This window comes from Papio anubis, chromosome 5 (assembly GCF_008728515.1).
Source record: "Papio anubis isolate 15944 chromosome 5, Panubis1.0, whole genome shotgun sequence".
Lineage (NCBI taxonomy): Eukaryota > Metazoa > Chordata > Mammalia > Primates > Cercopithecidae > Papio > Papio anubis.
This window is the reverse complement of record NC_044980.1, coordinates 93,602,801-93,674,889: the sequence shown is the minus strand read 5'-3', so window position 1 is coordinate 93,674,889 and position 72,089 is coordinate 93,602,801. Positions and strand designations below refer to the sequence as shown.

Sequence of the window (72,089 nt, the reverse complement as noted above, 5' to 3'; positions counted from 1 at the left end):
TTTTATTTCCATTTTCTGTCTGTTTAGGTCCCAATTCAACTAGTAGAAATCATTTGCCATTTCGATACCAAAGCGAATGATCAAAGATATTACTCCTAACTCTGCTCCCTGGAAGGATATCCCCTCACCGCTGTCCTATAGGAACACACCTGGGATGGGCTGTAGTACATATTTAGGTCACATCATCTATTGAGCTGACCCCTCTGAGAACTAGACCCAAATTTTCTACCTCTGCCACTTGGTCATAGGGAGCTCCCTAGAAGGCCATAGAAGTGAACTAAGATAAACAATGGTTCACTAGAAGTAGTTTACACGGGATTTTAGGCCACCTATTTATGTAACTTAGGTATATATCCTAGATGAAATAAGGTCCTGCTATAATCTGAGTATTTGTGTTCCTCAAAAATCATAGTTTAAAAATTCTAACCTTTCAGGTGATGTTATTACAAGGTGGGCTATTTTGGAAGTATTTGGGTTATGAGGGCAATGGCCATGAATGGGATCAGTGCCCTTAAAAAAGAAGCCAAAGAGGGTTTGTTCACTTCTTATGAGTGTGGGAAAAGAAAGAGATCAGCCTGTTACTGTGTCTATATAGAAAGAAGTGGACATAAGAGACTCCATTTTGTTCTGTATTTGAGATGCTGTTAATCTGTGACCCTACCCCCAACCTTGTCCTTGCAAGAGACATGTGTTGCGGTGACTCAAGGTTTAATGGATTTTGGGCTGTGCAGGATGTGTCTTTGTTAAACAAATGCCTGAAGGTAGCTTGCTGGTTAAAAGTTATCACCATTCTCTTAATCTCAACTACCCAGAGACAGGTACACGGCCAAAGGTCGCAGGGACCTCTGCCTAGGAAAGCTAGGTATTGTCCAAGGTTTATCCCCATGTGATAGGATGAAACAATGTTGCAAAAAGGTTTATCTCAAGGCACAGGATTTTCCTTTGAACTTATTCATATCACAGAGGTTTTTGTTCTTATGTCTTACTGCTAATTTCCTCCCTAAAAATGATCCTATTGTCCTGCCACTCCCTTATCTTTAAGATGGTAAAGATAATTATCAATAAATACTAAGGGAACTCAGAGACCGGTGCCGGCGTGGGTCCTCTGTAAGCTGAGCGCCGGTCCCCTGGGCCCCCGCTTTTCTTTCTCTATACTTTGTCTCTGTGTCTTATTTCTTTTCTCAAGTCTCTCGTTCCACCTTACGAGAAACACCCACAGGTGTGGAGGGGCAGGCCACCCCTTCAATGAGTACATAGCAAAAAGAGGCTGTCCATGAACCAGTAAGTGGGCTCTTACCACACCAATTTTACTAGCACCTTAATCTTAGACTTCTGAGTCTCAGAACTGTGAGAAATAAATTTCTCTTTTTCATAAGCTACCAAGTTTATGGCATTTTGTTACAACAACCCGAATTGACTAACAGGAGTTCTATACTGGTTTTCATCCTACATATGATTGCAGGTGTATGATCTTATTACTCAGAGTATCTGATAGTCCCCAGCTCATGGTGGGCAGTGTTAGCTGCATAATCCCTTGAAGTCCCAAGCACAGCCATTCAGTCTTTACCAGAGTCCATCAGTATTCCCAGAGTTGCTTCTCAAACTGCAAGTAGTTATCTCCCCAATAAGACATGACTCTGACTCCAAAACACTAGGGATTTATGGTGTGGCATTCCAACTGGAGTACTTCAGAAAATCGACACAGAATACTTAGTTACTACAAAAATGTCAAGCATCATCTTATCTAATCGTAAGGTCAAAGCTGTAGGGTCAGCTTCTACCGCAGCCTAGACCTGCCACAGAATCCTCTGTCTTCTGTCATACGAGTCAGAGTAATTTTTCCAAGTCCATTGTAGGCTGCCTTCAAAATCCAGTGGCCCTCTGAGTAATATGCCTCTTTCTATGTCTGAGGAAACAGACAATGAAAATAAACATAAACAATGAGGAACTCTATACATTCTAGAGTCCCTGCCCCGATGCTTCTGGGGCTGTCTGAGGGTCAGCAGTAGAGTTTGACTTTTTTCCTTGTCAAAACATTCTTTCTCTCTCCCTAGTTCACAGATATTCACACCTGATAAATACGCAACTTATAAAACTCCATCTCAATGTCTGCTCCAAGAGAATTCAACCAGTGACGATTGGTGTTAGAGGTGGCAGAAGAATCAAGCAGTGAGATGCCACTTAGTTGAAAATTAAGAATTCATTTCATCACTGTTGGTAGGTAGAGCACAGGTATCTACTTGCATGCATTGATGTTTAATTGTTACAACTCTCCTCCAGTGAATTTAGATGATATTAGTGGTGTCATGTAACAGGTACAGGGAAAATAGTGATTATAAGAACAATAGGATTGAATGACTCTTGTTAAGCACAATAATTGATGCTCTAGGAAAAGATACTTCCAATTAATAGGTAGTTTAAAAGTCATAGGAATGATAAAAGGATTCTTTGAGAGCTCACACAAACACATTCTTCTTCTGCATTGGGAAGACATAGACAGCTGAGGACCAGGACTAAAACCTAATTGTAAGAATGACAGAGTAGCCCACCTCCAAAGAAGGTAAAATCCTTAACCAAAGGAGCTTGTTAAGTCAAAATCAGGACCCTGGTTGGAAAAAAAAATATGAGTCTGACACATGGGCTGATGCTTCTCAACTTATTGAATTCCTGGATTCTCCTGAGCCACATTTAATGTGTTCAAGAGCAACATAGGACTAATGACTATTGACTTGGACAGGACAGCCCAAAACATTCCTTCTTCGATAAATTGTGGAGGGACCTTCACAGTCAACATTCAGGCTACATCTATATGGGAAAGAGCCCCAGGGCTACAGGCCTGGTCTGGTCCTAGCTCCTTTGCTCATTTGCTGTGAAATTTCTGATTTTCATCATCTGTTACCTGGAGAGAATAATAATGCCCTCATAGAGTCTGACACTTAGATATGATAAGATACCATGATTAATAGAAAATAATCTTAGCAGTGAGAAGAATTGTGTGATGTGCTGAGTGGACTAGATATTGGGAATGGTGTAAAGGAACTAGTTTCTCATAACAAATAGAATACAGAAAACTTAACATATACATTAACATTTATTCATAATAAAATAGAATACATAATCCTTGTTTTTCTGTAATAATTTTACCACATGTTTACATTATTAAATGATATGTAGCTCATTTTGCATGACTTTAAGCTCAACAAAAGTGGATGTTTGTAGGCCATATTGATGTTGATACAAGTAGCACTATTTGATACATTTTTACTACTATTTTGTATTTCATTTTATGAATATAAATTTTAAAATTATTTTGGTTGAGATACTTAAATGAAAGAATCATTAGACAATATCCTGCCCTCAGCTTTCCAGATGTAAAGTCAGTTTCTCTGCATGTGTCAAGATGCATTCCAGTGCACACCTGTATGTCTCAAGTCAAAAAGTTCTGTTAATTACAGGTTGATTCTCTAGGTAAACATTTTCTCTCACCACAAACACGTAATTCCATTTTCTCCAAAGGAAGCAGGGTATCACAAGGAGAAGGTGCACTCAGGGTGATTTGGACTCTTAGTGTATTAAATGATAGCTATTATGGATCTAAATGTACTTTTCTGTTAATCTTTGCTCATCAACGCTTCAAGAACTTCTTTTTTTGTCTCTTTAATCACATTTCTTGATGCTTAAACTTCATAGGCTGTAGGGAAAAGAAAGAATTATTTTTCTCACCCATTATTAGGTCATGGCTGAGACCCCTTTAACAAGAGGCAAATAAATAAGGGAAAAGCATATTAACTTCTTTAATATACTTTCCACATGACACAGGAGGCTTCATAAGAAAATGAAGCCAGAAAGAAACAGGGAAACCTGTGTGTTCTTATGCTTAGGTTTGATAAAGAGTGGGCAGTGACGGGGAACTATGATTGGACAAATGGGGCATGAACCAATAGTGTTAAACTGGGGGGATTTTAGAAAGACCTGTTTGGATCCTTATCTGTGTTTTTCTGTGTCTTCAGACATAAGAATGTTCCTTATTTCTAGGTATAGGAGGGTACCTTTTAAATAAGGGTTTTTATAACCTGCCACAGGGAAAATGGTAAGAGAAAGTCACAGAATGGTCTTCCTAGATTTTGCGGTCAGCTTCAGGGAAGAAGTACAAGGGAAGGTGACAGTGACCTTCCTTCTGCTTCTATATTGTCAAATACCAATATGCCATAGTTTGGGGTAGCATGTCCTGGGCCCCATCAGGGCTAAACAGTGTATTCTAGCCATACTATATTTTGTTAGTTTCCTATGTGCATTGTCCTCTTTCTATTATCTCTGGTTTATTACTTTTAGTTAGAGTATATGATATCCCATTTTCACTACATATTATCTGGGTAGTATCTATATCACTTGGTTCTCATCTCAATCATGAATCTACATTCCCCCATCACAGCACCATCCAAATTTTATTATTATTACTTGTTTGTCTATTGATTTCATAAAATTATCAAAATAATAGAGACAAATTTTATTTTATCAGTTCAACCTGTTATTAATAGAGGCCTCTCACAGTACCTAGCACATAGTAGGTCCTTTATAGTATTAAATGAATGAATTATTTAATTACTGTGTTTTAATCAATTTCAAAGCACATATATTTTAACATCTCTGAAATCAGAGTGCTGCTTGTGTCTCAGGATCCTTAGGGCATCACTTTTCCAGGTGGAAAACCTCTGTGGCCCGTGGTGCCTATGCCCAAGTTTTGCTCAGGCCCACTGGACTTATCCCACCCACTTGGTCTTGCAGGCTGCACTTGGCTTGCACTATCAGCCTGGATCCCACACCTGCCAAGGGCTAGCCAGGTGCAGAGTGGTGAGGGGTGGGTGAACGAATGCAGGGTCTGGCCACTGTGCACAGCCAGGCACACTGGCTGTGGTGGGGCAGGCAGCTCCAGGTGCTGGCACAGCTGTTGGTTCTGTGCGAGACCAAAGCTAGAGTAGACATACTCTACACCAGCATACACAAGAGGCTTCTGTTGTGGGCACCAGCATCTGGTTAAAGGGAACACAATGGTGCCCGAAATCTCAGAGATGCCAGGAAATGCAGAGCCCCAAAGAGTGTTACACTGTGTTACAGACTTAGGTCGGGGAGCCTAGAATTATGGGCTCCCAGAAAGGCCTCAGCTCTTCTCTCCTTTTCATTGCCTGAAGCATAGAAAATCGGGGTGGGAGGGGGTGTTTCAGCCCTGTTTGTGTTACAGCTCTTTCAGTCCCACCATTAGGTGGGTCTCAAATCCTTATCCTATGTCCAGGAAAAATTAAGTATATGGACACCTGCAGGATAAGCAAGGTAGAGAGGAGCTTTATTGAGCGACAGAACAGCTCTCAGAAGACCCACATCGGGTAGCAACTTTCTACAGGCAGATCATCCTGATGAGTCCAGGAGACTTGAAGTGGGTAGCTTTTTCCCACAGCTGATAGTCCCAACATTTGTTGGAGTCTAGCTAAGTCTGGGGTTTTTATGGGCTCAGAAAGGAGGAAGTGCCTGCTGATTGTTCCATGGGCAGCCATGTGTGGGCCTGGAAAAACACCACAAGTTCTCACTCTGGGCCGTGGTAGACTCCACGCACAACTGACAGCCTGGCCCCCAGGCTTTGGGTTATCCCTGGCTTGATCATGGGGTTTCATCATGGACCTGTCCCTTTCAGCCCAGGATACTGTCTTCTTCCTGCTGCTATCAACATGCCATCCATGGTGCCCAGGCTGTTCATGACAAGGGGTGCCTATAGGCCCATGCCAAGCTGCCCTTAGTGTCCCCTTAGCCTCCCTTCTGTGCTCATTGGCACCCAAAGTCCAGAGCAGGCTGAAGCAGCAGGGCCATGGAGTGTCAGGGCACCCTGAATGTGTCAGGGCACATATCTGGCTGGGTTGTGACAGCACCTGGGCTCAGCCTCCACTTTGCTCTGAAATTGGAGCAGGAGGAGGGAAGAGTGGGAACAGGCACTTCCAAGACCTTTGGGGAAGTAGGGCTTCCCAGGACCCTAAAAGTGCAGGGATGCCCAGGTCCAGAGCTGTCTCTGGGTTGCTGCAGCTGCACTAGGAAATGTAGAGCTCTCAACCCACCAACTCAGTAGGGAGTGAGGCTCCTGCCCCATTGACTCCATGGAGCACACAGCCCTGGCTCTGACTCCCCCACTGTAACTGGCTGCTCCTGAGGGGCCGCCGCCATCACTTGTCTATACGGACCTTGTAACTGCGTCAGTACACAGAGGCCCCAGCCAGCAGTGCCTAGTTATAAAATCCAGACTTCTAGGGCTCAGAGGGCAGGAAGTGCTGGTCTTCTTGTTCTGAGCTGTTGCTGCTAAGTTAGTACTCCCTCTCCTTGGTCTCTAGATTTTCCTCAAGGGTCAGACTCCAGTTAGCCAACCCCAGTTCTGGCTGTGGGAGAAAAATACCTGGATGGTCACAGATATTGGCCTTCACACCCCTCTTTACCCCACTCTTGTCATCAGCCTACTGCACAAATTAGCCCGCCTTGAGATTTTCAAAATGATTGTCAAGGTGAGAAAAACATCTAGGTCTTCTGAGTCCAATTTAGACCTCACGTACATTGTTTTCATTCACATGTTCTTCACGACATGTTCATACTCCTCAATGCATTTTGACAATATGGACAGTTACGAGACAAAATACAATAAAACCCCTCTTTCTTGGCTCGGGGAGGAAGCTGAAGTTACAGGGATTAGACTTGTTTTGAAATGCCCAAAAAGAGTAGCTGTCCAATGAATCTTAATATTAAGAGAAAATGTATATATCAAAGTAGTGAAAAATTTTAAGGTAATATACCCCCTTTGTCTTCTCACTCAGACATAGATTCAGTCTTAAGAGTGGCCCAACAGAATTTGCAGCACTTTGACACACTCACATGCTGCTTTTTCTCCTTCCCCTCCAGTCCACTGGTTTCCCTGCTGTTGTGACATGTCAGTCATGATTCTGCCTCAGAGCCTTTGCTCTGATGAACTCTCTCCTCAGTGTTCCTTCTACTTGTGGATATCTCAGGGTTCACTACTTCTTCGTCTTCTTCCCTCATACTTCACATTCTCAGTGGGCTTTCCTAGCTACATTATATTAAAGTTAAACACACCTCCCTTTCTTGCTTGATTTTTTCTCCTAACACTCATCACTATTGGGTATCTATACATTACTTACTTCTTTTTCATTGGCTATTTTTCTTTACTAGAATGTTAGCTTTGAGAAGGCAGGAAGTCTTGATCTTAGTCTCTGCATTATCCTTGGCATTTTAAACATTATCTGATATATAATAGGTGCTCAAAAACTAGTTTTTGAGAGAAAGAAAGATTTTCAAAACATTTGAAGACTCAGGACAAGCATGATATTCAGGTCCATAATTTTGACAGTTGATAAAGGGATTAAAGTGGAAAACATATCTAATTCAACAAGCCCATTCTCCATGACTAAACTTATTAATTTTATACATTGAAATTCCGGGCAACATTCATTCCAAAAGTATCTAAGCCTTCAATTAAAATATGTTGGATTCATCCATTGTATTTTCAAAAATGTCTGATACTGTGATCACAACCACAAATTAAATTCAAAGAATCATTCATTTATTCACTTATTCATTATTTTAATGTAGGGTTATAAAATGGCTCATCTGTGTTAAAGATTCTTAACGGCCTCATGGTACCAACTAGTCAGTTTGACTTATCATGAGTCACCTTAGCAAGCAAAACAATAAACAACAAATACAGACTTTCTGGTCTTAGGTTCCAGAACTTCAGCACACAAACAAGACAAATGAATTTTGGTTACCTGAGCAGAGTCTATTTTGTCTTCTTTCATATTGTCAGATATGCTTCTCTAAGGACCTTTTCGACATAGGAGTCTTCTAACTTTTTTACCAGGCATTCTACTAAAGGATAGAAGAGAAGTATGCCTCTCAGATTGGCAGAAAGTGTGCTGTGCTTCACAGCTTACACATGTATACAAGCCAGTGTCCACACTGATGGTTTTGGCTAGTTCCTTTTCTAACTTTAATTATATTATTATGATTCTTAAGTTTTTACTATGGAAGCTCTCCCTGTGTTTTCAAGTAACATGGATACATGTAAACATTTTCAATCAGGTCCAGTTATGAACATAATCTCCATAGCACAACGGAATTTAAGTTAGAGTGGTGTCTTGGAGTAAGGAAAAATAAAAGGTAAGAAAGATAAATGAAAATTTCTTTTTAATGTTTTCTGAGAAACTCTTTGTTCAGACAGGATTCACTTTCAGGGAGGCTCCAGTAGGTTTTGAGGGAGGGTCTGACAAAGTTTCCGGTGAGTGAAGAACAGTTAAAATTTAATCAAGCGTATTCAGGCATCCCTGGCTGGATTCTAAGTGGTTGCGTAAATCATTAAAAGAAGGAAGGCAGCGGTAGAGATAGTGGGTAGATTTTAGTACAATAAGTAAGTGCTAGATAAGCATATCTATATTGCAGACAGATTTGTTTCACCAATTTACAAAAATCTTTAAAAAGCTAAGTAGCATACAATTTCATTAAGACTTTCACTTAAGAGTATGGATAAAAAGTGGACGGGAGCGGAGGCTCATGCCTGTAATCCCAGCACTTTGGGAGGCCGAGGCAGGTGGATCACGAGGTCAGGAGATCGACACCATCCTGGCTAACAAGGTGAAACCCCGTCTCTACTGAAAACACAAAAATTAGCCGGGCGTGGTGGCCGGTACCTGTAGTCCCAGCTACTCGGGAGGCTGAGAATGGCGTGAACCCAGGAGGCGGAGCTTGCAGTGAGCGGAGATCATCCCGCCACTGCACTCCAGGCTGGGCGACAGAGTGAGACTCCGTCTCAGAAAAAAAAAAAAAAAAAACAAAAAAAAACAAAGGATAAAAAGCACTTATACAAATCAGTTCTTTAAGCTTACTTTTCCATTTGCACATGGAATTCATTCACAGTAAGGTGATTATACAATGATACACATAAAAAGTAAAATCTTCCATTTCAGTAGATGGAATTTTAATTACTACCAGCTAGACTGAGATGCTGCTCTAGTTCAGGAGGTTAAGAAATCAGTGCAATGCTGTTTATGTTCTCCACAACATATGATGCAGCAGTCATGTCTTTCTATTATCTATTGTTTCGGAAAGTGATTATGCCAGGAGCTATGCAGCTTGGGGGAAAAAACTGAAATGCCCCCATCTATTTCTAATGAAGATTAAGAGAATCTTCTGTCATGTTGACTCCATTTAGGCATAAAATTGCAATTATTTTGACATTAAATTCTCATTATTGTATTTCCCTTGTGTGATCTTTTTATAGATATTTGTGGAAATGCTGACTGACAACAATCTTTTGTTAAATACTATTCCCTTGTCTAGTTTTCTTTCTTACCTCAATATTCATTCCTCCCAACACTAACTCCACCCTCTTATCTGTTATGACCTTTGAAATTTCTTTTTTTTTTTTTTTTTTTTTGAGACGGAGTCTCGCTCTGTCGCCCAGACTGGAGTGCAGTGGCCGGATCTCAGCTCACTGCAAGCTCCGCCTCCCGGGTTTACGCTATTCTCCTGCCTCAGCCTCCCGAGTAGCTGGGACTACAGGCGCCAGCCACCTCGCCCGGCTAGTTTTTTTTTTGTATTTTTTAGTAGAGACGGGGTTTCAGCGTGTTAGCCAGGATGGTCTCGATCTCCTGACCTCGTGATCCGCCCGTCTCGGCCTCCCAAAGTGCTAGGATTACAGGCTTGAGCCACCGCGCCCGGCCGAAATTTCTTTTTTTTAAATTATACTTTAACTTCTAGGGTACATGTGCACAACGTGCAAGTTTGTTACATTGTATACATGTGCCATGTTGGTGTGCTACACCCATTAACTCGTCATTTACATTAGGTATATCTCCTAATGCTATTCCTCCCCCTTCCCCCCACCCCAGGACAGGCCCCAGTGTGTGATGTTCCCCTTCCTGTGTCCAAGTGTTCTCATTGTTCAATTCTCACCTATGAGTGAGAACATGCAGTGTTTGGTTTTTCTGCTCTTGCGATCGTTTGCTCAGAGTGATGGTTTCCAGCTTTATCCATGTCCCTACAGAGGACATGAACTCATCCTTTTTTATGGCTGCATAGTATTCCATGGTGTATATGTGCCACATTTTCTTAATTCAATCTATCATTGATGGGCATTTGGGTTGGTTCCAAGTCTTTGCTATTGTGAATAGTGCTGCAATAAACATACATGTGTATGTGTCTTTACAGCAGCATGATTTATAATCCTTTGGGTATATACCCAGTAATGGGATGACTGGGTCAAATGGTATTTCTGGTTCTAGATCCATGAGGAATCGTCATACTGTCTTCCACAATGGTTGAACTAGTTTACAGTCCCACCAACAGTGTAGAAGTGTTCCTATTTCTCCACATCCTCTCCAGCACTTATTGTTTCCTGACTTTTTAATGATCACCATTCTAACTGGTGTGAGATGGTGTCTCATTGTGGTTTTGATTTGCATTTCTCTGATGCAGCCAACAGACACATGAAAAATTATTCATCATCACTGACCTTTGAAATTTCTGTAGGAAAGAACTAAAAACGAAAAGAAGCATACAATTATTATTTCCCCACTGGTTTATGTAAGAAGAAAAACAAAGACAAGAAGCAATTAGTAAAATTATTCTCACACTAAATAGGTTTCTGAGAGCCCATTTCAGATGTGGGGAGGCTGCAGCGACAGCAGGAAGAAACATTTGCAGTGCTCTGTAATTCTGAGCCCTGGCAGCTGTAGCATCAGGGTTTTCTGTTCAGTTCCCTGGCAGCTGGAATGTGGTCTGAGGTCTCAGATACAGACAGACCAACCCAACCTCTAACCTTCAGTTAACATAACCTCTGAAGCCACTACCTAAGTGCTACAGGTGGCCCCTGGAGCAGTTAAGGTCACCTTTCTAATAATGTCCTGAGAGCTTGCTCTTTTCTGCTGCAGACAATCCCCCTGAACTTTTCTGTCCTTTCCTCTGCGGAAAAGCTGACAGGCACAACCTTGGACAATGGCACCTTAAAGGAGGCATGCTGACTTCATTGTCTCTTTTAAGTGTCCCTTTTGAAGTGAAGGAAGTCAGTCCATAGTAATCATTATAGCTCCCTCTAGGATGGCACTGCAAGGTCAGCTCTGCACAGGAGTCCTGCACTGGAGCACGAGAATAAGATAAGAATATCTGACTTCAAACCTCCTGGCGATTTTCATTAAAAGATAAATCTCCCTCAATCTATTTTGAGACTGGGTTTTTTATAATACAATAATAAAAGGGTCAGTGTAAAAAAGACTTCACTTCATCTACCATATTTTTTCTGCTGCTCGATCTACTCTATAAATGCATTTAGCAAGTCTAAAGGCAATTGGAAAGTGTGTAGAATGTGGTAGCTTTGCAGCCAGGTGAAATATTGCTCAATCAGGTTAGAAAATTCAAGATCTGACTCTCCCAGAGTGAGTGTCTTTGTTCATTTCTGAGAACACAGCAAAAGTCATCGTACTCTCCATCTGAGTCCGTTCGTGTGAAGTGACAACATGATCGAGGGTTGCATTGTGTGAAAACACAATGAGCAGCAGCATGTCACCTACTATTTCAAAACTATACTTCAGAGCACCTGAGAGTCTGAGAGATACTGACTAGGGGATTTTAGTGATTGCCTTCAGTGGGCAATGTGTCTTAGAACACACTGCTTATCCATGCTCTAGGGTTAGAGTGTTTCTTGCAGAAGGTCTTCTGCTGCATAGAGTCAAGTCAAAAGATACAGTCATATAGGAAGGGTGCGATTATCCCTGATGGGATAACCAAGAGGCCACACATTTCCTGGAATGACATATAAAACGTGACAGCATTTTAAAATGGATTAATTTCTAATATTTTAAAATACTTTAATCTGTAGGAAATACAATTGTGATTAAAATTATTGTACGATAAAGCACTGGATTTGAACTAAAGAAAGATTTGTTGTTATGATAATGGTATCAATAACACTAGAAGATGAATAGCCTCAAATGCAATCATTAACATATTTCAGGTCTAAGGGACCGTTTACCTTTTCATCTCTGTCTCACATAATTTAATTTTCTTCTATTTTCATGAATTTTTGAATTATTTCTTCTTTCTACTTTTCTTCCATATGAATTCCAGTATTCAAAAGATATGTTTTCTCATGCATCCATATGTTCCTTAAACTCCTATAAAGGTTTATATTAAGTCAATTATAAGCTTATTACAGGCATATCTGATTTTGTTGCACTTCATTTTATTGCATTGTGTGATACTGAATTATTTTACAAATTGAAGGTGAGTGACAACCTTGTATGGAATGAAACCGTGGGCACCATTTTTCCAATAGCATATACTCACTTCATGTTTCTATGTCAAATTTTGGCAATTCTTGCACTATTTCAAACTTATCATTATATTTGTTATGGTGATTTGTGATCAGTGATCTTTGATGTAACTATTATAATTGTTTTGGGGCACCAAAAACTGCACCACGTAAGAAAGCAAGTGTAGTTGATAAATGTTGTGATGCAGTATATATTTTCACTGCTCCACTTAATGGTTGTTCCCCAGCTTTTCTCTCTCTCCTCTGGCTTCACTATTCCCTGAGCCACAACAATATTGAAATTAGGCCAATTAATAACCCTACAATAGGCCGGGCATGGTGACTCACGCCTGTAATCCCAACACTTTGGGAGGCCGAGGCGGGAATATCATGAAGTCAGGAGATCGAGACCATCCTGGCTAACCCGGTGAAACCCCGTCTCTACTAAAAAATACAAAAAACTAGCGGGCGGAGGTGGCGGGCGCCTGTAGTCCCAGCTACTCAGGAGACTGAGGCAGGAGAATGGTGTGAACCCGGGAGGCAGAGTTTGCAGTGAGCCGAGATCGTGCCACTGCATTCCAGCCTGGACGACACAGCGAGACTCCATCTCCAAAAAATAAATAAATAAATAAAAAATAACCCTACAATGACTTCTGAGTGTTGAAGTGAAAAGAAGAGTTTCAGATGTTTCACTCTAAGTCAAAAGCCACAAATGATTAAACTGAGGAAGGCATGTCAAAAGCCGAGATAAGCTGAAAGCTATGTCTCACACACCAAACAATTAGCCAAGTTGTGAATGCAAAGGAAAAGTTATTGAAGGAAATTAAAAGTGCTACTCCAGTGAACACATAAATGATAAGAAAGCAAAACAGCTTTATTGAGTATAGGGAGAAAGTTTGTATGGTCTGGATAGAAGATCAAACCAGCCACAACATTCTCTTAAGTCAAAGCCTAATCCAACCCAAGGCCCTAACTCTCTTCAACTCTGTAAAAGATGTGAGGAAGTTGCAGAAGGAAAGACGGAAGACAGCAGAGGTTGCTTTAGGAAAAAAGCCATCTCTATAATACACAAGTGCAAGATGAAGTAACAAGTATGAACATATAAGCTGCAGCAAGTTATCCAGAAGCTCTTACTAAGATAATTGATGAAGGTAGTTGTACTAAACAACAGCTTTACAATGTAGATATAATAGTATTCTATTGATAGAAGTTGCTATCTAGGACTTCAATCGCTAGAGAGGAGAAATCAATGCCTGGCTTTAAGGTTTGTAAAAACAGGCTTTCTTGTTAGGATCAAATACAGCTTGTGACTTAAAGTTGAAGCCAGTGCTCATTTACCATTCTAAAAATCCAACAGCCCTTGAGAATGATGCTAAATCTACTCTGCCTGTGCTCTATAAATGGAGCACTGAAGTCTGGTTGCCAGCACATCTGTTTACAGCATGGTTCACTAATTCTTTTTTCTTTTTTTTTTCTTTCTTTCTTTTTTTTTTTTTTTTTTTTTTTTTGAGACAAGGTCTTGCTCTGTTGCCCAGGCCAGGTGTGAAATTGGCTCACTGCAACCTCTGTGTCCCAGGCTCAAGCAATCCTCCTACCTCAGCCTTCAGAGTAGCTGGGACTACAGTCACATGTCACCATACTCAGCTAATTTTTGTATTTTTTTGTAGACATGAGGTTTTACCATGTTGCCCAGGCTCGAACTCCTGGGCTCAAGCAATCTGCCTGCCTCAGCCTTTTCCCAAAGGACTGGGATTACAGGTATGAGCCATTGTGCCTAGCCAGTTTGCTAAATATATATATTTTTAATTTTTATTATACTTTAACTTCTGGGATACATGTAGAGAACATGTACGTTTGTTATACAGGTATACATGTGCCATGGTGGTTTGCTGCACCCATCAACCCGTCACCTACATTAGGTATTTCTTCTAACGCTACCCTTTCCCTAGCCCCCGACCCCCTGACCAGTCCTGGTGTGTGATGTTCACCTCTCTGCATCCATGTGTTCTCATTGTTCAACTTCCACTTATGAGTGAGAACATGCAGTGTTTGGCTTTCTATTCTTGTGTTAGTTTGCTGAGAATGATGGTTTCCAGTTTCATCCATCTCCCTGCAATGGACATGAATGCATCCTTTTTTATGGCTGCATAGTACTCCATGGTATACAGGTGCTACATTTTCTTTACCCACTCTATCATTCATGGGCATTTGGGTTGGTTCCAAGTCTTTGCTATTGTGAACAGTGCTGCAATAAACATACGTGTGCACGTGTCTTTATAGTAGAATGATTTATAATCCTTTGGGTATATACCCAGTAATGGGATTGCTGGGCCAAATGGTATTTCTGGTTCTAGATCCTTGAGGAATCACCACATTGTCTTCCACAATGGTTGAACTAATTTACACTCCCACTAACAGTGTAAAAGTGTTCCTATTTTTCCACATCTGTTGTTTCCTGACTTTTTAATGATTGCCATTCTAACTGGCATCAGAAGGTATCTCATTGTGGCTTTAATTTGCATTTCTGTGATGACCAGTGATGATGAGCTTTTTTTCATATGTTTGTTGGCCGCATAAATGTCTTCTTTTGAGAAGTGTCTGTTCATATCCTTCGCCCACTTTTTGATGGGGTTGTTTGATTTTTTCTTGTAAATTTGTTTAAGTTCCTTGTAGATGCTAGTTATTAGCCCTTTGGCAGATGGATAGATTGCAGAAATGTTCTCCCATTCTGTAAGTTGCCTGTTCACTCTGATGATAGTTTCTTTTGTTGTGAAGAAGCTCTTTAGTTTAATTAGATCCCATTTGTCAATTTTGGCTTTTGTTGCCATTGCTTTTTGTGTTTTAGTCATGAAGTCTTTGGCCATGCCTGTGTCCTGAATGGTATTGCCTTGGTTTTCTTCTTGGGAGTTTATGGTTTTAGGTCTTACATTTAAGTCTGTAATCCATCTTCAGTTAATTTTTATATAAGGTGTAAGGAAGGGGTCCAATTTCAGTTTTCTGTGTATGACTAGCCTGTTTTCCCAACACCATTTATTAAATAGGGAATCATTTCCCCATTTCTTGTTTTTGTCAGGTTTGTCAAAGGTCAGATGGTTGCAGATGTGTGGTGTTTTTTCTGAGGCCTCTGTTCTGTTCCATTGGTCTATATGTCTGTTTTGGTACCAGTACTCTTTTGGTTACTATAGCTTTGTAGTATAGTTTGAAGTCAGGTAGTGTGATTCATCCAGCTTTGTTATTTTTGCTTAGGATTGTCTTGGTTATGTGGGCTCTTTTTTGGTTCCATATGAAATTTAAAGAAGTTTTTTCTAATTCTGTGAAGAAAGTCAACAGTAACTTGAGGGGATAGCATTGATTCTATAAATTACTTTGGGCAGTATGGCCATTTTCACGATATTGAGTCTTCCTATCCATGAACATGGAATGTTTTTCCATTTGTTTGTGTCCTCTCTTATTTCCTTGAGCAGTGCTTTGTAGCTCTCCTTGAAGAGGTCCTTCACATCCGTTGTAAGTTGGATTTCTAGGTATCTTATTCTCTTTGTAGCAATTGTGAATGGGAGTTCCCTCATGATTTGACTCTCTATTATTGGTTAATAGAAATGCTTGTGATTTTCACACATTGATTTTGTATCCTGAGACTTTGCTGAAGTTGCTCATCAGCTTAAGGAGATTTTGGGCTGAGACAATGGGTTTTCTAAATATACAATTATGTCATCTGCAAACAGAGACAATTTGACTTCCTCTCTTCCTATTTGAATACCCTTTATTTCTTTCTCTTGCCTGATTGCCCTAGCCAGAACTTCCAATACTATGTTGAATAGGAGTGGTGAGTGAGGGCATCCCTGTCTTGTGCCAGTTTTCAAAGGGAATGCTTCCAGTTTTTGCTCATTCAGTATAATATTGGCTGTGGGTTTGCCATAAATAGCTCTTATGATTTTGAGATACGTTCCATCAATATCTAGTTTATTGAGAGTTTTGAGCATGAAGGGGTGTTGAATTTTGTCAAAGACCTTTTCTGTATCTATTGAGATAATTGTGTGGTTTTTGTCGTTGGTTCTGTTTATGTGATGGATTACGTTTATTGATTTATGTGGAACCAGTCTTGCATCCCTGGGGTGAAGCCCATTTGATTATGTTGGATAAGCTTTTTGATATGCTGCTGGGTTTGGTTTACTAGCAATTTTTTAGCCCACTATTGAGACCTACTGCTCAGGGGGAAAATTATTTTAAAATATCACTGCTCACACCTATAATCCTAGCATTTTAGGAGGCTGACTGGGAGGATCATTTGAGCCCAGGAGTTCAAGATCAGCCTGAGCAACATAATGAGACTCCTTCCCTAGAAGACAAATTTAAAAAATTAGCCAGGCATGGTGGCACATGCCTGTAGTCCCAACTACTTGGCAGGATGAGACAAGAGGATGGGTGGAACTCAGGAGTTCAAGGCTAGAATAAATTGTGATCATGTTGTACTCCAACCTGGGCAACATAGCAAGACCTTGTCTCAAAAATCGTACATATTACTGCTTGTTAAAAATTCATCTTGTCACCAAAGAGCTCTGATGGAGATATACAAGATTAATGTTTTTATGCTGCCAACACAACCGCTGTTCCACAGCCTGTGAATCAAATGGTAATTTTGACTTTCAAGTTTTATTAGTTAAGAAATACATTTTGTAAACCTATAGCTTCCATAGACAGCGACTCCTCTAATGGCTTTGGGCAGAGCAAATTGAAAACTTTCTGGAAAGGATTCACCATTTTAGATGTCATTAAGAACACTCATGATTCATAGGAAGTCAAATTATCAGCATTAATAGGGGTTTGAAAGAAGTTGATTTAAACTTTCATGAATAATTTTGAGGGGTTCAAGACTTCAGTGGAGGAAGTAAGTGCAAACGTGACGAAAATAGCAAGAGAAATAGAACTAAAAGTGGGGCGTGAAGATATGACTGAATTGTTACAATCTCCTGATAATCTGTTAACAGAAGAGAAGTTGTTTCTTATGGATAAGCAAAGAAAGCAAAGATGCAGTCTACTCCCAGTGAAGATGCTGGGAACATTGTTGAAATGACAACAAAGGATTTGGATTATCATTTAAATGTAGCCAATAAAGCAGTGGCAGGTTTAGAGAGGATATTCTCTAAATTTCAAATTTAGAAGTTCTACTGTTGGATAAAATGCTACCACGCAAAATAACATGCTAATGAGAAATGTTACATGAAAGGAAGAGTCAAATGTGGCTTTATTGTCACCTTATTTTAAGAAATTGCCACAGCCACACCAACCTTCAGGACCCATCACCCTGATTAACCAGAAGTCATTAGCACAGAGAAAAGACCTCCCCTGGACCCCACACCAAGTAAAAGATTAGGACTCGCAGAAGGCTCAGATAATCATTAGCATTTTTAGCACAGTATTTTTAAAGTAAGGTATACACATTTTTAAAGACATAATGCTGTTTCACACGTAATAGACTACAGCAGTGGTCTCCAAACTTTTTGGCACCAGGGACTAGTTTCATGTAAGAAAATTTTTTCACGGACGGGGTGGGGAGTGGCTGATGGTAGGGTGGTGACGAAACTGTTTCACCTCAGAATATGCGGCATTGGAATATCATAAGGAGCGAACAACCTAGATCCCTCGAATGTACAGTTCACAATAAGTTTATGCTCCTGTGAGAATCTAATGCTGTTACTGATCCGACGGGAGGCAGAGCCCAGATGATGATGCTTGCTTGCCTGCTGCTCACCTCCTGATGTGCAGCCCAGTTCCTAACAGGTCACTGATCGATACCAGTCCCAGGCCCAGGGGTTGGGGCACCCCAGACAACAGGATAGCCTATTAAGTAAAAGTAGTGTACACATAACTTTTATATGCACTAGAAAACCAGAAAATTTGTGTGACTCACTTTATTGTGGTGATTTGAAGCCACACCTGCAACATCTCCAAGGTAAGTCTATATTTTTAACAGGACATTTTTTTTTCTCTGAGTGACAACTTCTAGTGGTATCTGCTGTCGGAATTTTGTGGCCCAATTTACAAGGAACGTCTCACAGTGCACTTCCCTTAAAGCCATCGCAAGGAGACAGGCCATCATGAGTCAATTGCTACACTGCAGGTATAGACCAAATCAGATCAGATGCTGACACCAAACTAAACATTTTAATATACAAAACTCCATCTTTGCTCTGAGAAGACCCCTAAAATCAAAAAGATTTATTCATTTTTTATCAAAGTTTAATTTTGGACTTGATGAATATCAACCACATACAGGATTCACTGCTAGGCACTAAATCCAGGTAAGCTACTCTCTTTCACCTCTTCTCATGCTATATATTCTCTATGGGCAATCTCTTCCATTTGTGTGGTTTTAGTGGTGGCCTCTTTATACCTATACCTTTACAATCTGATGGTTCAGTGCAAACCAGTCTCCTCACTGAAGACTCATAGGAACAACTGCCTACTGGCAAATGTAACATATTCAAAGCTAAATATTTTACCCCATTTCTATCCCTTTCCCTCTTTTAATGTTTCCATCTTAAATGGCATAATCATCCACCCAACCGAAATATAGAGCCATCTATTTTCTTCAGTCCTTCCAGATAATGAAATACCATTCACTAAAACTTTTAATACCTCCTAAATATATAGATTTTTCTCTAGTCACTTTGCCACTGTTGTAGTTCATGATACTATAATTTTTCTCCAAATAATGACAAGATTTTTTATGATGGTCTTCCTGACCCCACAATCTGTTCTCGCATAAAGGCAGATACAAAGACAAAGCTGATTATACCTATGCTTTGCTTTTAACAACCATCAACCTTCTGAAAAATTCAGCCCTACTTGATTTGCCTTGAAAAATTCTACATTATCTGACTCCCAACTGAGATGGGGCAATATCTTTCCCACCTCAGTTTGTTCTTTCATTCATAAAGCTATTCCTACATTTCTAAGATTTAGTTCCTAGACAGAACCAAATTCACTGTTACCTCCATATACTATTTATTATTTTTCTATGTTTCTGCCTTATCTCTTAATACTGTTTATTATTTTTCTATGTTCTTGACCTATCTCTTTAATTTGACATACCCTTGTTCATCACTCAAGACTCAGTCTAAACATCACCCTCCGTGTGATACATTCCATTCCCTCCTAGAGTACTTTGTAAACTTCTAGGGTGTTTTTTAGCTAGATAATGGACAGGAAATGATCACACAATCCTCTTTTTGTGTCAAAATCATACCCAAATCATACTTTCAAATCACCTTAAAGATTTCTTGTAAGTAACAAAAAGAACATAATTTCTTTCAATTACCGGAAGCTAACTTTCTTCTATGTGTAATGCTAAGTGCTTTGCATGCACTTTAATTAGTCCTTATAGCATGTACTAGTATCATCTCATTTTACTTCTGAAAGATCTGAGGCCACATTAGTGAAAAGTGAAACAGGAACTTAAAGGCAGGAAGTTTGACTCCTAAGGTTACACTAGGCTCACAAGTTAGCTGTGCTCACTCACAGTCTGTCTACAAAATAGCGCAAACATAGGAGAGAATAGTTGTTGTGATCGCAAAAGTCAGGAGTCACTCAGAAAAAGGAAGAGTTGTAGGAAATTGGGAGTCTGTGAAAATAACAAAGAAGACAGTGAAGATGAACCCCTCACTTACTAGATTACCAAAAGCTCAGAGTGAATGCAGCCTGAGAGAACTTCCATGGTAGCTAATCCCTGAGGTGGCCCTCACCTCTCGTTTTTACCTTCAGATATTCTTGGATAGAGACTGGCTGTAAGTGTGCAGATCCCGTTTTTGTCACAGAAATTGAGCAATTTCTCAACATGACCGGAGTGGCACAGTGGTAAGGGACATTGCTTATGTGGTAAAAATAGATCCATAGTAGACACAAGCAAGAGCACTCACCCTCACCTCCACCCTGACATGCACTTTCAATCAGGAAATGGCCTCCCTTGAGCTACTTCTCCCAACAACAATAAAATATAAAGCCATAAACAACACCAGAGGCCAAGCCAGAACTTACTGATGACTCCAGGCAAAACCTCTCCCAAACACCCTGACTAATTTAGGTATATATACATTATGATCTAACACATATGACACCATCAATTCACTCTTGTGGCCTGTGCAGGCGGATCGCCCCTAGATAGGCTGCCCACTAATGACAGAGCAACAGCATAGAAACACTAACACCTCTGAATGTACTGACTACTTTTTTAACATAATGAAAATTCATGAAACGTGTATGATTTGGCCATTGAGAATACACTGAACTTCCCAGACATATTCACAGTTCCAGAAATATCAACTAGTCTGGACTCATTTACAGCCCTTACTGCACCCTAATACTTAGATCGATTCCATCTGTTCTGTCCCAGCATCCCATGGGCAATGAGTTAAGGAGGAGGCGCTTAGGTCATTCAGAATTCCCAGCAGGCCATGTTACACCTTCATGGTTTTACTAGATTTAACAGTAGTGGTTTTTATTGAACATTTCAGTCATTGAACCCACTACCCACCTATTAATCACAAGAAAGCTATGCCTTATGTCACAAATACTGATATCTATTTAATCACTTCTGAACGCAGTCTGCGAATTTCTATAATATGTACTGTTAAACATGTCATCTATGTTGAACCTTACGTAATACACTAAATGATACATAAAAATTGACTGTACCTCCGAGTATTTCATTAGGGTATTTTTTAAAGAATTTATTTATATCTTCCACATCAGAATTTTATTCCAAACAATTTTTTCAAGATTTCTTTTTTTTTTTTTTTTTTTTTTTTTTGAGATGGAGTCTCGCTCTGTCGCCCAGGCTGGAGTACAGTGGCCGGATCTCAGCTCACTGCAAGCTCCGCCTCCCGGGTTCTCGCCATTCTCCTGCCTCAGCCTACCGAGTAGCTGGGACTACAGGCGCCCGCCACCTCGCCTGGCTAGTTTTTTTGTATTTTTTTAGTAGAGACGGGGTTTCACGGTGTTAGCCAGGATGGTCTCGATCTCCTGACCTCGTGATCCACCCGTCTCGGCCTCCCAAAGTGCTGGGATTACAGGCTTGAGCCACCGCGCCCCGCCTTCAAGATTTCTATAACTGGATTCATAAAAAGCTATATCTGATGCAGATTTGTAATAGTCAACATTAAAATAGAGCATATTAGGGATTTATTAGTAGTTATTTAGACCTGCCAAGCAGTATCTTTTATCCTGGAGACAATTTGTTATTGTTGAATTTGACATGTTAGTTCTGCATTCCTAGTGTAATGTCAGGTATATAATAGCCAAAAGCATTTGTTAAATGATTAAATGAAGCAATGGTTCCTCTCTCTGGCAGTTTCTACTCCAGAAACTAGGGGATTTCAGGCATATGGCATCTCTTTTTGAGCCTTAAATTTCTCATCTGTTAAATGCGTATATATGAAAGCACATTAGCGTTCCAAGATATTGCTACTTTATAAATTAAATTCTACTCCAGATGAGAATACGAAACAATGGAAACACGAAAACAGTACCATAGTAATAACACTAAAACGTTAGAGATAAGATTGAACATTGTGGGAGGTAATATTGCAGACAAGACTGAATTTTAAGAGACGTGAACTTGTTTTCAAACCCCTGCTCTGTTACTGAGTAGCTAGGGGACTTCAGGCATATGGCATCTCTTTTTGAGCCTTAAATTTCTCATCTGTAAAATGGGTATATATGAAAGCACATTAGCTTTCCAAGATATTGCTACTTTATACATTAAAATAAAAGTTGAGGGCCAGTAGAAATCCCAAAAACGTTTGAAGAATTGGACCATAAACTGAGATTTTAAGAATGAGTCGAATTTCAGATAAATGAAGAGAAAGGAAACGGAGACTGAGTGTAGTTGCAATAAAGAAAGCAGAGTAGAGAAGAAAAAAAGTGCTTATATGAAGAGAATTGTTAAGCTTTGTGATCATATGGGGAAATATTAAAGTAGCTTTGATTAAATCAGTGGTGATGGTTGTATTGTGTTGTGGGTGTGGATAAGTCAAAGATAACGTCCATGTTTCTAATTTGTGAAACAATATAGAGAGTGATATAATTCACTGAGGCAAAGGACACCAGAAGATAATCAGTTTGAAGAGCGATAAATCAAGAACCCTGTATGTGGTAAGTTGAACTGCTGTAACTTTTTTGTGTTAATGTTTAATTATTAAAGAATGAGTTGAATATTGAATGTAGTGATCTGGAGCGTAGAGGTTTGAATTACAGAGGTGGTTGCTATTCAAGGGGGAGAGTCTGGAAGCAAATTCACCAAGGAAAAGATATTCTCCAAGACCAACATGATCAGAATAGGCTGGAAGCCAGAAATATTACACAGGATACACATGTAAAGCTTACAGATGGGGAGCTGAAATTTTAACTGGAACCAAGAGAGATCTGCTGCCAAATAAATGAACTGAGAACTGTTTAACTTAGTAGCAACATTTAAAGCCATAGGAGTATATACAATGTATAAGAGAGAAAGCATAGAAGGGGAACAGAAACTTGACAGAGGGCCCCATTTATGGAGCGGAGGGCAGAAGAGAAGCTGAAACAGGAAATGAAGACAGCGTGAGTCATTGGGGAGCAAAACTTTAAAATGCAACTTCAGAAGAATCAAAGGAAGATAGTTTTAAGATCCGCCCAATGGACATTTAAAAAGTACTTCAGAGAAACCAAAGAAAAGAGCTTAGATATAACCCATGAAATTAACAATTTTATCACACTTGAAGCCAGTGATGGAGTCTATAGTCAATTTGTAAATAATGTGGGAAGTCTATAGATATTTCTCAAAACCTTTACTGGTGGTTTTCCCAAGGATCCAAATTCTTCCTACTAAACAGTATGTCTTTATCTCTGGGATCAACATGAGAATATCAGAAAAACAAAATATTCTCTTTTAACATTTGTCATAATAATGTATATGCATGACAATATGTTATAAGCATGTACATTAGTTATACATGTTACCAGTTATTTGAATTACATTAAATTTATCACCTCCATTTCCAGGTGGATATTTTAAGGCCAAGGAAATGTCAAATGACTTGTCTTTTATTCTGGTAAATCAGAGAAAATGGGCCTATCACTTAATATTAACAGCACTTGGAATGCCTTCCAATTTATTTAAATGAAGGTCTTCATTTTCTGTGCATTTTTATATAATTTATTTTAAAATAACTTATAGCAAGGGAAAATTGTGATTTATTAGGAATCATCAGGACTTAATTCAGGCTGATATAACAGAATACTATAGACTGGGTGGCTTAAACAACAAACTTTTCTTTTTTTTTTGAGATGGAGTCTTACTCTATTACCCAGGCTGGAGTGCAGTGATGTGATCTCAGCTCACCACAACCTCCGCCTCCTAGTTTCAAGCCATTCTCCTGCCTCAGCCTCCCGAGTAACAGGGATTGCAGGTGTGTGCCACCATGCCCAGCTAATTTTGTGTTTTGAGTAGAGACAGGGTTTCAGTATGTTGGCCAGGCTGGTCTTGAACTCCTGACCTCGTGATCCACCCGCCTCAGCCTCACAAAGTGCTGGGATTACAGGCTTGAGCCACCACACCCTGCCAAACAACAAACGTTTATTTCTCACCATCCAGAGGCTGGGAGGTCCAAGATCAAGGTGCTAGCAAATTCAGTGTCTAGTGAAGGCCTTCTTCCTGATTTTCAGATGACTGATTTCCTGCACTATCCTCACACCGTGAAGACAGTAGAAGAGAGTGCTCAAAGTCTCTTCTATAAGGGCACAAGTCCCATTTATGAGGGTTCCACCCTTATGGCCCAATCACCTTCCAAAGGCCCCATCTCCTAATTCCATCACATTGTGGGTTAGGATTTTAACATGTAAATTTGGGGGTGATACAAACATTTAAGTCACAAATAAATAAATGCTTCCAAACCTATTAAGAGCATTCCTCTCTCCTTTAAATTAATGTCAACATTAGAATTCATTAGAGGAGACCAAATTTTTTTTGTATTCTGCTGTTATGTAACTCAACAATACACACTTCTTCAATCGGCCTCTCTTACAAGCCTTATGTTTCACAAACAATGATTTGTGAAGGAAGTGTATGTAATGTATATATAACTAATATAACTATAGCAAAAAAAATTGTGATTTGTTAAAAATAATCATGTCTTAGTTCAGGCTGCCGTTACAGAATACCATAGACTAGGTGGCTTAAAATATAAATAATACATATTTTTAAATAAATGCATCAGAGACATTTAAAAATATTTTAAGCTTTAGGGTAGAGTCGTGGTAGGGAACAGTTTGTATTACTTTATCTATGCCACTGCATCTTCAAAAAAAAAAAAAGGAACTAAGTTACGTATGTTAAAGGAAATGTGTCACATTAGTAGACCTAATTTCCTTTTTCTTGGTGCTTATTATCGGAATGGATTATTGCTTAATGAAAATTGAAAAAAAAAAAGGGACCTCCTTCCACCCTGGGAATTTTTGCAACATTTTGAAGAGCAAAGCTTAGTTTAAAAAGAATTTTCTTTGAATTTAAAAGTTGTTGTAAACATTAAGCATGTGCATTTTTATATGCATTTGTAGGCAAATATCACACTTTCAGGCTTTAGCACCCTCTGGCCTCTACCCACAGTGTCACTCTGCATGCCTCAGAAAACAAAAAGAAGTAATGCCACTGGATAAATAACTTGAAGTGAGAGACCCTGTTCATTGCTATGAGAAGCCAACAATTTGTTTGACTCCTTGCTTTAGCAATAACATTTCTCTTGTCACCAAGCATCAGTAACATGTAAGGTCTATCAGTAAAATATAATATGATGTTTGCTGCAAAAATGTAGCAATTTTTATATCACATTTTTGGATCATCTTCATTTTATCATTCTCTTAAACCTCCTACTCACTTTCCTTCCTTGAAATTCAGTAATTTTATTTTTTATTATCCATTTTGGATATTGATTTTTTTAGATCTTCTTTTCTTCTGTAATCAGCTGCCATTTTGACCCTTCATCCCACTACCACAGGAACCTTCTAAAATTTGATGAGCTGCGCCCTATGTACCATCCTCAGAAAGTTTCCTTCATTATGCCTAGTATCTAAGAAAGAAAGTAGATCATAATATTTAAAAACATGTTTTTCAGCTGTTCCACCTTTTTGTGGTAAAATGGTTTAATAATGATTTTTAACATTTCCTTGCAAAGATAAAGGACAGTCTTTAATCACAATGGTACAAATTGATTATATTCAAGAACAGAATTTACAGCATCTAGAGTAGAACTTGAGGAATCTCTGTTCCCACTTAGACTCTATCCTCTCATCTACCTTGTCCCCAGAAGGCCCAGCTAATATTGCCTGACCAGTAAACTATGAAAACAAAAGTGAATGACTCAATATATCTCATTAAGATTCCACTCAAACGCCTGGGCACAGTGACTCACGTCTGTAATCCCAGCACTTTGGAAGGCCGAGGTGGGTAGATCATAAGGTCAGGAGATCGAAACCATCCTGACTAACACGGTGAAACCCCCTCTCTACTAAAAATACAAAAAATTAGCCAGGCGTGGTGGCGGGCGCCTGTAGTCCCAGCTACTCGGGAGGCTGAGATGTGAACCCAGGAGGCGGAGCTTGCAGTGAGCCGAGATGGTGCCACTGCACTCCAGCTTGGGTGACAGAGTGAGACTCATCTCAAAAAAAAAAAAGAAAAAAAAAAGATTCCACTCAAAGGTAATTTCTACCTTGGGCCGGTGTAGTTCAAGGTTGGGCTGATGATCGTATGCTAATTTCCAGTTTTCTCTCCATCTATGTGTACTTTATACCTTTTAAAATGCATGAGATGTAAAGTGTAGGGGAAATAAAAAGAAATTATTTTTCACACAGATGGCAATACATATAAATGTACCATCACCCCCCAAGACATAGTCCTAGCATAAATGGATCCCAGAGAGGTCTGGACACTTTTGTAAATGATGAAGTCATAAATGGTAGTGAATAGAGCGTGCAAGTGAGTATTGTGCTATATCTTCAAGTTTGATTTCAGGCAAGCAAATACAACCTCCATGCTATGAGCCCCAGAATTCCTTTTGGAAGCAGAATTCCGAGCAAGATTAGAGATAAAAATGACTCTCCATTGGCTACCCAGCGTCACTGTAGTGCCTTGGTTAAAATAGGCTTGGCAAATCACTTCAGGAGAGTTGTTTAATTCCATCCTGATCAAATTTTACAGGTCTGTGATTCAAATTATTCCACGTTGTCGGTTGCAAGATTCCATCAGGAATGAATTTGTTCTGCTTGGAGTCCTTAGTTAGTGTTTGAGAAAGACCTCTGTGATTAGCCAAATCAAAACCTTTCAGCGGCGGCAGCAGCCACATTCAGACTGAATTTCTGCAGCTGACTTATCTAACAAAACATTATCCTCTCTTTAATCAAGGGCTTAAACACATGATTTTGTTACCCACTTTCAGTAAATAATTGAACTGCGAGCAATCTGGAAGAGCTATGAAGAGACACGCCCTATCCCCATCCTCAGGTGGGGGTATCTCTTCAATGTCACTCCACATAAATCCTCTCAAATCCTCTAAGTCCTCTCAACCCAGCTACTCATTCAGGGTGACAGAAGTGAGGCCTTTAGAATACTTCTGCCAAGGGAGCAGCTGAACGCAGGCAATTCATGTATGTGTGAAAAATCTTAACAGGAGCACACCAGGGAAGCCTCTGCCTGACCAAACAAAGGCATTTCTCCCACATTCACCAGCCAGAATCTTCTTTAGCTTAATTGTTCTGCATATTGCAGGTAGCTTATTTTCTGGGGCTTCCAGGAGCCACAGCTTCTTTCCACTATATGCAGAATCTGGGGAGCTAGGAAGACACTGGGTACATTTTCCTAGGCCTTGAAGGAGATTCTAAATAGCCATCTTGTTTTTGCCTCAGACTTTCTTTTTTAAAGAAAACTCAATGACTGGCATCTCTCCTAGCTTAAGCATGCACACAGGTATAAAATTCTGATTTCTTGTTTCATGCATGGTTAGTTGTTTATTGTTATCATTTGCTGGTTGGCTAAGCTCATTGATGACTTTAGAAGGCAAGTAAGTACCTCCAGTTTACAGTTGAGTACCTTGGCTGGTGTGGAGCTATACTGGATGGGAGCTTATTTGGATGTCTGGTGTTTGTTCACGGTTATATGATGCTCTTACTTCTGCTTCAAAAATGGCAATCAATCAAGACGTCTGACAAGTACTCTAGGATTGCTTTAGAACATCTGGCTGCCCAGCATCACCTGCAACCCTTCCACAGCCCCTAAGAGAGTAATGTTTCACTAATATTGCGGAAAATGCATCTTGACGATAATCCTGTGGCAACTCATAACTGATATTTTTCTTCCTAAACATGCATATTCTCTGCTCTATTCTTTTTGTGACAAACAGCAATTGGTTGACTTGATGTTAAAGGTGAAGTCTATGACATTTAGGTAAGATAAAAATGAGAATACTTAATGAGTATTGTATTGTTATTTAATCTTTATAATAACATGAACGATGAGTACAGTTATATTCATTATTGAAGAAGTAAAGCACAAAGAGGTTAAAATACTGCTAAAAAGAACATTGTATTATTAGCAGAAGTGTTTTATCCTGTTATTTCTATCTTAATTTTCCAAACCAAGCAGCATATTCATCACTGTTGTAGGATGAGATTTTAGTAAAGTAAAGAAATAGCCAATCTCTGGCTTTTGCATGCCCAAGCCTAAATTTATTAATACAATGTTTGCGGCAAATATTACAATAGAAATAGTGACTTTTAGGGAAAGAAAAAATATAAAAAGTTAAAAGAAGGAAAATACCTTCCCATCTGCCACCTTCTAACTCCAACCCCTGGCTAAAGGAAAATTCTCCCATTTTAGATATTTGTGCTTATGTGATGAGTAAGAAATAAAGCTAAAGGGGAAAAAAGATGAAAGTGGTCCTGAGTTGAGACTATTGCTTCCTTAGAAAAACCAAAGTGATAATTAATAGACCTGAGTTGTGCTTGGGACTACAAATAGCCTAGGAGAGAATTTCACATCAGAGGTGACAAGCAGAGATGACTCAAATTCATTTAATTTGTGAGTAACAAGATGAATGATTTTGCATGAAGATGTATGTTAGGTGTCCCTTATGTATTTGTAGAACTAGTGATGAAGTTTTGGAAGAAAGTTAAGTTTTAATTTAGAAATACTGAGTTTATGTGATAGCAACTCCTCCAGGATAAGATATCGAAGAAGGAAGTTGAAATGCAGTACTAGGAATTAGGAGAGAGAGCCAGACTAAGGACATTATTTTAAGAGTTAAGCGTAAAGAGTATGGTTAAAGTAATGAAAAATGATAACTGAAAAGGCACTTAATATAAGCAGCAGTCATGTTCCAGTTACTTTTGTATTCCCAATTTCTTTAACAATACCTGGCACTTCACTGATTGGACTCATTGGACAAATGTGTGAAAAGAGTGGCTAGAGAGAGAGGAGAGGAAGTCAGAAACATTGGAGAACAACTAGAAGCATAACCGGTCAAGAAATGAAAACCTCTCAAAGGTATCAAAATCTCACTGAATTTCAGGATAATCTTCAAATTAAAGGACATAGATTATTTTAGAGGATTCCAACCTGGCTACATTTTCACATGACTTGGGGAACTTAAAAACAAACACACAAGCAAATCAAATCAAATGAAATAAAGAATATCTGGTCAGACCACTTAAATCTGCACTTCATGCAACTGATTACAGATATCAGTATTTTTAAAATATTGCTCCTCAGTTGTTTCTAATGTTCAGCCAGTAAAGAACCACTGGATTCAATGAGTTTTATGACCTCTTAAATCATGGAAATTTTAACTTTTAGAAAATTTTTGAGTACTTGCTACGTCAAAATATTTTTTGACTTTTCCAAAGAACACAAAAAATATTGACCTTGACTTTTCCAAGCCTTCTCTGTCTGCATTGTCTTTAATCTCATCATTATCCTTGTGTTATCCAAAGTCATTTTTAACCATTGTTACTTCATCTCTTACATCTCATCAGTCATGAGATCTCACTGCTATGTTCCCTTCCTTTATATTTTCATTGTGACAGCTGTGGCTCCACACTACATGTCCTCTTTGTCAGGCCTCTGAGCCCAAGCCAAGCCATCGCATCCCCTGTGACTTGCAGGTATATGCCCAGATGGCCTGAAGTAACTGAAGAATCACAAAAGAAGTGCAAATGCCCTGCCTCGCCTTAACTGATGACATTCCACCACAAAAGAAGTGAAAATGGCTGGTCCTTACCTTAAGGGATGATATTATCTTGTGAAATTCCTTTTCCTGGCTCATCTTGGCTCAAAAAGCTCCCCCACTGAGCACCTTGTGACTCCCACTCCTGCCCGCCAGAGAACAACCCCCCTTTGACTGTAATTTTCCTTTACCTGCCCAAATCCTATAAAAGGGCCCCACACTTATCTCCCTTTGCTGACTCTCTTTTCGGACTCAGCCCACCTGCACCCAGGTGAAATAAATAGGCATGTTGCTCACACAAAGCCTGTTTGGTGGTCTCTTCACACGGACGTGCATGACACTCTTGCTGTAGTGTTAATAATTTGTGAAATGATCCCTTTAATTTGAAGTGTTGGCTGCTGCAATCTATCCCTTTCTTTGCCACCAAACTTACCTTCCCCAAAACAGGTCAGATTGTGCCACTCCCTGCTTGGAAACCCTTCATGGATTCCTACTACTTAGAGAATAGACTCAAAACTCTGTAGTGTCCTTCATGAATTAACTTGAACCACCCATTCCAGTCTCAATTCCTGCTTCATTCTGCCCCACTCCCAGTGTTTTAGCCTCTAGAATACCTGCTCCGCAAGCCTCACTATACACATTAACTCCTCATGTCTCAAAGGTTCCTTCCTTCCTTTCCTTACCACAATGTGAACTTTTCAAAACAATTTGCTCAAAATCTACTTTCAGGAAACTTTTTCCTTCTCTGGCCAGAATTAATTTCTCCTTTTGCTCTACTCTTCTGTCACGTTGTATCTATATTACAGCACTTAATATATTATGTCTTACTTGATAGTTAATTGCTTTAAACTTCTTTCTCCCACACTAGATCGTGATCCCTTGGAGGCTAGCTGTCAAGTTTTACTATCTTCCTATCTCACATTTCATCTAGTACTGTGCTTTGTAGAAAGTAGTTACTTAATATGGACTTATTTCTTTGACTTGAACTGAATTGACTAGCTTAATACTACAGATTTTTTTTACATAAAACTTAAAAATAAATAAATATGTCCTAGGAACCTAGTAAATACTTTTCCATACTAACAGTATATTGACATTTAATACAACTGATGTGATTCGGTTTCCATTTTAAGCATATGTTATTGTTTTGCAGTTATGAGAATGTCTAATAAACAAGTCAATAAGTTTTAGTTTTTTGTTTTTCATTTGACCCTATTTATCTGTCAAACAAGAAGCAATTAAAAAAAAATCCTGAGGGAAAGGATAGTGTATCTAACAAAATTGCCTTTGTTCTTTCGGGATTTAAGGTAAATTGTGTTTGTAAAATCAGTTTGGATTTAGCTTATCTTCTTGTGAGAGCTAATGGATTTCTCTTTGTATTTAATAATTATGGTAAAGACTATTTCTGAATAACCATGGGCTTAAAAAATCGAAAATGACAGCTTTTAAAGTTTTGCTCCCCACCCTTTTAATAATATGAAAGTCAAAATTGCTTTCATTGTGTTGCCTAGGTTGTATCATGCATTAAGAAAACATTCTACCAGAATAAATACTAAATGACTTTCCTAGCCACATGCCTTCTGCTTAACTAATGATCCATTCTGAGGAGCCCTAATCAGTTATTGCTTCCCTAGGCATATAGGTGACATAATGCATGGATAGAAGCTATAGTTATAGCATTCATTTTTTTTCATTTTTACCAGTGATTTACAGGAAATCACTTTTCTAACATGTCTGAAAAAATTATTAATGACACAACTACTACCTGGGTTATTGAAAGTTTTAAAAATTGTCATCAACTGAAACTGAGTCTGTTGATCAATAAAGTTATTGCTAAAACATAATGAGTAAAGGTTCAAGAGGCCATCTTCTCAATAAATAACTGGCTATGTTTTCAAGAAATTAAGGCTCATATGTCTTTCTCTATTTGGTTCAAATGGTTGCCATTTGTCCATTGCAGGCAAATGAGTAGCCAGACACTTCAGAGATTCTAGTTTTTTCATTAACCTGCTGTGAGTCCTTAGAAAAGCCAGCAATATCTATGTATTTTCTTTACCTGGGCAAGGGAAGGAAGCGAGCAGTTCTCTCCTCTATAAGATTATTCTCTACGACAGCTGCATCTTATTATTCTTCTCATTCCCATTACAGGAGAGTATTATCTTTGCCTCAGTACTGCGTCTTTGCCTCAGTACTGCATCTTGGCTAAACACTACTTAATTTAATTGTATTTAATTTTAAAACATCTATAGGAATAAAAATGTGTGGGCCGGGCGCAGTGGCTCAAGCCTGTAATCCCAGCACTTTGGGAGGCCGAGGCAGGTGGATCACCTGAGGTCAGGAGTTCAAGACCAGCCTGGCCAACATGGTGAAACCCCGTCCCTACTAAAAATACAAAAATTAGCTGGGTGTGGTGGCAGGCGCCTGTAATCTCAGCTACTCAGGAAGCTAAGGCAGGAGAATTGCTTGAACCCAGGAGGCGGAGGTTGTGGTGAGCCAAGACGGTGCCATTGCACTCCAGCCTGGGGACCAGAGTGAGTCTCCGTCTCCAAAAAAAAAAAAAAAAAAAAAAAAAAAAAAAAAATGTGCTTTCTTTATTCTTTATGATAAAAATAACTAGTCTAGGTGGTTGAAATTTTAACAGTAGGGAATATAAAACTAATTTCCAGCATCTTAGGGCCACTACTTTTCAATGGCAATGAGAAATCATTTAGGCATTTTAATCAGAAACGTGAAGTTAAGAATAAATTACAGAGGTTCAAGCCAAAAGAAGCTGAACCAAGTTTAGGTTGTGCTGCAATCTACCTGATGTAGATAGTGACAATGGTTTGGATGACAGAATTGGTAGCAGGAACTGTAAGGCATAGTGAATTTGAGAAATAAATTAGAGGTGGATTCAACGGGGATTTGAAATTGATTTAACAGAGTAAAGAGAGAAGACAATGTTGAGAAATCAAGAAGAGTATCCTCGTAGCTGACTTCAGGACTGTAAACATGTCAAAGAAAACGAGAGTGAAAACTGGTTTGGAGCAAGAAACAGTGATTTAAATTTGTAAATTTTTGGATATTAGGTTTCTAAGAGTCATTCGCATGGGAATAGTAGGTAGCTATATATATACACGTATATATAATTACATATATATACACATATATATACACACACACATATATATACACACACACACACACGTAGAACTAGAACTCAGCAGAAGAATCTGTGTTGAAGACAAATTAGGAAATCAATACCCTTGATGTTACATGAAGCCGTGGGAAATAATGAGTGATCTAAAACAGAAAGAATCTCATTGAAAGAGAAAAGATTACCTGTGCTATAATCACAATGATCACCATTATATAAGTGTAAAAACAGAAGATTCACTAAAGGTTATTGAGCAACGGAAGGCAGGCAAAAATTTTAAGAGAAGGGAATGTTTTTGAAAGCACAGAATGTTCAACAGCATCATAAGCTACTGGGAGATGAAGTAAATATGGACCTGAAAATAGGCACTACATTCAGAAGCAACAAGGCTGTAACCATGGTAATAACAGTGTCAGTGTGGACCAGAGTAGTGGAGATACAAGCAAATTGAGGAGGGTTCACGGAACACAACAAAATGGAAACAGCAAAGGTCCCAGCCATTTTCTGGAATTTCACTGTAAGTGGAAAGAGGAAAGATGACTGGAGAGAAGACATGGAACATAGACTGTTGTTTCGGATTAAAGAGGCTAAGGCATATTCACCTGGAAGGAGGCAGTAGAGACGGTGAAGCTGAAAAACAGGGAAGGGATGACAAGATTCTTGTGGCAATGTTCCCCAGTTCAAATTTTAAATCTGGGTAATGCTACATCATCTATTTCCCTTTGGAACGTACATAATACATGATGGCATTTTAATAAAACAAACTTCTGTGAATTTAGCAGTAAATCTGTCTGATTTTGTGTGTCACAGGTTTTCTCAAACTAATTTCAACAAAGAACATCTTTTTCTTATGCAATACTTTGTTAATTACCTAAAGAAAGAGAATTCCTGTTTTGGAACTTTGTGGTAAGAAAGGGTTCCTAGCTTAGGGAGAGACAGTAATGGGATTCTGTGCTCACATAGGAGGATTCATTTTGAAGGTAGTAGAAGTAGTCCCAGTGTGACAGTATAAAAGAAAAAAGAGTTTGGGTGCTATCTGCTTTATAAGCTTGATGGCGATAATTGATAAATTCTATTTATCTCTAAAATTTAAGATTATGTCTCAGCAAAGCATACACTGAAGTAAGCTCACAAATACATAAACTGAGTTACACACATACAGACCAACACACATTCACATAAACACAAATCATACATAAAGTCACAAACACTAGCATTTAACATATATAAATTCACATACATGGAGACACTACATAATATTCAGATGGAAAAAGATTACAGTTTATAAAAAGATTATTGAAACAATCTCTGCAGAGAATGTCAGAGAAAGCTGAGTGGAATTTCTCAGCATTGTTGAGCCCTAAGTAATGTAGAGATCATAATTTACATTGACACTCATCTGCTTGCTCGTGCAACTTCTGCAGTAGCTTTAAATAGCTTCTTTTGTGGAAAAAGATAATTCATAATTAGGACCAATTCAGGATCAAGGTTTTCCAGGCTGTGTAAAGGAGAAAAATAAGGTGAAGGAATGGAGCATACTGGTAAAAGAAAAGTTGAAGTATTGCACAATAAATTTAATAGTGTAAACATAACACTAACCATAATTACGATATACAAGATCCTCAGAAGATCTGGAACCATAACTCAGATAATCTGGTTTCAGGTTGTGCTCTAGAGAAGACTGGCCAGACCAAATAGTGAGATAAATTGTCTGCGTGTCTTGATGGAGTCAAAGATCAGCTACAGTAAGAGACACTGAAAAAGAAAGACAGAAAAAAAAGGAATTTGTATTAGGTAATGCAGTATTTGAAATTATGAATTTAGAGATGAAGTTGTGGTAACAAGATCTAGACTTGGGCCCTAGCAAATGGATGGTTGGGGTACAAAGGAGATTAATGTCACTGGAGAGGAGATAAAGAGATTTTAAAGCTAGAATATTGAGTAGGTCATCTACATACCCACTGGATTTACCTACTATAAAGTTAGAGAGAGAGAGAGAGAGCAAAGAAGATGGTGAAATCTACAGATTTCAAGGAACTGCAGATAGTTGGGTGGCAAGGCAAGGTAGAGAATATGTAGCTAGAAGAGTGGAATAGCGTGTCATAGAGAAGCTGAGAATTGTTTTATATGAAAATAGTTTTTTTGTAAAATAATGCATGATTATTACAAATTCAAACAATGAAGAAAATTACAGAGAAAAATAAATTAAAATCTAATCACATGAAATTACTATTATTAGTATGCTTACATAATCTCTTCTAGCATGTCTACAGTCACAGAAGCAAGGTTTTTTCATGAGAATGGAGGAGTTCTTATCAGGACGTGGAAAATGAGGAGAATGTCAAAGCCACATTCCAACACTGAGAAAAATGGGTTGTGGAAAAATGTATGTCTGCCTGAAAAGGGAAAGAGTGGCTTAAGGAGACAGCCATTGCCAGATAAAGGAAAGAAATAAAGATAATGTTCTTTTATTAGAGAGTGATTGTGATGTGATGTTTGTTAATCATAGAATGTAGATTTCAGAAGTCATAGAAGATTGTTTGGAAGCAGGAAAGCTGGTCAAGGATGGGTCATGCTAAAGGGAGTGCACAACTTTATGGGCAAAAATGTGGCTGAAGAAAGATGATACAGGGATTCCATCTCAGATGGCAACCGAAGAACACGCGGCATGGCAGATGAGGCTGATGCACAGCTAGCAGTGCATTTATTCCAATGACCTCTTCAGAATCTGGTGGACACACAGTCCCCTCAGGATTCAGTGGCAGAGGTGGCACTCATTTATTCTCTCATTCACTCAAAAATAGGCTAAAACACCTAGTATGGCCAGGAACTGAATTCATCTCTAGTGCATACAGTGATAAATATGAGAGACATAGTCCCTGCCCTCAGATTGAACAGAATGGCAAAATAGTATGTGTTTATAAATGATAATTGAGTGTCTGAAAGTAGACAGTGTACAAAGAAATATGTCCCCCAGTAGAGGAATATGAGAAAAATTTCCAGTGAAGCAAGAACTGACCCAGGAAAGGAGGAATACACTTCAATCATAGTTTTCAGATAAAATAGTGAAAAAGTTCAATATCTCCTAACTAGTTAACAATTACCTGGACTCTTCAGTTACACAAATAAGTTTTAACATATTTGAACTTTAGGGAATCAGCATAACTACCAGGAGATCCCATGTCTTAAAACTATTAAGAAAAAGAAGATACCAAGTTTTATATATATATATTATACTTGAATCTTCCATATGTATTTATTGAATATTATTTAATAGACAAGATTCCTTTAGTGTAATACTTTAATGTAATAAGACACCACATAGTTTCATGCATATGTACAAAAAAGGAGTCACTAGCTTTTTGAGTCATGATTTAATTCACAAAGACACAAAGCATGACTTTGCATAACTACAGCAAACCAGATCTGACATCAATAGCAATATCATCATATGTATACCCAGAAGAGTTGCTAATATGTTCAATATATTTATAAATCTCTAAAGATCATCCACAGCAAATTTCTTTTATCAGATACTGTTTCATTTCTGAATCTTTTCTATCTTTCAAAGATAATAATTATAATATTCTTTCAAAAAGAAGATTTAGTGATTCTGTATATGTATAGATTCCTCAGCAATTTCAAACAGATTTTAAATATTATTTGGCCTGAAGAAATATCTTGTACTGTTAGCACCATGATTCATAACATAAGCTAAATCCATAGGTAATATTGTTAATTTTTCTTTTTATTTTTAGGAGCTGATGAACTGTGGCTGAAACAGTTATTCGTAAACTAAGGAAATGTGATATGCTTGCCAGTGAGGAGAATAAAAAGCTTTTCAGTTTATTCCAAGGCAGCTCTATTACAGGCAGTTATGCTCCAAGCTTTAGTAACATTTTTCTGAGAGCAGGCACCACAGGGAGACAGAGGAGTGACAGATGGGTAGTGGCAGTGACATTTTAGCACCACAGAGTGAGGGCAATTGTTCACCTTTGAAGGCGCTTGCTCCTGTGGCATTGGTTTGAATGTGGTCCCCATGAGAGGACATCACCTGGCTCACCTTAGGCTGTGTAAATTAGAAACATACTGTCTAGCAGATGAGCAATAAGGATATGAACAAAACGGTAGAGATGTTTTAAAAATCTAATTTCTGATTACCACTGGCTTGGAAGCTTATTTGTCAATAATTTGATTAGGAACAGCAGGAAATTTCTCTTTGTGTGAAGATGATCTGGACTAACCTACTGAAATAAGTGGCTGTTTTTCGCCTACAGGTTGTTACTTAGCCCAAGAATAAGCCACAGAAGAGAAAATTCTGGGAATAATTCCAGCCAAGGAGAAGAAAAGAATCCCACTTAAAACGCCCTTTCGGCCGGGCGCGGTGGCTCACGCCGTAATCCCAGCACTTTGGGAGGCTGAGGCGGGCAGATAAGGAGGTCAGGAGATCGAGACCATCCTGGCTAACACGGTGAAACCCCGTCTCTACTAAGAATACAAAAAATTAGCCTGGCCCAGTGGCGGGCGCCTGTAGTCCCAGCTATTTGGGAGGCTGAGGCAGGAGAATGGGGTGAACCTGGAGGCGGAGCTTGCAGTGAGCCCAGATGGGCCACTGCACTCCAGCCTGGGCCACAGAGGGAGACTTCGCCTCAAAAAACAAACAAACAAAAACAACAACAAAAAACGCCCTTTTGGTCCTTCTCCTAGGGTATCTAATTATTTGAATAATTATTATATACTTTCATTTTTAATTGTTTTTCCTGACATTCATACAGTTAGGATACCAACAGCTCTTCTGAATATTTTCTGACTCATTGTACAGAAAATCATGACATAAAATGACTTAATATAAGATGAATGTGAATGAATGATTTAGAACTTAGTTAAAAATACTAAAATCATTTATGAAGCTTTTCCATATGTGAGAACTTTCTGGTTATGGAAAAATCCCCTTTCCCAGGTATTCTGTTGATGATTAACTTCCCTTAAGCATTCAACAGGGAAAAGATTCACTTAACATTCAAATTAATTGAAATTTTGAAAGCTGGCTAATTTTTAGAGTACATACTCATTGTTGGCAGAGCAAAAGCTGCAAATTCTGCTTTGCTGAAATGGTTTTGTTTGTATTGTGCATCTTCATGTTTCATTGACCCCATTTTTCATGTCAGCATCACACTGCATTTCTTGCTCACGTGTGCCCACCATCTGAATGGTTGGAGTGAATGGAGTGCAGGACTATGGGCCAAGACTTGAACATGACTTCATCGTCTACTTGCCCAGTTCTTCTAAAGCAGGGAGGTAACCAGAGAGCCATCAATAACCTAGACAGCCATTACCTCTCTTAAAAAAGTCTATACTGTATTAGGTGAATCAGAAGCAAATTTCCCTCACACCCCAACTATACATTTTTCTTGGATTCTACTAGCTGTGACATTTTTCCTTAAGAATCCTCATGGTTGGCTAGTTACAGAACATTAAAATCATAGAATTCTGGAGCTACTCAATATTTTTTAAAAACCCTAAAATTCATATTTAAGATGTTACCCCCAGAAGCTCATGTTAGTTACATCCTAACTGCTTTCTACTCTTAGGAAATGACATTATTTTACCTCTTAGACATCTTTGGGAAAAAACTAATAAAATACTCAGACATAAATTGGGGAGAAATGTGGTGAAAACAAATTCTTCCTTTTGTAAATAAGTATGAGTCATTTTCAGGCAAGAGTTTTGTCTCTGTACACATCAGACTTACTACCTAAATAACAATTGTTGCTGCTAGGGTTTGAATATTGTCCTCTCCAAACCTCATGTTGAAATTTGATCCCCACTATTGAAGGAGGAACCTAATAGGAAGCATTTGGATCATAGAAGTGTATCTCTCATGAAGAGACTGATGCTCTCCCTCTGGGTGATGATTGCCTTCTTACACTATTAGTTCCCACTAGAGCTGGTTGTTAAAAAGAGCCTGGCATCTCCTCTCCCTCTCTCTTGCTTCCCTTCTCACCATGTGATCTATGCACACACTAGCTTCCCTTCACCTTTCACGTGAGCGGAAGCAGCCTGAGGCCCTCACCAGAAGCAGATACTGGTGCTGTGCTTCTTGTACAGCCTGCAGAGCCATGAGCCAAATAAACCACTTTTCTTTATCAACTACCCAGCCTCAGGTATTTCTTTATAGCAACACAGAACCAACTGAGACAGTTGCTAACATATATTAAACATCCATTGTGCATCAGGCACAGTGGAATGTGCTTATATGGAATACATCATGAAGTCCTTCTACTCTGCCAATGAGCCAGGCACTATCACATGTAAGAAAAAGGAGACGCAGAGAACTTAAGTGATTTTTCCAACATCACACAGCTAGTAAGTAGTAGACAACATGACTCAAGACCATAGAAGATTGATGCCAGACTTCACGAGCTAGTAACTCTTTTCAGTGTCTTTCTTCACTAAGACACTTCTACTGGTACAAATCTCACTAGAAAACAAAAACTAATGAAATATATAGAAAGACAGAAAGAGCAGGAGAAAGATAAATTATTTTCAGATTTAAATCCAACCCCAAGGTGCCATTCTGCATCCAGCATACCTAGTAATTCTTCTTTTTTTTTTTCTTTTATAATATAAGAAATTTTGTGTTGAAACAGGACTATCTACCTGAAATAATTAATTGCATATGCTGTTTAAATTGTAGAAAATATATTAAGAAGAAAAATTCACTGTGGCTTTTGGAGATAACTACTTTCAAAGAAAAAAGTCAGATAAACATATCCGGGTACAGTTTCCAACTGCATAGCTATATGTTGTTTCTGAAATAATACAAATCAAATAAGATCAGCAATAGTGACTCCACTGAGGAAAAACTCACCTTTAGAATGGAGGAATTTGTGTATCGCTTATGCTGATTTAAGAGTTATACACATGAAAAGGAATCCCCATGGCGTCTGATCTAATCTTGACACTGACAGCATCCACAAGATCGATTGTCATTCGCAGCTCAAAGCTATTGCCTAGGGAAGAAAAAATGCTTTGATAACTCATTGTGTCAAAGAAAAAGATTTCACGGTGTGAAATATTGATTAAAACTTTAACGTAAAATTGGTACTTTCTGAAAGAACCTTGTAAAGGGAACAAGGAGAATAACAAAGAAAATCCAAAGGGCACTTTTTAAGATTGTTTTCAAAATGTTGATCTTACTAGTGAAAAAATGTACATTACATTTTAATATCTACATCAATATAATTTTTTCACTGTGGCAATATGTTTTCTTCATATTGTTGTTATCGTTTTATATTTTAAGGTCAAAGTGCTTCACTATGTTTTTTTGGTTAATAAAATAAATGCATTTGAGCTCTAGCTTTCAGACTATTATTTCTTTTAGTACAAACAAGTTAAGGGAAAGTCAATAGTGCCAATAGATGTTTTATAGTCAAGGAAGACCTGTGAGTTTATCTAACCTTTTCAATCAATAAACATATTTATAAAATACTCTAATGTGCTCACCATAATTTTTGGAGAGCTCCTATTGTATTAAGGGTGTGGGAAGTTATATAATAATTCTAACAGTAAAGAAGTCACAGCAAATTGGGATCCCAAAAGTGATTATATTACTAAGAGTGAGAAATGTCTAAAACATGAAAAAGTCACCCCGGATAAATCACATTTCTTTCAAGAAAATGGGGTTAGAGTGGAAAGAAGGTAAAAAGAAGGGTTAAAACAGGAGGATCATGTTGAATCTCAGCTAAATTACTGTAAGCTTTTAGAGAAAGGTAAGAACAAAGATGTGTGTGTTGTCGGACTACCTCATTTGCCTCCTTCAAATGGCTTATCACTCAGTCCACCTACATTTACTGTGCACCTACTCTGATGACTGCTATAAAAAAAGCAAGTCTAAAAATATGACTCCAACGATTTGATTAAGAGAAGATTTCTAATGAAGTATTATAGTGCATAAGGTTCATCTGAAGATATATGTAATATTTTGAGAAGATGTGATGAAATGGCAAATTATATTAGCACAGTGCCTGAAAAATAGTAAACAATCAAGAGATTTTAGTTGATAAAAGTGTAGGAATCACTGAAGATCCAAGGACATAGGTTGGATCCTACTTCCTTTTCTGACACTTACCTTAGTGTGAGACCATGAATTTGGGGATCTATTTCTCCACTGGCGAAACAAAACGAGGAGCAAAATACTTCAAATGATGGATTCTAGCTCTCTAGCAATATTATTACATGAATTTTGAAAAGAGAAGGGTATTTTAGATGAAACAAAGGGAAAATGATGGCAGTACTAGAGATGGAGATCAGACACCAATTGAGAAAGGCAGCTAGGTTGAGGATCTCTGTTCAACTCCTGGATTCAAATCTTGTGCCCACCACCAGCAGTGTGATCTTGGCAGGCAACTTAGACCCTGCATCTCAGTGTCTTCACCATAAAATAGGAAAATAATTACGCTTTCCTTATTGAGTTAATGGACAGATTAAGTGAGCACATTTAAGGTGCTTAGAACTGTGATTGGAACATAATACATGCTCAGAACATTTTAGATGCTGGTAAAAATGGCTCAGGTTTATAGCATCCTGGAAATTCACATGGTCCTCTGATTTTAATCTTTTAAGTTTGTAAGCATAAAGCAATTTTTTTCCAGGAAGGCACAGAGTCCTAACTCAACTTTGTCATGATCGGATGGTTCTTTTTTAATCCTCTTGACAGGGCTACAGGCACAGAAGCAATGTTATACTACTTGCAAAATAAAATGAAGAGATGTATATTTAGCTCATTTATTTAAGGAGAGTCACTGTTTCACCCTTCTTCCTTTCCATTTCTGAAATGAATTTTTCTAAAATATCCAAAAATAAAGACAAACTATAAAGATTTTTCTTTAGTTGCTTTAAGATCTTTGCCTAGGTATTTCACATGATGTTATAGAGATAGGCATGTCCAAGAAGAGGGTGCAATTCTCAAAACACTCTTTTCTTTCTAACTTAGCCTTTCAAACTATTAGTCTTTGTTGTCCTTCAAATCATTTTATATTGCATAGCCAGACAAATCCAATTATTTTCTTAATGCTGAGGTCTGTGACTAACATTCATTCCTTTGGGATTTGGTTAGAAACATTAAACCTGCATGATGTATAACATGAAGTAGAGCATATTTACTAGCTGTGATCTTTATCATCCATAGTATCAATAAGCAGTTTAGACAAAGCCAGAGAGAAGGTCAGGTTAAAGATAAAGAAACTGGTCTCAAAGAAAGGCTTTTAAGTGATATTTAATTTAATTGTCTGCTTTATCTTAAAAATTATGGAACGTTTCCCCTTTCTCCATAACCTGTGTCCTACATCTCTCATTCTGTGACTACAATACAACTTTGCTTAGTTGTGCTTTTAAAATCATGTTTTTAATCAGTTTTGCTACATGACAATGATACTTTCTGACGTAATGGAAAAAATATCTTTTTGGTTAAGATAATTAAGAGTGCAATGTGTGTAAATGTATAATAAGTTTAATATAGCAACCTTTAACTCCCCTTATGTTCAGCATTTCTTAGAATGTGGTGTCAGTACAACTAAATTACCCATAGATTTAACTACCCCACTGCATTTTATTTATTCAGCCAGTAGTTATCCATGTGTTTTAGAGCACTAATTGTTCACTCTCAACACTTGCACTTGTAGCTCATGTTAGTTTGACTCCTTTACCTAGCTGACCTTATTTTGACACAGTTGTCACAAACATAAATGTTTACAGGAGCCAGGCAAATACAATTAATGCCCAAAGCAAGTGTAAGATGAATATTTGTATGTGTTACATTATATTTTCAGGGAGCCATATAATACAACGTGGAATTAATATTATTCTGCAAATTATAACCTGTACTTTCTGAGTGATAATGTCCTTTTTTATTTTTTCTGTGAGCAACTGACCTGCTTAGATTTGGATAAGAAAACTTATGCCAAGCTCTTACAACTATGTCAGAACTTCTTCAAAAAATTGTCCATTTGGCATTCTGGCCTGGATCAGAACAAAGCTAGCCCAGTGTCTAGGCTCTATGGTTATACAGCAAGACTCTTGCCTCATTTGATTTTTGGAACTTTACATAGCAGAAATGGGCACCGTTCACTTTTCAGGCTAAAAGAGCACGTGATTTTGGTTGATATATGTTAATGCTTCAAACCTCCATGTACTGAGCTCCATCTTACAGAATACATTGCGGCATCCACAATAAGGTCGCTGTATAGAACCCATGGAAAGATTCTCAGGTACACATCATCACTTGGGGCCAGAAGCAGTCTTAGTGGATGGCCTTTAAGGATCTTGATCTTATTGTCTAATACATCATTCTTGCCCTCATAGATTTTCTTTTTTTCTTTTTAACCAAATCTTTATACTCAAATCTTTATTTTTTTCCAAGAAAAAAAAAAAGTACTTTAAATCTTGTTAACAGACAGGATTCTGGTAGCAAATAATATAAATAAAATTTTAAAAATAGATATGTAAAAGGAATAGTCATAGCAACCTTGACATTTATTTCGGGGCTACACCAAACTTGTATTTTATTTAATTGTAATTTCTTTCTTTTCTCTTTTCATTTGATTGTATTCTTTTTTTAAATAGAGGCAGGGTCTTCTTATGTTGCCCAGGCTGTTCTTGAACTCCTGGGCTTAAGGGATCTTCTTGCCTCAATTTCCCAAAGTGCTAGGATTACAGGCATGAGCCACCACGCCTGGCCTTTAATTGTAATTTCTATCAAAAATTTAGCATAAAAAAAGTCTTTACAGAAACAAAAAAGCTTTTGAGACATGCTACTAGGTGCTTAATTAATTGTGCTACCACTGTGGTTAACTTTACCCCACCACAAAGTATTTAAAAACAGTCGCTGACCCAGAAAAATGCTCCCCAACCTCTGAAAGATATGCAGCTGCTCTCATTGCACCAACATTTTATTGTGGTCCCCAATAGTGTCGTCCCCAGGTGAATATTTTTTTGCAGCATCCCAATTTACTAATTCCTAATTAGCAAATTAGGATATACTAATAATTTGATTTTTAAATGTATTATAAATTGACCCATAGGGAGTACAGTGATTTATTAATGAAGATCTAGAATAATAGATACAGAAATGGTGCTTATTTAGTTTTTGTTCAATCAGTGCTTGTGAGGTATCTTTATGCTTGGTGAAAAGTGAATGAGAATCACCCCAAATCATTGTGTCCGCATCATTCTGGTATCCTAATTGCAAACAATTCAGCAAAAGTAATGTTGTGCTGAAGAGAAAGAGTGATACATGTCTGAGCCCCTCTTGGAACCCCAGCCTGGTCAAGGGGCAACATGGCCTCATATGTGCAGGTCCTGAAACACCTTGGGGCATGTGTTTCACTCCACTGGTTCGATACACAGGCAGAGAATGAGAGAACTCCCGGAAGGAGAGAAATGGCATTGAGAGCCCACACATTTTTCCAGTTCAGCCTCTGGATAAGGAAACAGCACTGCTTTCTTCATCCCCACCGCGTCCAAGATACCAGCACTGGGAGACAGAAAATTTCCAAAAATGCAACCCAAAATCACAGCAAAGGCATTGTTTGCTATGGTCAGAAACTATACTGGACCTCAAAGAAGACCTAAGTCAAATCATCCCTGAACTAGATTTTATTCACTACTGCTCAGTGGGCACAAACTAATTAAAAAATAAAATTGCTTGGGTAAACTACCATTCTAAAATGATCAAAAAAGCCAGACTTGAGTTTTTCTGTTACCAACTGACTCATGCTAACTAATTTCTATACTTACATCTCCTAACTTGCTCTCCACTCTCAGACTGCTCTCCTTTTTCTGTCTAGGTTCATCAGGAACCTGTATCTTAACTGTTGCTGATTGTTAGGACAACTTGTCTTTATAAACAACACCTTTATGTTCCCAGTTTTCCCAACACTCTGGCACTGGCATAAGTCTGACTTTCTCCTTACCTATTGGCTTTCTTCCTCCTCCCTCTAAATATTATTAATTTTTACTTTCTCTGTGCCTGGTTCATGATTGTCAAGAAGCTATTTAATCTGTAGAACAGGTTTGTGAACATGTACTGGGGAGTTGTAGCAATTTAATGAAATGAGTTAAGACTTCAGACTGAAATAGACTAGTTTCGGCCAGGTACAGTGGCTCACCGTGCTGAAAGCATTTTTTGGAGGCTGAGGCAGGCAGATCACTAGGACAGGAGTTCAAGACCAGCCTGGCCAACATAGTGAAACTCTGTCTCTGCTAAAATTACAAAAAATTAGCTGGGCATGGTGGCACACGCCTGTAGTCCCAGCTACTCAGGAGGCTGAGGCAGGAGAGTCACTTGAACCTGGCAGGCAGAGATTGCAGTAAGCCAAGATCGCACGACTGCACTCCAACCTGGGCAACAGTGCGAGACTTCATCTCAAAAACAAAAAAGAATACTTTCGAGTGCCTGCTTCTTGTGCTTCTGTAATACAGAGAATGCACACACTTTGGGAGTTTTATATATCATGAATGAGATGGCTGAAATGACTAGTAATAGAGTCTGGCATATGACTATTATTTTAAAGATTAATAATCATTAGAGTGACATGAGTCCTTATAAAAATATCTTTTGTGGAATCTAATAATATAAAAGATCAAACCCTTAGCAAAAATGTGTGGTCATGTTAAAGTGTAATTGAAAATGAACCAGAGAGGACAAACTTGGCTGTTTTCAGCTTAGAGGCACATTTACCATCATATTCCCCTTCCTCGTCTTTCCTTGAACACTCGCGAAGTTGCTTTGAATCAGTGACTGCAGTCAGACTTGGCTTTTAAAAATGTTTAGTTGCATCAAGAAGTCCTCCTGTTCTACTATATTGTCTCCCTGAGCTGCCATGATGTCTGGAAAATGTCACCTGTGAGCCCAGTATTTTGAGTCAATTGTGGTAGATGCTTCTTTCAATCCAGGGAAGTTATTTGAGTGGGATAACACATTAAACCATTATCACGCCATTAGTCTCTTGAATGAATTAGCTGTCACAGCACACAGAGTAAAGCCCCCAGGAAAAATGAAAGGCAAGCAATGATGAAGAAAAAAGAATTTTCTGTGTTTAGATTTTGCTGTCCAGTTAAGCAAATTTCACATGAAAAATCTGAATGACCTCTGTATAACTTAGAGTTCCACTGAGGATCAAGGATCGGGAAGGGCAGAGACAGACTGGTAAAAAACAAGGCTTACAAGAGGCCTTGATCCTAAACAAAACATCTTCCCACTCCAAAGCATTTTTCTTACTTTCTCCTTTCTTTATATTTTAGTAGGTTAAAACAAAAATCTATGTTTTATAATCTATGTTGTTAATTAGGTGGAATATTTTATTGAAGGCAAGCTATTTAATGTTTGATTAGAGTAGATACAGTCTCTGGCACAAAAATGCACACCTATGTTCAATATTTTTGAGCACTTTCCACACATCAGTTTCCTTGCTAGGAAGAGGTAATTCATAGAAAAAGAACTTAAGTTTTCTAGCCCAGCCAGCATAACACTGTAGTGCAAATCAACACATACAAGACAACTACATTGCAAGGAGAACTCTCCCTTTAATATTTCAGTCAAATGTCTCATCTATCAATCCTTGACTTATCCAAATCCAAGGCAATTTGATCATCCCCTTATAAAAACAGCACCCCTTGCACATACCTTGCTCAGTACTTACCACCCTGAGTAACAATTATGTTTACATTTCCATCTCCAGAATTAAATCTTAAGCTTCTTTAAAGTCAAAGGTCAACTTTCGTTGAATTCTATGCCTTTAGTACCTAACACAGAGTTTGATTTGTAAGGGGTACTCAAATATTTAATGAATGAATAAATGAATACTATAATCACATCACAAACTGTCTTTGAAGAGGGCATAAAAAGACAAAACATTAATTCTAGCAAAGAGGAAGACATCACCGAGGAGACGACCTTCAACTTGGATTTTGGAGGCTGGGATACATTATGCTAGTATACAATCAGACAAAGCTCAACAGATTCCTAAGCTGATTCTAAATGCATTCATCTAAATTGCTTAGAGTGTCCAAACACAATCTAAAGACAGCTTTTCAAAATAAACTAGAAATTGCTTAGAGAAATACGTTGAAGCTCAAAGCAGCAAAAGTATTTATTTTTCAAGCAGTGTAAGAAACAATTTATGGAGGGGAAGCTAAGAAAATTCGTATTAGTGAACTTCAGTGAGCACCATATACCACATTGGGCCTTTTCCCTGGATTTCAGGGCACACAGCTGAAATCTGCATGACGCTGTGATGCAACTGATCCTTTAATAGCGCAAGGAAAGTGAACTGACAGACCTGCAGCAGTGTGTCACATGATTGACAGGATTTGGCACACTTTGGGTTCTCTTCACATGGAACTTGTCACTGTTTTTTAAGCTTATCTCTCTTCTTGCCTAAAGGGGGCAAATCAACCTTCTAATATTTTTCCAGATATTTTCGTGCTAAGACCGGAATGATGTGTGAGGAAAACTTGCCTAGAAATAGGATTTTATTATCATGATATTATTACAGTCAATTTGACTTAGATTGGTCCAAGGAAACCAGATCTCCTGTGAAATTAGCTACAATAGCACACTTACTGTACTTAATGGCAATTTTGTGATGTATGACCATAAAAATGACCAATCTTGGTGTATCTTTGCAAGTAGCAAGCCAAGGGTCTCTGAGCCCATAAAAAAAAAGATTTTGAATATCATAAATTTAACTGTACTCAAAAATATTGTTTTATTTGTTTTAGTTTAAAGAGATTTAGAGTCATTCCAGTGATGATGATTAGTAGACTTGGGTAATTTTTGTTTGTTTTTCAAAGTGTGCTACATTTGAAAGAGTTACATTAGGTAAGCCATGGAAAGAGAATCCCACAATCATGTTTTAGTGTCCCCATGAAGAGAGACTATGATTTCACTGTAGTCTATCTTTACCAGACCACATCGGAATTATTGGTTTTTCAGTTACACATGCAATATTTTAAAAGGATCAAAGATCAAATGGATTGTGCAGAGATGATAGCTATAATGGAGACATGTCTGAATACCATGGCTCATGAGGACAGATAATGTAGCTAGGGATATTGAACCTGAAGAAAAAAATACTAAAGAAATGAAAATGATAGCTGAAGAATGATCATGTATAAGATGAAATTAACCTTTTTAAAATTTTGTTTCAGAAGGCCTAGTTATAGTGAAAAGGTAAAAGTTACAAGAGGATAGGTTTTATTTCTAAAATGGTCATGGGTAAAGAAAACTAATCAACATTGGGATAGATTACCCAGAAAAATATTACCAAGGCTGTGTACATGGATGCTGAGAATGATCCATCTGGTTTATTGTAAGAGATAGTTGGGTACTAGATGGAAATTTGGACTAAATAACATTATTATTTCTTCATATCTCTAAAATTGACCAACTAGATAATTAGAGATTACAGAGTCATAATAATAAACACGGTATAGTATAAGACAGAAACAGACAATAGTTCAATGAAATAAAAGAGGAAGCTCAGACACAGAAACAAGAATCTATAGAACCTTAATTTACAATAATGTGTTCCCACAGATCAATGAATAAAAGATTAATTTTTATTCTATAGTGTTAGAAAAAACTAGCACATTATATGGAAAAAAAATAAGATTGGATCACTACTAGCAACACATAAAAAAGAGGATTCCAAAAGAAATAAATACTAAGTGTTAAAGATAACATTGTAAAATAATAGAAAGGAATTTGGAAAGTATCCTTATGATAAGGAACAGCTTAAAATGTCAAAAGCACAAACCCTAAAGCAAAAATCATATTTAATTGTATTATTAAAAAGTAGGAATGGATGTTCATAAAGCACTCTGAACAAAATCAGAACTTACGTAACAGAATGGGAAAAAATATTTGAAGCATACAAATGGTAGAGCAATAAAAGCTAAAATTCCTGAAAAAGCAACAAACCAGCCACAATGGAAAAAATGTCAAAGGATATGAAAAAAAAAATTACAGTTGAAAAATAAGAAAAAGCTAAGAAACATATAAGGAGGCGCTCAAAATCATTAGTGAATAGAGAATTCTAAATCTAAAGGCAATGCGATATCATGTTTCACCTATTAAATTGCAAAACAATTGGAAAGTTGGATAATACAAAATGTTGCATAGATATGAGATGTATGATTTCCATGTGCTGCTGCTGAGAATATAGATTATCATCTCTAAAGGGATGCTGTCATTTCTTAAAAAAATAATGTATGCCTTATGGTCCAGTAATGCCACTCCTTGGTGTACATTTCTAAAGAATTATTGCACAAGTCACCAGAGAGATATGTATATAGATGTTCATTGCAGCAGCATTTATAGTAATAGAAATTTTGAGGCAACCTAAAAATGTTTTGCTAGAAGGGTGGAAAGAACAAAGTAGATGTAAACCATGAAATACTCTGCAGTGTTGAAACAATGAATTAGAGGTACACAAAAAACCATGAATATTTTTAGAAAGATGGATAATAGATCAATCATATATAACACTGTATCTTTTAAGTACATTAAAATACATATACACAAATTGATACACATTTGCTAAAACATATGCATGCAAAATATACATTAAACATATTAGTATAAATATCGGATAAACAGGGATAAATAGAATATGAGAATAAGGAAAACAAAAACCAAAAAAGGGCTTTGCATAGATCGTTAATCATTGCCTGGATCAGTGCCCTGAACTGAATTAGCATAATTAATTCAGCCAATTCATCTGAGATACAGAAAATTTAAAAAAACAAAGCAATGAAGTTATATTTTGTTTTCAGGAGACCTAGAGACTCAGGACATACTATTGCATATAGTTCTAGACATTTCAGCTGCTATTAACCCATATCCTTTACTCAGATCTCTTAGGAAGGTATATGACTTTATTTTTACCCCATGGAAGGTCTCAAGTTTTTGCCTATAAAATGCAGATTTTTCTAAGGAGTTTCTTCCAGCTTATTATGTGCATACATATATGAAAGAACAGCAAAAGAGAATCATCTCTAGATTCTTCACTTTGAAACAGTTTCCAAATATGTACTAAAATATTTCAGTCACTTTTAAAGGTTTCATTTTTTAATGGAAGGAAAGTTTAATTTGAAGATAATATGAAACCGCTATAATAGCTTATTAAACATAAAGGATAAAAGAACTAGTGAAGCTTTAAAATGGTAATTAAAAGAGCTGATGTGTGTCTAATGCATTTATTCAGCGTCTTCTAGCAGTAAGTGAGGATAATGTTAAAAATTTTGCCCATATAGTCAAGTTACTATTATTGCTGAAATTTCTGTCTCCATCAACTGTCAAAGTCCTGTGCTATTGCTGCACTGGAGCCACCAAAAGTAATAAATGATATATTCAGGAATCCTGACACATGGACACATTGCCTGCTGCAATCCTGCATGCCTCCATATAGGGAAGTACACAGAGGCTGTGTTGCTGTCACATAACTGAGGAAGGAGAGGGTTGCAAATGTGACTTTCAGATCAAAATGAAACTAAAAGTGACAAAAATAATTTAATGGTTCTCCATATATAGGACATCTACTCCTTTTCAGGATGCTTCTAAGTTTGCAAAGAAATTTACATGTATTATTGATCCACTGCCTCATAATGTCTGTGAGGTAAGTAGAGTGGTATTATCTGGATTTTACAGAAAAAGAAACTAGATCTACAGAAGCATTTTTGTAAATTTGCAGAAGGCCACATAGTTGTCATGCTAAGGGGTGATTTGAACACAGGTTTCCTGGTCCCAAGTCAGAATCATTTTCTCTAACACAATTTAACATTTCCATCAGATCCAAAACAATTTCCTCAAGTTCCTTCTCAGCTTGAATCAGAAGTTACATTTCCATAATACCTGCAGTTAAGGAAATGTATAACTTATACCAGAGAGGGGTAGGGGAGAAGGGTGAGAGATGGTGATAGAATCATAGAATATTTTGGCACAATGTATGGTTTGAAGTGATATTTTCATACTGGATTTATGTTGAGTTGGTTTAGTTTTATGGGAATAATTAGCAGTTCCTGTAGAAGGATTAAGGAATACATGGTTTCAATAAAATATAAAATAATATGATGATGTTGGTAGATTGATTAATCCATACACTGCCTCATCTTTAATTTTATTTAATGATTCTATTGTATAATGGTGTAGAAACAGAAAAATCACAGCAAACTAGATAATGAAGAGAAAAAAATGTAAATTTAGAAATATAGTACTAGATTCTTCTGCAAATCAGAATAGTATTTTTCCATGTCAGAATTGTATTGACAACAACAAAATGTCATCATGAGTCTGTAGGATGCCGATTTGTTTGTAGACAGCCTATCTTAAGTGACTGTCGGGAGAAAGAAGAGACCCACAAGTCCTTGAGTAAGCATGGAGTCTCAGAAATCCCTGCTCAGAAAAACATCTCACATACTTTCTATAACTTGTGATTAATTTGGCTAATGGCTCCTTTTAGCAACCACAAATAGCCCAGGGTGAAAGAGAAGCAATTTTATAGAATACGCACAGCTTGGTATCAATCATTTTAATTAAATCAGGGTTTTACCAATTGTAGATGTTGACCCACTAATGAATCTCCATGAGCAATTTTTAAACATAAAGTAGAATGAAAAATGAATAGAAGATATAACAGTGGATTGCAAGTGGTATGGGTACAATCTGATTTGCGAAATGTCTGTTTCAGTTACTTCATATGTGTGTTTTTGTGTTTATATTTAGGATGTAAAGTCTATTTTTTATGGTTCCTAAATTTTTAAAGCCAAAGAATGCAGTGAACTTTATGCTAACAGCTTAAGAAATGTTGATGGAGGCAGACAAGAAGTAAGGAACTGAAATAACAGGTTTCTTTGAAGCCTATAACTGTTGAGGGCCAAAAGAACCGTGGATACTGATGAGCCTCAGAAGAGTTTGGTGTGACCTAAGGGACTAGACACTGGTGCATCATGTAAGATCCCTGGATTAGTTAAGAATGCAACTCAGTCCAGTCTTCCCCAATTCAGTCAATTTTCTACAGTTTACATCAGGAGTCTGCAAATTATTTTATTTATATCTCAAAACCTAAGAATACTTTTTACAATTTTTAATGATTGAAAAAAATCAAAAGAAGAACATTTTTGTGACATTTACATATTATGTGAAATTCATAATTCTCTATTCATAAACACTCATCTAGCCAACACCCATTTGCCTATCACCTATGATTTCTTTGGCACTACAACAGTGTCAGAGTTGAATTGTTGCAACAATGTACGGTCAGCAAAGCTTAAAATACTTACAATCTGGCCCTTTGGAAAAAATGTTTGCAGACTCCTGGTCTAGGTTACTCCAGGTGCATTACGGACCACTAGACTGGAACACAGAACAGATTGAAGCATCTCCTCCTAACTCCATGTTTAAAGACATCACCTTGACAGCTTGGCATTACCTTGCAGGAGTATTTACAACACTGAAATCAACACGTACAAATTAGGGGCTTTTCTTTGTTTTTTGTTTTTGTTTTTTTAACCTGAGAACCAGTTGTTAAATATTTGTCAACATACCACTGTATTAAACGCATACTGGAAGCACTTAAAATCTGTGTGATATTTTGTTTGGTAACAACCCATGTGAACCATTTCTTTTCCATTTTTAGTCTTGAACACATACCACACAAAATTGCTTTCAGGATGAAATGAAATTAGGTAGTTTCATACTATTTAAAACAATAATTAAAAAACACACACATACGCTGCAAGTGTAAGACATTTTTAAATATTATCTCTATTAGGAGATTTGAGGTCCAGTATAACCTAAAAACGTGAAGATGGAATCTGATCTTTGGATTTCACATAGGGTAGCTGATGTTATTCTCTTTGAAGTTCTTTTCAACATTGTCATTTTCTTTAATTTTAGTAAAAATGTTGTTCACTTTAAGACTTTTTATTATTATTACAGGAAGGGACTGTTGGGATCATTTTTACTCAGTGTGTTTCATTCGAAACATTTGGTCATATTCATTTGATACTAAAAAATGAACGTATAAGCAGGGGGATATACACAAATGTGTGCTATCTTTTGTATTTCTTGTTGAGTTCTGAACTGATACCTTGTATGTGTCACTGTTTGCCTTAGAATTTCAAGTATCTGTAGAAACCTTTAGCCTCGGCCAGGTGCAGTGACTCACACCTGTAATCGCAACACCTTGAGAGTCCTAGGAAGACAGACCACCTGAGGTCGGGAGTCCAAGACCAGCCTGACCAACATGGAGAAATCTTGTCTCTACTAAAAATACAACAAAATTAGCCAGGCGTGGGGGTGCATGCCTGTAATCCCAGCTACTTGGGGAGGCTGAAGCAGGATAATTGCTTGAACCCGGGAGGGAGAGGTTGCAGTGAGCCGAGATCACGCCATTGCACTCCAGCCTGGGCAACAAGAGCGAAACTTTGTCTCAAAAACAAAACAAAACAAAACAAAAAAGAAAAGAAAAAGAAAACTTTATCTTCATCGGATAATTTATACACTTCATATCTCCAGTTATCATATATTTTCCTTCTATTACCAAAATTAAAACATGATAATATTTTCTTGAATGCATTTTTAATATAGAAATAGTTGTGCTATTATAGTATACTATGACAAGGTGGCAAACACACAGTGTTTGAAATTATGGGAATCCTGGCCTCACATTTTACTTTCCTTGATTACTTCACCACTAAAATGGTCATTTGAAGTCGGCAAAGAAGGGAGCTAGATTTCCATGTCAATTTCTCTGTCTCCAAAGCTCTCATGTTGGGTGGCCTGAGATGGAATTTCTGTCATTTAATAGTTCAGCTACTTTGGGCAAGTCCTTTCACTTTCTAAGCTTCCATTTCTATATGGAAAAATGTGAATAATGATAGAGATTCATGTTAAAACTAAATAAGCTAGTAGAGATAATATATGAGAAATATTTAATAAATGTGAACCAGCCGGGCGCGGTGGTTTACACCTGTAATCCCAGCACTTTGGGAGGCTGAGGCAGGTGAATCACGAGGTCAGGAGATCGAGACCATCCTGGCTAACATGGTAAAACCCCAACTCTACTAAAAATACAAAAAATTAACCTGACGTGGTGGCGGGTGCCTGTAGTCCCAGCTACTCAGGAGGCTGAGGCAGGAGAATGACGTGAACTCGGGAGGTGGAGCTTGCAGTGAGACAAGATCATGCCACTGTATTCCAGCCTGGGCAACAGAGAGAGACTCTGTCTCAAAAATAAATAAATAAATAAATAAATAAATAAATAAATAAATAAGAACCATTGCTATCTTCTACTGTGGTCTAGGCTGTTTGTGTACATTCTCATCATGTATCCCTCCCTTGATTCTTAAACTTATTGATATTCATTAGAATTAAAGTATTATTTTAAATAATTTAACATTTGCATTTTTTTAGATTTTAAAATATAATGTTGGAGCATAAATTATCCACTAGTCCTTGATTATTATTCTCGTCTCTTTTATTGATGCATTTTTCTGTTATTTGATCTCTTTCTACTTGATTAGCATCTACTTTTAGAGATAAAAAGAGAAGGGAAAACTTCTTATCATCAGTGCATATTTTAAACTGTGATTTGGGAACTTTAGCTTTTAGCTATTAATGTCTACCAAAAGATCTTTCTGAATTTGAATGTATTGGATAATTCCATAGAATAGCTTGAATCTACACAGAAGAATGAGAAAAATAACTGTCAAGTGGCCATTATCCAAAAGTTGAGCAAGTTCACGAGAGATCTGGTTGTTTAAAAGTATTGGTACCTCCCCCTTCTTTCTCTTGCTCCCACTCTGGCCATGTGACGTGCCTACCCCCAGTCTGCCTTCCACCATGATTGCAAGCTTCCTGAGGCCCTCACCAGAAGCAGATGCTGAAACCATGTTTGTGAAGTCTGCAGAACCATGAGCCAATTTAACCTCGTTTCTTTATACTTTACTCCAGTCTGATATTTCTTTATAGCAACACAAGAACAGCCTAACACAGTAACATAGTAAAAAATGGTCACCCTCAAGTCCATATATATTTGTGAAGGGTTTTATAGGTACCAGATACTATAAAGATTCAAAAGAAAAGTCAAAACTTCATCTCGTTTTTAGGAGCAATATAACACAAAAACTCCAACAGAGAGTTTTTTTCAAGGTAGGTCTGCAAAGTCAAATCAGCTCTCTGAATAAATATCTCAGACAGATTTTTATATAGTACAAGGCACCTTGCAAGAGAGAGAATCACAAGCTCCTCTAATTTCATTCACTCGTTTAACAAAGAAATGAGTAGGTATGTGCATATATACATGTATATATGGGTGTGTGTATGTTTATATGCATATATGTATGTTTATATATATTTATATACACATGCAGTTCCTTGGTGCTCTCAATACATATATATGTTTATGTGTGGTGTGTGTGTATATATATATGCTAACAGAACAAAGATAAGTAAGACATTGTACCCTTACTCAAGAGGAATACTGGTTCGGTGGGTAGAAATGGATATATAAACAGATAGTTGCCATGCAACATGTTGAGTACTAGAGTAGAGAATAATCCCGACTTCAGAGGCAAGATTACCTAACACAGCCTGAAACCCACTCTCCCATAACCTGTGGGGAATGGAAAGAGGAATGCTTAAGCCTGCCTTATATATAAGGAGTTCTGAGAGCTCAACAGGAAAAGAATAAATAATCTGATTTTGAAAAGAATAAAATATCTGAATAGACATTTATCAAAAGAAGACATACAAATTATAAACAGGTATATAAAAAAGTTCAACATCACTAATCACCAGAGACATGCAAATTGAAACTATAATGTGATATCATTTTACTCCAGTTAAAGTAGTTTTTATACAAAAGACAAGCAATAGTGAAAGCTGATAAAGATATGAAGAAAGGGGAATCCTTATACACTGTTGGTAGGAATGTAAATTAGTATGACCACTATGAAGAACAGCATAGAGGTTCCTTAAAAAAATAGAAATATAACTGCCATATGATCCAGCAATTCCTCTGCTGGGAATATATTTAAAACAAAGGAAGGAAATCAATAGATCAAACAGGTATCTGTACTCTTATGTTTATTGCAATACACATTCACATTAGCCAAGATATTGAATCAACCTAAGTGTCCATCAATGGAAGAATGGATGGAAAAAAGTGATATAAATCTATATATATATGTGTGTGTATATATATATGTACATATACATATATATCTCCACAACAGAATACTAGTCAACCGTAAAAAAAGAATGAGATCCTGTCGTTTGCAACAACATGGACGAAACTGAAGGACATTCTGTTAAGTGAAATAAGTCAGCAAATATCTTAGAAAGACAAATATTTTAGGTTCTCATATGCAAGAGGAAAAATAATGAACTCATAAAGATAAAGAGTAGAATAATGGTTACCAGACGCTGAGACTTATAGCAGAGAGTGGGGGGATAAAGGGGAAATAGTTAATGGATACTAAAATACAGAATGAATAAGATCTAGTATTCTATCACAGTGAGAACTAGCACAATGAGATAACTATAGTTAACAATGATTTACTGTATGTTTTTTTAATAACCAAAAGAGTAGGATTGGAATGTTCCTAACATGAATAAATAATAAAGGCTGGAGGTGATGGATACACCAATTACCTTGATTTGAGAATTACATATTGTATGCTTTTATGAAATCATCACATGTATCCCATAAATATATATAATTCTTGCATATGCATCATAATTACAAACAGAAAAATTGAAAATAGATTTATTCCTTAGTTATGATTTCAAATCAAGATGTCCGTGAATGTAGATTAAATATTCTTGAAAGTTTATGTTCAGTGATGATGAAATAGCTAAATTATATGATTTCAAGCTTGAAGATTGTTTATTAAATACTACAATTGATATTTCTATGTCCTTATCTTTTATTGACTCATTATTTAGAAGTATATTTTTAACATCGTCTAGCCAGCTTAAATGTTTTAGCTTTTTCTCAGTAATTTATTAACATCAGTATCATTTCTAAATAAAGCAGACTAGACAGGAAGACATTGTTTCTTCAAAAGCATGACTCAATTAACATTTCTTGACTGATTTGACATTTTGCTATAGAAATACAGAATTTATAACTTAAATTAATATAATCCTTTGCCACAAATGAAAGTGTCTATATGATTTAAATAATATAAATAGTAACATTATTCAGTATTTTCTCAACTTTAATGACCTCAAAATTACCAAATGATATTCCAAATCATTACTTTGTTGACATATTAAAATTATCTATTGAGTACCAAAAAGTACATATCATTATGGTCTTAAAATATTTATGTATAGTCATTAATTAAATTGATACATTTTTAACTTAAAAAATGAGCTTTAATTATTGAGATCGATAGAAAACTATACATAGTATCCATAAACTGAACACTAGTGATATTTTCAAGATGCCATTTTTTTTCATAAATTGAGTTTCATTTCAAAATCAAAGTAAAACTAACCCTTGTTGTAACATAAAGGTTTTATTTTCATGGTGATTTTTCTAAGCCCATCATAAAACGCTTTTATAAAACTATATCATAGGTCTATAATAATCAGGGTGACCCTATGTGAGGGCCTGAGATAATTCTGATACATGTCTGATATTTTAGTATACTTATTAGCAGTGCCTGTTTACTTTTAAATTTGTCCTTTACTGAAAGATAAATTACTTTACTATCCTAATTATAATTGAATATGAGAAAATAGCCATATTTCACTTACGAATACACTGTGTGTCAGAAATATGGGCAAAAAGTTTATAATTGCTCCCAGTCATCAAAGCTAGATTACAGTAAAATTTAATTTTCAACAATTTGTGAGATTAGTTCATTAGCCATATTCAAACATACACGTAATTTTTAAAATATTTAACAAATAAAATGTATTAATCTTCTTTGGGTTAAATCTGCAACTACAAAGGAAAGGCCAAATTTGGTTGACCATAATAAAGTTCACAATTATTTCTTTTTTAAAAAACTGTCAAGTTACCTAGTTTTTTAACACCAGCATGACTAGTGTAACTGTCTGTCACATGCTTTCTTTATAGGGACATTGTCCTGCTGAATCACCTTTAATTCAAGATTATCTTTGGAATTTGATCTCTCCATTATGCCAAAATTACTATTATCATGAATATCAGCCCCTTCCCTTGATACCAAAAGGATAGTTTTTATGTATATCAATGACTGGGACTTTGCTACTAAGAATTGTAAATTGCTATGGCTGACAAATTAAAGTCTTAGAAAGGAGCTACATGGAAATCTCCAAGTACCAGATTTTTCTCTGCATCTAAAGAACAAGTTGCTGCTTTTCATGTCATGCCTTATTAATATATTTCATAGTATAGAAATATATCCAAAGAAATTAGAAAATGAATGTTCAATTTGTATTGTTTAGTCTTTAAACTTTAGCTAATGTTTTGCCACAGTTGTGCCCACTGCCATGGTGGTAGTACAAACCAGTTTTTCAATGGTTTCATTTGTTGAATTCTTGCACAATCTTTCTATGTTAATAATCATTTTTATTTTCCCCGATACAAATTTATAGAAAAAGAGCCCATGAAAAACTCTATATTAGTCTCAATATAATAACAATGAGGCAGACATTTGCTTCAAACATATTCATAGCACAGGCTCAGAAATAGAAAAATTATTTTTGTGTTACAAATAGGAAGAAACAACTTAAAATAATAAATTAATTAATTAACTTGGTGTTCAATTATTTTCTCCTTACCTAATACCCCAATGCTTTACTTCCATGTAATATTAAAAAATAATAGTTTGCCCAATTATCATTAGTTTATTAATCTGTAAATTCAAGATTATAATTCATATATAGAGAGTAGCTTTTTATGTTATTGAGTGACATGAGAACACCATCATTTTAAAAACAAATTAACAAAATAACACAATATTGTCTTTTTACAACTAAACAGAATAATTTGTCAACAGAGGTAAAAAATGTTAGAAAGCAACCGGTTTTTTGTTTGTTTGTTTGTTTGTTTTAAGTTTTTTTCCTTTTATGTGATGGTGTTGACTTAGTGCTGTTGAAACAATAAAGAATGAGAAAAAGTATTCTTAATTTTTTTGAGACATGGACAACTTTGACAGTCTGGGAAACACTATAGATTTTTTCTCACAAAAATAGTTTTAAATGTATAAAATACACAGGGTTACAAAGGACGTCAAAAATAGTTCTAAATTAAATTCCAGTGTAAGATCCCTTTATGTAGAATATATGAAGTTAATACATTGTTTTATTGTCATAAAAGCCCACCATAAGACAAATATATCAGAGTGATGCATGTCAACACAATTGACAGGAATAAAAAAAATGGGTTAAATCTAATATCTAAAGTATAAAGATGGATAGTGAAGCTATTTTGAAATGATAAAATAATAGGCTTGTCAAAATTGTATACTAAAGTTTGTGTGATCTTTAACAATCTAGACTGTTCACCTTTTCTAATCTGCCTAATTTACCCAGCTGTACATAGCAAACTCTATTTTTTTGTTAAATATTATATTAGTTTATTTTATCTGAAGTACCTTTTTGCTAGTTTCTCCATTTTTTTATTTGCTACTTTTTCGTTAAGTATTATATTAGTTTGTTTTATCTGAAGTGCCTTTTTGCTAGTCTCTCTGTTTTTTTAATTTGCTATTTTATTTAGGCTTTTGTAGTCATATTTATTAATGAGATTGGTTGGAAGTTATTTTTTTTTTATTCCATTTTTATTTTAGCTACAGAAGGTACATATGTAGGGTTGTTACATGGGTATGTTGGACCCAGGTAGTGAGCATAGTATACAACAAGTAGTGTTTCAACCCGTGACCCCCCTCCCTCCCTTTCCCATAGTGGTCTGCAGTGTCTGCTGTTCTTATGTTTATATCCATGAATGTGGAATGTTTGGTTCTCACTTATAAGTTGGAAGATGTGGTATTCAGTTTTCTGTTCCTGCATTAATTCAGTTGGTATTGTGGCCTCTAGCTCCATCCATGTTGCTGCAAAGGACATGATTTTATTCTTTTTTTTTTTTTTTTTTAATTAATGCCCTGCTCAAAATTTTCTCTTCTGAAACCTCTTCCTCATCAATGTGTAATAAGAATTATTTCTTCCTCAGTGCTCTCAATACATTTTTTCACATCTCAAACATAGCACTTTGAATTTTGATTAATATCTTGTTTTATTTCCCCTGTATGTGTGAGTTCCAGAGGATGGTGACTGTTCCTTACACATTTTTATATGAGGATTTCAATGTATTTTTTTTTAAATTTTAGTTTTTATACTCATGTAGCAGAATACAAGATTAATATACAAAAGTCGATCACTTTCCTATATACCACCAACAAACAATTGGAATTTGGAATTTAAACCACATCATTTATATCAGCATAAGAAATTGAAATACTAAGGTATAAATCTAACAAAGTATATACAAGATCTATATGAAAAGAGCTACAAAACATAGATGAAAGAAATCAAAGATGATCCAAATAAATGAAATGATATTCTAGGTCCTTGGATAGGAAGACTGAATATTGTCAAGATATAAGTTCTCCCCAACTTCATATAACAATTGAATGCTATCTCCATTGAAATTCCAGCAAGTTACTTAGTGGAAAGTGACAATTTGATTCTAAATACACCCAAACAAATATATTAAATTTATATATAAAAAGGAAGCAAAAATAATCTAATGGAGACTGATAGTCTTTTCAACATATGGTGCTTGATCAACTGGATATTTGACATGCAAATAGATGAATGTAGGCAGAGACCTTACACCTTTCACAAAAATTTTCTCCAAATGGATCCTGGACCTAAAAGAATAAAATGTAAAATTATAAAACTTATTGAAGATAATATAGGAGAAAATCTAGATGGTCTTGGAGCTGCAGATTTGGCAATGACTTTTTAGATGCAACATTAAAAGCTCAGTCACTGATGTTAAAAATGGTAAGTTAGACTTTATTAAAATTAAAACAAAAACCCCTCCTCTGCAAAAGACATTATTAAGATAACAGAAAGATAAAGCACAGATTAGGAGAAGAAATTTGAAAAACACATATTTAAAACAAGAGTATATCCAAAATATAAAAAGAACTCTTGAAATACAAACGTAAGTAAACAACCCAATTTAAAAAGTGGGCAAAAGATCTGAATACATATTTCACCCAGGAAAATATATGGATGCTATATAAACATATAAAATATATTCAACATCATAGGTCATTACAGAATTGCAATTTGAAACAACAGTAAGATCCTACTACAAACTTATTAGAATGGTAAAAATCCAAAGCACTGACATCACCAAGTGGTGGAGAGAACGTGGAGCAACAGGAACTCTCATTCATAGCTGATGGAAAAGCAAAATGGTACAGGTTCTTGGAAGACAGCCTGGGTTTCTTCCAAAGCTAAATATGTTACCATCAATTTTGCTAGCAGCTGCTTTCCTTGGTATTTATGCAAATAAGTTGAAAACACATGTCCACACAAAAAAGTTGCTTACAATTGTTTGTAACAGCTTCATTCATAATTGTTCTGAATTGGAAGCAACCAATGTGAATGCAAACTATGGTGCACACATACAGTGGAAGAATTATTCAGCAGTAAAGAGAAAGCAGCAATCAAGCTATAAAGAGACACAGAAGAACCTTAAATGCATATTGCTAAGTGAAAGAAGCCAGTCTGAAAGGTCTACATACTGTGTGAGTTTACCTGTATGACATCCTATACAAAACTATGGGGACAGTTTTAAAAAAAATTAGCGATTACCAAGAGTTTAGAGAGAGGTAGGGAGGGATGAATATGTGGTACATGAGGGATTTGGGGGACAGAGAAACTATCATCTATACTATTCACTAAAATAGTAAATTCAAAATATCATGCTTTTGGCAAAACCAATAGAAACATATAACACAAAGAGTGAAATTTAATGTAAACTATGGACTATAGTTAATAATAATGTATCAATATTAGTTACTCAGTTATAACAAATACAGAACAAAAATGCAAGATGTTAGTAATAAGAAATACTGAGGCTAGAAGAGAGGGAGTATAGGGAATCTTTCTTATTTTTACATAATTTTTATTCTTTAAACCTCAAAATGCTCCAAAAATAATATCTACATAAAGTATTATGTACCATGAACTCTTGGAATTATAGAAGGAAAATAAGATTTGTTTAGCATCTGAAAAATAAATTAATGTAATAAATCATAGCAATTTAATAAAGAACAAAAATCGCATGATTATCTCAATTGCAACAGAAAAATCCTTTGACTAAAATCCAACACTCTTTCATAATAAGAATTCCCAAATACTTGAAAATAAAAGGGCAATTCCTCAAGCAAATAAAAGGAGTTTATGAAAATTCCATGAGAAATATTATAATTATTGCAAATTTTCCCTTATAATTAGGAACAAGATAAAGATGTACGCTCTCACCACTTGTTCTCGTCCTTGTGCTGAAGGTTCCAGTCAGGGCAGTTAGGCAAGATAAAGACAATTTTAAAAAATGAAAATCTGATTGGAAAAGAAACAATAAATTTATCTTAAGTTGCAGATGACATGATCTTATAATCTTGTATATAATCTATCCTATATAATACTCTAATAATCTATTATAACTAATAAATGAGTTCATAGAGATTGCAGAAGACAAGAACAATGTATAAAATCAATTATATTTATATGAACATACTAGGAAGAAAAAAATAAAAAATAAAAGTTTAAAAAATGATTTTATACTAATAGAATCGAAAAGAATAATATACTTAGGAATAAATATAAGAAAACAAACATAAACCCAAAATTGTAAAAACATTAAAAGGTGGTTAAAAAAATTAAAGAAGTCTTAAGTAAATGGAAATACATTCTATGCCCACGAATCAGAAGACTTAATATTATTAATATTAAGATAGCAGCACTCTTCAAATTGATCAAAAGATTCAACACCATTTTTCTTCATGATCTCAATGGTTTTTTTTTGCAGAAATTGACAAGCTAATCCTAAAATTTGTATTAAAATGCAAGAACCTCAGAATAGCTAGAACATTTTTGAAAAGAAATTTGCAGAGTCCATACTTCCCCACTTCAAAAGTTACTACAAAGCTACATAAATTAAAATGGCATTGTACTTGCATACCACATATAGACAGACACATAGATCAATGAAATAGAACTTGTACAGTCCAGAAATAAATCCTCACATTTATGGTCAATTGACTTTTGATAAGAGTGCCAAGGCAATTCACAGAAAAATAACAGACTTTTCACAAATTATTGTTGAGACAACTGGATATATCAAATGCAAAAGAATAAAAGTAGATCTCTTCCTCACAATATAAACGCATATTAATTCCAAATGGATCATAGACTAAGTGTAATTGCTAAAACTATTAAATTCCTAGGAAAAACACATAGAAGTTAATCTTCTTGATTTGGGTTAAAGCCTTCTTAGTTGTGATACCAAAAGTACAGCAATGAAAAAAAAAATAGTTCCATTGTACTGCATCAAAATCAAAAACTTTTTTTTCTTCAAAAGAAAAGTGAAAAGTTAACACATAGAATGGGGAAAAATATTTGTAAGTCACATATCTGATAAAGATCTGTTATCCAAAATATTTAAAGGAATTCTACCACTCAAAAATAATAATGAAAACAACATAAGCTTATTAAAAATTGGCAAAAGAATCTGAATAGGCATTATTCAGAAAAGGTGCACAAATGGCCAATAACATAAACAACATTTTTAACATAATTAACCACTAGGGAAATGGAAATAAAAATTACAAGATACTACTTCACACTTCCTGGAATAGCTATAATCAAAAAGAGAGGTAATGACAAGTATTAGCAAGATATATGAAGACATCAGAAACCCAATACATTTCTATTGGGAATGTAAAATTGTGGAGCCACTTTGGAAATCAGTTTTGCAGTCTTCAAATTTTAAACCTAGAGTTACCATATAGAGCAGTATTTTTACTACTAAGAATATAGACAAGTAGAAACATACATTCCTACAAAAACTTGTATACAATTTTTCATAACATCATTATTAATAATAATCATAAAATGTAAGCAACCCAAATATCCATTAATGCATGAGTGAATAACTGTACAATAGAAGTTTTTGACAATAAAAAGAATAAAATGCTGATACATACAACAACACGCATAAAACTTGTAAGCATAGTGCCAAGTGAAAGAAGACAGTCACAAAAGATTAAATAATTTATGTTGTATGTAAGAATGTTCATAAGAGCACTATTCGTAGTAGTCCCAAACTGGAAACAATCAAAATGCCCATTGTCTGTAAAATGGGTAAATAAGTTTTAGTGTATGCATCCAGTGGAAACTACACAGCTATGAAAAAATTATAAATGCATGTAATATGAACAGAACACATAAATATTATGTTAAATGAAAAGACATAAAATAGTACATATTTTATGGCTCCTTTTACGTATGAGTGAAAACTAGGTATAATGAATCACAGGTGAATAGTTACTCTGTATTGGGTTACTGATGAGGTTTCCAAGTTTCTTGTAAGACTGTTTCTTGATCTGGATGGTGAATTCATTGGATGTGTTGATGTGACAATGTATTGAGCTGAACTTTTCTGTAATTTGTTGAACATCATTGAAAGTTTCATAAGTTCTCTTTTAAAGAAATAATATCCTTTAATAAAGAAATCTAGTACGGTTTAGATAAATTTTCATCAAAAGTAATTGAAATAATATATTCAGCATAGATGAGTTCCAGTTGTGGATAAACTTTATTTCCTGAAAATGCTAAATTCATAATGTATCACAGTATAAAGCTTACAGAGGAAATTTGGATGTATTTGGTGCGCAAGGGATATGACATCCTGCAATATATATTGTATAGCTAAATACCCAGCTGCAGAGTAGCCAAATGGTCATTGAGTCAATCAGTAACTGATGGGTGCATTTCCCACCCAGCTAAATTGGGTAACTCTCAGAATGTAAAATAATCATATTCATCTTCCTTAAGATTAACAGGTGGAAATATAATTGTATATAACATAAACTGAGAATACATAGTTCAGTCTAGAGTGTTAATTATGTTTTGGGATTAAAAAAATTTTTTTTGGACTGAGATTTGTCAGGAAAGATTTCATGATTCTAAGCTTGGCTTGATTTATGCTCTCTTTGCTATTTTGTTTGGGGTACAGAACAAAGGAAGTGCAACATTCCCTTAGGCAAAAAAATATATATATAAAATTCTAAGAAATAATAATAGCACAGACTATGAAACCGTATAGAACATGTTGCATAACAGCTATTTAACACAGAAGAGAATTAAAGAATGAAAAAACGACAGTTGAGAAAAAGGTAATAATAGTATTAGATATGGACTTCTAGAAATACCTTTAAAATAATTTATAACAACTAAGCTGAGGGAAAATATCCCTTAAATTAAATATTATAAAATATTATCTGGCCATTATTTAGTTTTCAGAGGTATGACAGAAGATAAAAGCATGTGGATTATAGAATTAAAATGTTTATCATACAATACATAAAAAATAAGGAAATAATTAATAGCAGTAACAAAGCCTTTAAAAGTTATGAAAAGTATACTAGTGGATAATCACTATGGGACAATTACAAAAAATAGAAGAGTATAATGAAAAAGGAATGAAATCAAAGTCATCATCTTTCTAATTTTCTATTAACTTTTAAATTAATAGCCTTAACCTATGGAGAGTAATACAGGAAAACAGGTCATTCATTTCTTTTCACTGTAAACCTTGTGTAAGCGACAGAAAGACTAAGCTGTTTAACATACAATACAAAGTATAACGAATAAATTAGGCGTTTTTCTGTATGATCTGACTAAATTAGCCAGAGGTTCTCTATTCCAGCTGTAATTTGACTCACTCGGAGATCACTGTATTTTTCAAGTTCTGAAGCTCAGGTCCTGGATCAGATCAGTTAAATTACCTCTCTAGAGGTGGCAGTATACATTTTTCCCTTTAATCCTCAAGAAAGTGAACATCAGTGAAATAGGCTTTCACATGACCCCTTTGTACAGATAAAGATAGTATGGCTCAGAGAAGTTAACCAAGATTGAGAAAGCTGGTAAATGGCAGTATGGGACACAAATTTGATTTATCTGATTCCATATATGATATTCTTTCCATTTGACTTCATCATTATTAGTGGATTTTGAAATAAGACCTCAGGGCCACTAGTAATTCTTTAGAAATTACTGTAGTATAAAAAAGATCTCTGAGGGATGCAAACGGCTAACAGCAGTCTAATGGAGGATGCTAATTCATACACAGGGTATTATTGTGCCCTGTGATAAGACTGACAGGGGTATATATAAGGTCCTTAAGGAACATGAAGGAGAATATTTTAGCAAGTGATACATGGAGGAGAATCTCACCATTTCAAGAAGCTTCCTGTCTACAAAATTTGGCTTTAGTCAAAATGGGGGCTTATTTTAATACCCTGAAGTATTTCAGTAAATTCAACTGAGGACATAAAACCTGACCTTCCAAGTCCTAGAAAGTGGTCAGCTGGTTACTCTGTGTTGTTTGGCAGGTGGGTCTCCTCTTGTCTGTCTCGCTCTGCACATTGGCTCCACCTGCTTCTGAAGTTGGGCTTTATCTTTTTACTCTTAGCTTCTCTGCACAGGGGAAGACCCATCTGACTACACAACATTCTTTTTTACCTTTCCCTGCTTTATATTTCTCCACTGCACCATCTTATATGCTCCATACCCTCCTCGTCTATTTATCATCACTTTCCCTGACCAGGTGGCATCACAGAGGAGGTATATTTATCAGTTCAATTCACTGCTGTGTCCTCAGTACTTACTTAATAGTTGACATATATAGACCGTCAGTAAATATATATTGAATAAATTAATGAGTGAATAATTAAATGGAGACTTCTTCAAAAACTTAAACTTTTTCCTGATGATTTGAGATTTCCTGATATTGATCAGGAAATTAGGTCAAGCTCGCGCTTCAGTATTTCTCTCTGTTGTATTTGACAAAAAAGATTTGCATTTACCTATTCTGAGGCTTCAGATATATATTTTTTTCTTAATTATCTGGAATAACTAATATCACCAATTTCTTAACTTCAAGTTTATTGTACTGAGGTAGCTTCATGGTCAAATGGAAAGACCAATATACTTGGAATTACAGATTTGAAGTGGCATACATACATAAAACCTAATGGAGTTATTGTTTTAAGTGGTGAAACATACAAAAGATATAGCCCATTTTAAAAGTAGTAATTATTATTTTTTTCTATGAAAGTGTATCTTGTTCATGACTATTAAAATTGTTTTTAAGGCTATTACATGTATGAACATTCTGCTATGAATATTCATGTAAAGTTCTTCTACATGAATGTTCATAGCAGTTTGGGACGTGTGCTGTCACATCCTGGGTAAATACCAAAGAGTATAATGGCTGGATCATATATAAGGTTTATGTTTAACTTTTTAAGAAAGTGCCAAATTCTTTCCCAAAGTTAGTTTAACACTTTACATTGCACCAGTTGTATGTAAAAGTTCTAGATCCTCTGCATGACTGTCAACACTCATCATGTCTCTTTCTAAATTTAGCAATTCTCACAGGTGCACAGTTATACATCACTGTTGTTTTAATTTGCATAACTAATGATATTGAACACTTATTCTTGTGCTTATTTTCCATCCACATATCTTCTTTGATGCAAAATCTATTAAAATATTTTGCTAACATAGTTGTGTAGTATTATTGAGTTTTGAAAGCTCTTTATTTATTCTGGATATAAATCCCTTTTCATCCTTTTCATATATATTATTAAAAGTGTTTTTCTCAATGACTTTCGTGTGTGTGTATGTGTGTGTGTTTGTGTGTGTGTGTTTATACACATACACAAAGGCAGACTGTTGCCTCATCCAGTGCCTCACTGGTATGTGTCTGGAGTCTTGGAAGCCTGACTACCCACGTCCCCCTACAAATAGACCTTGAGAGCTTGTTTGGAGGTTCTAGCAGGGGAGCACAGCTACTTGTATACCCTTGATCGAAGACGCGTCTTCCTCTATCAAGGATGGTTGTCCTCTTCTGCCAAGCATGCAGGTTCAGGAAGGATGCACATGGAGCAGTGAGGGAGGAAGGGGACACACACCTAGCCAGCCAGGTTAGCCAAATCAACCCGGGCGATCAATGGGGTGACAGATGTCACAGCCAGATCGCCTTCACATCCTGCCTGTATTAATATGTTCTTGTAATGGTGTTAGTAAAGGAATATATATATTTTTTAATTTTAAAGAAGTTAAATTTATCAATATTTTATTTCATAGATAATGCTTTTGGCATCATATCTAAGAAATATTTGCCTATCCCTGGGTTCTAAAAAATGTCCTATGTTTTCTTCTAGAAGTCTTACAATTTTAAGTTTTATCTTCAAGTCTATAACATACTTTGAGTTAATGTCTGTATATGGTATGAGTTATAGATTTAAGTTAGGTTATTTTTACATATGGATTTCCAATGATTTCAGTAACATTTATTGAAAGACTATCTTTTTTCTTCACTAAATTATCTTTGTACTTTTGTTGAAAAGAAGTTATCAATTTCTTGGTTCTGTTTCTGGACTTTGTATTTCGTTCCAATAATCAAGTTTTTATTCATTATCTCAACATGTTTATTGCACTTTTATAATAATTCCTAAAATCAGTCAGTGTTCATCTTCCAATTTAATTACTGTTTTTCAAAGTCCCTGTAGGTAATTTTAGGTTCTTTGAATTTTTGTATAAATTTTAGGACAATCTTATAAATTTATACTAGAAAACTGCTGTTTTTTCACTTGGGACTGTGTATTGAATCTACGGTTCTATTTGATAACAATTGATAGCTTAACAATATCGAATCTTTCAACCTGTGAACATAAAGTATTTCTCCATTTATGCAGGTCTTTACACTTTTTTCTCAGCAATTTTCAATGTGTAGTCATCTTACATCTTTTAAAATATGTATTTTACATATTTCATAATTTTCATGTTACTTTAAATGTTATTTTTAACATTTCAACTTCTATTGATAGTGTGTAGAAATACAGTTATTTTGTATTTAAGAGTATTGTGATATTCTGTTATTTTGGCTTGTTTGTGTGTTCAGCACCTTTGTGCATTTTTAACTACTTCCACAGAAACTGGTAATTTTCCTCTGGACAGAGACTGAGAATTTTAGCAGAAAGAGAAGAGAGGCACTCCTCCCTCAAAATGAACCACAAAAATCCTGTTTACCTTGCACTTTCGGTTTAAACATAGTTGGACCACATAGCAACCAGATCAGTTAGAAAGGCTGCGCTTTCTTCTTCCTGTTCCTGTCTTCTCCCATCAGTGCACAAATTCACGGGACTCCCATCAGTGCACAAATTCACAAGTGCACAGGACTATTTGGCTCTCCATTCTAGGATGGCTGTGCTAGGAGTCCGTGTTCCTATAGTGGATACATTCATGTACTTGGAGAATATGATCCCATGTCTATTTCCTTTAGAGAGAAGCTCTGAAAATATATTTGATAGTGAATGATCTGGAAGATCATTCCAATTTACCCTTCCAACATCTGTTTTCATGACATCTTTTTCTGCACTTTTCTTCTACACTATATATTCTGCCACATAGTGGCAAGGATAACTAAACTTGGGTATGTTTTAGGTTAAAAAAGTGTTATCGACTTTTTCATAAATTATAATATGCCTCTATGTATCCTTTTTGTCCTTTGCATTTTTATTTAGGTTACCATCTTCTATGAATTTTACCAAATAATAGAAATTAGATGAGAATGTTAACATAGTTGATTTATATGAGGATATCTACCTTGTAGTTAATATACTTATTTCTTGGTAAGGTATTAATTTGTGTTCTTAAGTTGAGCTTTTATAGTTCAGTATCCCATTTAAATGACAAGTGCACAAGAATTAAAGCAAGTAAATATTGAAATCCTAAAAACTCTTCCTGAAAATTCCAAGTTTTATCAAGGAGCTAATTTTACAAAAGGCTAATTTTGTACATATTTTAATTTTCTAAAATATGATGTGCCACTTATTGTGTATGTGCCTGTGTTTGTGAGTGTTACATATTCTGTTTCCTGAAAATAACTTGGTTTATTCTGCAAAATCAGTTCTGTTTTTTGAAGCAAATTAGATTCCTTCTTTTCAAAGTTTGATACAAAGTATAGATTTTTGCCTCTGAAGTTTTCCATAATTAACTTGGTCTGGAAGAAAATGTTTGAAAGTATTTATTAAATTATGTCCTATTTCCACCTTTGGCATGTTTTAAGCTTCCTTTTCCTACATGTAAGCTCTCAGATAATTGAGAATATGCAATAACAAGGAAATGAGATACTAGACCAATATGAACTAATATAAACAAATTTACAATATTCATCTCAAGCTTAAAAATACTTATGGGATCATGTCGGGCTTAGTTCTTAATTAGATCTTGAAGCTCATTTTCTTAACCATATTCCAACAACTTTGAGTGACATTTTAAATACCCTGTTGCTTTGGTGTTTTTTGTCAATTAGTATTGTTGTTTTCTAGCTTACTTATTATTCTTTACTCATGAATTTATTAGTCTAATGACTTCATATGTATTATATGCTCATATTACCAGATGAATTTTGAATAAGTTTTTAAGTTGTTTTAATTCTTCTTTAGTTAAATGGTCTCTACAGAAAACAAGATAAATTTGCATATATTCCATATGCATATTGCATTGAGAATGCAGGTTTTTCTTAAGCAATACCCAAGGCAGTTATTTAATACTCAAGCATTTTGGCAATTTCTTTATATGCTGTTATTGACTTTTATAGGACTAATTTCTCTATAGGCAAAAATAAATGGCCAGTGTTAACTCAGAAGATTTTATAAATTTGTAGTTTTACATAATTATACATAAAAATAAGTCATTCAAGTTTGAAGAACTATTGAAACTTTAATAAATTATATTAAGTCACAAGGTTAAGATCAAATATATGCTGATTTGGGTCCAATAATAGGGATAAAATATTAAAAATTTAAAAAAGAGAAGAAACAACAAAAAGTAGAAAATGGGGAACCTAAGATTAGCAGTTCAAATATAGATGATGTATTATTTTTTCTGGAAATTCATGTTGTTTTCTTCATTGTGTCACTTACAAACAAATATATAAAATAGTGCTTTATCAAGATAGTATTCATTTTTATATTTCTGCATTAATTAATCAAATATTTATTCAACAATATCTGTATATCAGATACTTTGGTAGGTACTGAGCATGCAAAAAGGAGCCAACAATATAATGGAGTAAAAACCTAGATAAGCAACTGACTCCATTCTTGTAGAGTAGTAATACTATCTGCCTAACTTGTAATGATTCTTTAACTTTTAGACTTAATATCACTTTTGTAGACATTCTTCCTTGAGTAATATTCCTTACTTTCAACTGTATTAAAAGACACTACTAGGTATTTCCTCAACATTCTGTTCTGTCTTTATTGTATCACTTACCACACTTTAATGTAAATGCTTTTTTAAAAATCAAACATCTTGATTCTAAGCTTTGGGAGGACAGATCAAAACTGCCTTGCTCATATTTATACCCCTTGTTCCTATCACAATACTTGGTGCATGGTGTGTGTTTACTATATGCTAGTTGAATGCATGCAAAAAGGAACAGGGAGGGAGAAAAATGGAGAGAGAAGAAACAGGGATAATGAAGGAAAGATGAAGAAAAGGAGTGAGGAAGACAAATTTCACACTGGAAACCTTCATTAAGGTCTGTTTAGGATTAAAGTATCAATTTATTTGCAGATAAGTCAAATGTACAGATAGAATAAACGATAGAAGAAACTAAACTCCATAAAAAATATTATTTCCCCTAAATATGTTGTGGTGAGGGTTCTGGAGACAAACATGCACATGAGGTCTCATTCTGCTTTCAATCTACCACCAAACTATTTAAACAGTTTGAAGAAGGCTCAGTAATGAAATCCTAGATAAAAATGTCTATATTCAGGTACCAGTCAAATGTCTACCTAAGCAGACCAAGATGTAGGAAAATTTCAAAATGTTATCTATATAAACAGACTGCTTGAGATACCACTTAGAAAAATCCAAAAGTCATTTTCATGTAACAAATCCAATGTCAGAATTCCAAATAAAATATTCCCGGCCGGGTGCGGTGGCTCAAGCCTGTAATCCCAGCACTTTGGGAGGCCGAGACGG

The 72,089-nt window shown here is 36.2% G+C and overlaps 2 long non-coding RNA genes across 2 annotated transcripts; both read right to left on the bottom strand.

The window, feature by feature from the left end:
• Positions 1–2,945: 2,945 nt before the first annotated feature.
• On the bottom strand, positions 2,946–12,677 carry LOC116274936. Its single transcript, XR_004183781.1, has 3 exons — positions 12,071–12,677; positions 7,815–7,914; positions 2,946–3,691 (listed from the first exon to the last, which is right to left on the bottom strand). It is a non-coding gene; the product is annotated as an uncharacterized LOC116274936 (long non-coding RNA).
• A 21,710-nt stretch (positions 12,678–34,387) lies between these two features.
• On the bottom strand, positions 34,388–47,084 carry LOC103885279. Its single transcript, XR_002522668.2, has 3 exons — positions 46,413–47,084; positions 39,600–39,741; positions 34,388–34,483 (listed from the first exon to the last, which is right to left on the bottom strand). It is a non-coding gene; the product is annotated as an uncharacterized LOC103885279 (long non-coding RNA).
• Positions 47,085–72,089: the final 25,005 nt, after the last annotated feature.